This window comes from Nansenia antarctica (genome assembly GCF_963989245.1).
Source record: "Nansenia antarctica genome assembly, chromosome: 2".
NCBI lineage: Eukaryota > Metazoa > Chordata > Actinopteri > Argentiniformes > Microstomatidae > Nansenia > Nansenia antarctica.
Window position 1 is genome coordinate 74,836,604 of NC_137675.1, and position 72,089 is coordinate 74,908,692.

The following is a 72,089-nucleotide window of genomic DNA, read 5'->3' on the forward strand; positions in this document are numbered from 1 at the left end:
GCTAACAATATTATTAAGATGCCAGTGGTCAATGTTATTGCAATTACTGGAAGAACTATTAACTAAATATGAATATTAGCTAAAGTTGTATTCAATGCTTGCATGGTAATGCAGCATACATTAAAATATTCAAAATATGTTTGTTAACCCCAAACTCCTACTGCCCACCCCCTTCTCCTTCAACTGGGAGGCTGCATCTGTGCATGACGTCATTAGCATGTAACATTATACTAGTTAGCTAGCTATAGCAAGAGTGCATAGCTGCTGGATACAAATTCACTGAGCTCTAATAACCTATATTTGGACCAAAATTGCCCTCATCTCATACATTTAACTGAAATTATACTGACAGTGCACTGTAAGTTAACTATACTTGAAGTTAATGTTAATTAGCTATAGCGAGCTAACTAGATTATCCACGCAGTGATTAGATCACTAAACCACTGTTTTTAGTGATTTTTTTTACTTTTCTCTTTTGAGACCCTGACTTTGGCTTTGCCTTTCACGACATCGTCCACGCACGCACACGCACATTTGATGCATTTCCAATCTGGCTGTCCTCCATCTGTCCCACACACATACTACAGCAGGACATGTTGGTCATGGAAACCTTGTCAGAATATTTGCGGTAACGTTCCTCTCGTCTAGCAGCTCACGCGCGGTGGACTGAACCATGCAGTGAATAAATAGAGGGGTAAATAATAATAAGGCTTAATTGTGTTAAACATAGAGAAACAAAACTCCAGTTTGTTTCTTTTGTGACTTTTTTTAATACATAGAATTATAATTTGAATTCGGCTACATTAACGTCCTTATGATAAAAATAATAATAATATTATTTATAAATATATATATATATATTTTTAAAGATTCTCATGGGCCCCTGTCAGTGCTGGGCCCTTAGAATCGTCCTAACTTACCACCCCCTAGCGGCGCCCCTGCACACACACACACACGTGTCATTTCCTGAAGGTCAATTTTTCTCAGTTGCCCTCCAGTAGATGTGAACCAGATGGAACAGGATGTACGCATAGGAGTTTGTCCCTGTTTAACGCTCCTGGTAATTTTCCTCCAATAGTAAGCTAGTTGGGTCATCACCTCAATTCAGCCGATGCAGTCGTCACTGTTTTCAGCAATCAAATGGTACCCAATCTATTATTTCAATTAGTCATACTTCAATTGCTCAGTAAGTGCATGCTATCAAATTGCCAATTGGCCTCCTGTGCATCAGAGCAATTAACTGGGATATGAGGTTTCCACCTAATGCAACCCTTTTAGGGCCAGTAACTCGAGAAGCAATTAAAGATTGTTCTATTTTCTCCTTTCTGGTGGAGGTAGAAATCAGAGGACAGCCTCATTGTATTGCATGGAATGATACCATTCCCTATTCCATGTCTTACAATGAGCCTCTCCTCCGATCTCTACCTCAATTATCCTCCATTATACAATGTAGGCTACAAGCTGGGTTAGGCTAAACAGGATATCAAACTCCTAATTTTGGTTATCCTCGAAAAGGATGGTCAATGCCTCCAAATTCATTGGATGATGCTTTATCATACAGTAAGACGACGACCCAAAACATATTGTTATAGCAACTAGGGAGTTTTTCCAGCCCAGAAATTGAAGTTCTTGACTGGCCAAGCCATTCTTCAGATTTAAATCCAACTCAACAGGCATTTCATTTCCAAATATCTTTTTAGGCAAAAAGATGTCAAAATAAACAAATGAAAATGGCTGCAATATACGTAGGCCTGGCAGAGCATCACCAGTGAAAATACTCAGTGTTTGGTGGGGTCAATAGGTCGCAGGCAGTTATAGCAAGCAAAGGTTTGTTGACCTAACACTAAACATGAGTGCTTAATTTGGACATTATATCGATGTCCCATTACTTGTGGTGCCCTGAAATAGAGGAACTATATACAAAAGTTATCACTTCTAAATGGTGAAACCAATATGTACACAAATACCATCAAAAGCAGAGAATATATACTTTAACCCCATAGTAATTGTTTGATTTCAAATCCAAATGTTTAGAGTATAGAGCCAAAAGAATAAAAAATGCTTCACTGTCCCATTACTTGGGGAGGGTACTACAGATATATACTTCCTGAGCACTTTATTAGCAACACTAACTAGCATACTAATACTGGGTAAGGCCTGCCTTTGCTCTCAAAACAGACTCAATTCTTCGTGGCATTGATTCCACAAGAAAAAGAAAAAAACAGTTTGAGATGACTTTTGCTTTGTGACATGGTGCATTATCATACTGGAAGTAGCCATGAAAAGATGAGTAAATCGTGGCCATGAAGGGATGCACATGGTCAGCAACAATACTCAAATAGGCTGTGGTATTCAAGCGATGATTGATTGGTAATAACAGGCCCAAAGAAAACATTCCCCCCACCATTACACAACCTCCATGAATGTAAAGGTGTACAGGTGTTCCTAATAAAGTGTTCAGTGAGTGTATATCTAACTTAACATACTACTTGTGTAAAATATGTTAAGAAAAGCAAGAGTCAATAAAGACAAAAGTATAAAAACCAAACAGTTTATTATGTACATTCAATAATAACAATGACAGGAAACAGAAGGCAGACATGAGGATGGCAAAAATATGATGAGAAATACACAGTAAGTCACTTATCGAAAAGAAAACAAATAAGAAAACAATAATAAATCACTTGGATACATGAGCTTTGCAACGAGCATGTGAAAACAAAAACATCCACATGCAATTGGAACCCATAAGTTCCTAAGATCATAAGTTCATCATAAGATCATAAGTTCATAAGATCCCTGTACAAACCCTCCCACTGTGTTGACTTCAGCACAGTGCAGGGGGGCAGGGGCAGGACGAGGGGCTGGGGGCAGCGCATGAGGCCGGGTCTGGGCAGCCGTGACAGGGGCCTGTGGGGGTGGGGGTCTCCACTGGTGGGTAGAGGTGGAGGGTTATGACAGGACCACAGATCAACAGCATTGCACAGAACATTCTCAGAAAAAAAGGTTCTCCCTACAACCAAAAGGGTTCTTCAAGGGGTTCTCCTACACCTACAAGGACAGAAGAAGAAGCCTGTGAAGAACCCCTGAGTGCCCATGTCTATCTATGGGCTCTGGGTTATACTATGGGGGCTCAGGGCTGGTCAGTTGCTGTGCCATAGAGCAGTCTTGTGCTACAGCACAGCGCCTGGGAACCCAAACCCTAACCCTAAAGGCCGAGTAATTACAGAAAAAGTGAATGACATTTCTGTCATGACTTCCGCATTTTGGCCTACGAGAGAGTCGGAATCATGTGCTACCAAGCGGACCAATCACAGAGCTTACTGTTGCGTAGAAACTGACCGCGCTGAACGCGTTCTTAGAATGTTGGAGATGTGCACGTTAACCCTCTCCGTAGGCAAGGCGGGCCCACGCGGGACTACGCAAGGCTACGGCGTCGATTTTACGCAGAACTTTAAACCGGCCTTAAGTTAGTTGAACTGCCCAATGGGGGGCCAGTGCCACCACCATTCACTGGTTACACACTAGGTGAGTCATCACTGGTTACAACAATAACTGTAGGGGGGGGGGTTCAACATTCCAAATTAAAATACAACAGAAGAGATATGACAACTGGTAATTCAGATGATACCAAGACCACAGAGTAACACAGGAAAGATAATATGGCAATCAACTTAACTAAATAAGCTGTCATTTACATATCAATTCATGAGCGTCCTTTGATCCAGCAACAGACTCAAAGTTGACCCTGTTGAGTTCCTGTCCCGCCAAACCCTGCCATCTCATCACTCCCACTCCCACTCTCCCCTCAGCCAGCAAAAACGATTTGGATTCATGCACAAAGGAAATATATCTTGTCGACCCGGTCCTTCTCACAAACATGCATACTGATACTCTTGTTAATACTTGTAATTAAAAAAAATGTTTTAAAAAAATAAGAAGGTTCAGAATAGTTTTTCTCTATGATGTTGTCATAAATACTCAACAGAAAACACTACTGCAGCTGTACCTGCCTCCTCTTGACCCCTCCTCTACTACTACCACGGGCTGCAACCCTTATCTGGTCTCTTATTGGGCGGGTTTACCCCCGATAACAACAGCATGTAACATTGGAATCACAGGTGATTTATGGCTCTGCTCTCTCTCCCTGGGGGCCTCAGCCTCCACCTCCATGTCCCTGAACAAAACACTCACTTCTTATTGTACACAGGTGGGTTAGGGAGGTCAGGGACAGGGGCTGTTAGAAAAAGTGTGAAATGACTCGCCTCGGTACCACCTTTCTTTTTTTGTTTTTTTTTGTTTTACCTCCCTTTCATTCTCACTTTTATTTGACATTTTATATTTCACATCAAATGTCACATCAGCCTTTTAGTCTAAGGAAGGCTTTTCTCCACTTCTGTGCCCTACAATCTACCTCTTTTACTCTGACCTGAACCACTTTATCAAAACATCCCTAGCAGACATTCAGCATGGGTGTGCTCCTTTTAAAATGTCAGTTTACCAAATCAAAAATGTGCGTTTTCTGTTTTTCCTTTTTTTTTTTATCCAATTTGTTTCTGCAAACAAATTGTCTAAATAAATTAATGATTGCTCCTCCTTATCCTTCTCTCTCTTTGTACTGTTCATCAGATGGCATCTCCCAAGGCAGGGTGCTTTAAAAACACCCCTGAGCAAACTGAAATGGTACAGTCTTAACCCACCATAAAATAGAGTTTTAAGAGCTAAAATAACAGTAATAACAACAATTGTGAAAAGTATAATAAAAGTGTAATAAAAGTGTAATACACTTGACCAAAAATGTGCTTTCAGAGAATCTTTGGAACCAAAAATACAAACAATAGCATAATTCATAATAACATATTCAGAGTATATGAAGATATACATAGTAGGACAAAATACTTTTATACATGTTTTTGTTGACCACTTCATGTCCCATAAAAGACATTGAGGAAGTGACTTCCTTACGTCCTGGACTATGACGTTCCCAAAGATATCACTAGGAGGGAGTTAGATTGCATTGTAATGCGATGACAACAGTAGACTGTCCTACCTGCGTTTGTGTCTGTATTTAGTGCCAATTTTACAAAAGAATGATAAAATAATAACCATGAAACCAAAAATAACATTGATTTGTAGTGTTTGTAGGTGTCATAATGCACCATAACATCCGGTTTGTTCCTCCACAATGTCGATGCTACACCTGGAATGTCATGTAGTCAGTCTGGTATAGAGAGATGTATTGTGGGTCCTGTTGAGCAGGAGCAAGCACATGAGGAGCATGGGTTGTCCATGTATCTGCCCACGGGTTGTACAATATCCTCAAAAGGAAAACATGACAGACAATTCAGGCATATACTAGTAAAGATGCATGGTACAGATTGAAACACTTGTGTCATTATAGTTGCAACAACAGTAATAGTCATAATTGTAATACTTATAGACCAGCAATAAGAGTAATAATTAACTGGAAAAAATCTGAAAATTATAATTATAATAATGTCATAATAGTGGATGTAATTTAATTGCATCCACATTATATTATAATAACGATTCTAAGCAACATTTTCAATGACAATAAAATGAAAGACAAACTGAGGTAATGCAGAAAAACAAGTAATTTGTGTCTTTTTCCTTGTCATTTTCACACCGTTTTCATCTCTTTTTTGGGTTGGGTTGTGAAATGTTAAGACAATCAAGACATCCCTCTGGTGGTTTCTGTGGTCGGTCTCAGGGCAACAGCTGATCCTTCTTGTGTTTTGAAAAGTGCAAGAAGAAATCTCATGTAGCTTCACCTGTGTCCTTTCTCAGCTTCCGTAGTTCAGATGATGACATCCTCCTAGTTGAGCAGTCACTTTTCATTCTAAACTCTGCTCTGGTCCTCACCATGACTATGACCAGGGGTTCTAAACTGATTGGATTCCTCCACTGGGTAGCTTCTCATCAATGTAGTGTGTCAAATAAAAGTACCTAAGATTTCAGGCTATCAATAGCCTAACTTTGTGGCTGTCCTAACAATCTGTGCAATTTAACACTAACAGCAAATAGAAAGAGCAAATTGTAGATGTTCTGTGTGTGTGTCTGTGTGTGTGTCTGTGTGTGTGTGTGTGTGTGTGTGTGTGTGTGCGTGTGTGTGTGTGTGTGTGTCTGTGTTGAATTTGGTAACATAGACTATTGGTCACAATCGCACAGACTATTAGGAGGGAAGTTGCAGTGATGTAGTGTGAAACATTACCAGAGAGCAGCAGTTTGTTTCTCTATGACACGTCCAATAGTGTTTGTTTACGTAACCATTGTTAATATGTCCCACAGTTTGTCTTCAAATATGCTTGCCAGTCTTGAAAGGGACCGGCAGTTTCAGTTCTCGTTGTGTCCATGACTATGATGCTGTGGGAGTAGATATAAGCTGAGTGACGGTTGATTTGATCTGGATTTCATTACCTTTTTCCAAAAAACACATGGGTTCTCTTCTCTTCTCTCTACCGCCCGCAGAAAATGGAGGGGAGCTCTTTCCAAATGAAGAGCTTGGAAAAGGGTTTGGAGAAACGTGGAATTCCGTGGGGAGCGAGAGTCGTTTAGTAGGGAGCAAACCTACTGTATCCAGCCCGGTATAAACTAGCCTGGAAGCGAGAGAGAGGGAAGAAGAGAGGGAGGAGAGAGGGAGGAAGAGAAATAGAGGGATGAGAAATAAAGGACAAGGACTTCTTTTTCAACAAGAGAAATGAGGACTAGTGTACTTATACACTATGACAAAACTGTTTCTACTGTTGGAGGTCAAAATGGTTAACAAACTACTGAAAATAGTGTTTTTACTATAAGTGTTTCAGCTATATTGCCATCAGGTGATGTCTATCTGACAGCTGCATACTGTAATAATACTCAAATAATTGTGTAATATTGAGTTTTCAGCAGGTTGTGGTGTATAGGGTGTGCGCACCAGGGGAGGCTGGTGGAGGTAGAAATGGAAGGACAAGCTCAATGTAATGCATGAAATAGAATGAGGAATGGTATCAAACACGTACCATTCCTCATTCCATTCCATCCCATGCATTACAATGAGCCCGTCCTCCGATTTCTACCTCCACCAGCCTCCCCTGCTGTGTTCAGTAGGAAGTCTTACCATGGCTCCGACTCCATAGGCTGCAGCAGCGGGGCTGAGAGCGTGGTAGGGATCTGTGGTGTACACCCGTCCATAACTGACACACAAGGGTTACACAGAAGAAGGCCTTTTAGTTCAATGTTTTAATACTGAAAATCAGCTAACACCTCTCATTAAATCAGTCTCATATGGCATTCATTATACATTTGAATATCTAAAAGGCCAACATATTACATAAAACATTTTTAAATATGTCATAAGAAATATATATATATATATATATATATATATATATATAATCTATGTAAATATAAAGAAGTAAAACATGCTATACTGTGAATGTGGAGAGCCTTGGGGTGCTATTTTAACATTGTCACTGTGATGCTGGCTTAGGACAGGACGGCTGACCTCAGATAACCCTCTCTCACCTGTCACTGTAGGCAGCAGCGGCCGCGGCAGCAGTTGCCCCGGTTACGGCGGTGGGCTGGGCATAGCGGGCATAGGCAGCAGCAGGATAGCCTCCCTGGAGACAGACAAACAGAGGTGATTTACTATGGAGGGAGCTAGGGTTATTACTACTGCTGACTGAGAGAAGAAGAAAGGGGGAACGAGAGAGAGAGAGAGAGAGAGAGAGAGAGAGAGAGAGAGAGAGAGAGAGAGAGAGAGAGAGAGAGAGAGAGAGAGGGGGAAAGAGAAGGAACACCTGAGCTAGGGTTATTACTACTGCTGATCGAGAGAAAAAGGGCGGGAGAGAAAGAGAGAGAGAGAGAGAAGAAATGCCTGAGTTAGGGTTATTATTATTGCTGACAGAGAGAAGAAGGAGGGCGGGAGGGAGAGAGAAGGACAGAGATAGAGAGAGAGAGAGATAGATAGAGGGAGCACGAGGGTTATTACTCTGGGAAAGAGAGCGAGAGGCAACTATGGGAGTGCAGTGAATGGGAGAGACACAGCAGAAATCATATTGAAGAAATAGTACGGTAGTTAAAAAAAGAAAAGAAAAGTGAAACCAAGTAAGAGATGGAAAATTCAACTGATATCTGTTTAAGTGGAAGTTTGACCCTGTAATCCAGTGTTGTTTTTATTAGTCAAAAGTAGACACATTCATAAAACAAACGCATTTTAAAGATCTAGCTTTGCCCTGATCAGTCCTAATGCTGCAAATCGCCCATTTGAGTCAATACCTACAACTCACAAGATCCCCCTCTCCCACCCACCCACCCACCCACGCAAAGTCCTTCTGTTGAACAGCTCTAGAGCTAGCACCTGCTGCTCTTTTTTCACAGAATTATAGAAGAAGAAGAAAGAGGGACAGAAGTAGCATTTACATTTCATCATCAAACATTGTCATTGTGCTCTCTCATTATGCATGTAAGAGAAAGAGGGGAAAAGAGAATCGCGCACATGCACACACGCGCAGACACAGACACAGACACAGACACAGACACAGACACACACACACACACACACACACACACACACACACACACCTACCTCCTGGCATTGAGAATGCATGCATGCCCCAATTGAAATGCAGCCCTATTATAATATAACACACACCACTGCATTCTAGAACCTGATCATAACAGAACAACACACACCCCAGCATTGCCCTTCACATCTGCATGGAAGGGGGGGGGGGGGGGGGGGGGTAACTGGATCGTGAGTGAGAAGAGGTCATGGGAGGAGGGAGGATAGAGGGAAAGAGGAGTAAAATGAAAGAGAGCACGTATGCCTCCATGCATGTGGATGGGCATGCTTCAGTGGATCAGTGGAGGCTAGTGGAGGTAGAAATCAGAGGACAGGCTCATTGTAAATGTATGGAATGGAATGAGGAATGGTATCAAACACACGTGTGTGTTGAACTGATTAAACCAGTCATGAAGAATAGCGCTGATGACTTCAGATGCAGACTAAACAACAGAGGTTCTCACTCAGACGGCAGAACAACATAGGCACGTCTCTAACTAAAACTATTGAGACCAGGTTCTCTTGGAACAAACAAAAACACACACAGCCACAATTTAGTAGCTTAGTAACAAACCCATTCCCCACAATGCAAGGGTGCAGATTGCAGTGAGTTAGTAAGACAATGTAAAAAGCAGTTACCATTTAAAAAAAGATGTAGATAATGAAGATCAATCCAGTAGTCAGAGAGGTAGGAATGCACGCTGTGTCTGGTATAGACCCTACCTGTGTCTGGTATAGACCCTACCTGTGGCATTCTTGGACTAATGACAGAGTCCTGAAACACTATTCTATAGAGAGAACAGAAACAGCCGTCGTCAACCTGGACACTCGCACACACACGCACACGCACACTCACACGCACACTCACACGCACACGCACACTCACACTCACACTCACACTCACACTCCACATTGGACATTGCTGACTTTAATCTCTCACGAGACAGTCCAGGGGCGGCTGTTGTGCAAGGAACAGTCCGTTTATGTGGCTCAGTCGCATTTGGGCAGCTCTGTGCAGTGCATTGACATACACACATGCAGAATCGCACCAAAGAGAGGAAAAGAGACAGAGCGGTGAGTAAGAGAGAGAGAGAGAGAGAGAGCGAGGGAGGAGTGTGAATTTACTTACGTATAAGTCTGCAGCTCCATAAAACCCACCATCCTGATACACCACACTAAGAAAGGAAGTCACATAGGCGATAAGATGGATGGAGGGAGAGACAGAGAAAGAGGGAGGGAGAGAGAGAGAAAGAAAGAGAGATAGAATGAGAGAGAGGAGGAAGGGATGGACAGAGATGGAGAGCGAGTGAAAAAGAGACACAGAAAGAAAGAAAGAAAGAGAGAAACAGAGAGAGAGAGTGAGAGAATGAGAGAGAGAGAGTGAGTGAGTGAGAGAGAGAGTGAGAGAGAGAGAGTGAGAGAGAGCGAGAGAGAGCGAGAGAGAGAGAGAGAGAGAGAGAGAGAGAGAGAGAGAGAGAGAGAGAAGGCAGTCCGTCCAGAGAGTGGAGACGTAGAGGAAAGCCCAGTGTAGTGGGAGGGAAACCATGAGATGATGAGAGGATGAGAGGGACAGGTGGAAGAACAGGAGAAGAGATAGATAGAATAGTTATTTCACACGCATGCAGCATGCATTGGGAACACATCCTCCATCTATTTTTCCTCTATTACTGCAACCAGTGGTAATAAACAGCACTGCACTGGGCGAGAGCTGCCGCCCTGGGGGGGGGGAATACAGCTGATTGAATAGAGCAGCGCCGAGGTGTGCCGTGGCGGGCATACAGGGAAATCAAGGCAGCCTAGGCCCTCTTATTAACATGGTTGAGCAGTAGGTCCTTGTCAGACACAGAGGACATTAAAGTAATGCTGTCGTCTAATGCTGAGTGGAGACAGAAATCAGAGGACGGGGCTCATTGTAACGCACGGAACGGACTGAGGAATGGTATCAAACACCTGTGGAACTTGATGTGATGTGTTTGATACTGCTTCCCCCCCGCCCGCCCCCCCCGCCCCCCCCGCCCCCTGGTGAGTCTGTCCTCTGTCCGCTCTCTCCACCAGCCTCTGCCGTGTGTCTCTGATGTGTAGCTGCTGCAGCAGTGAGATTATTAAATATGGAGGAGGTGTTCCCTGCAGCACTGGTAGCTATCCCGTCTATAGAAACATCACAGCAGCGTCAACACAGCCCAGCAACACACCACATGCACACACTACTGACACTCCGGGAGGGGTTCTACAGGACTTACTGGGTCATAACAAATATGTGAAATTGTGACTTCTTTGTGATCTTTGTATTCTTAAAATATTCTCTTTATATGGTATAATAATAATGTGTGGCTTTTCTGTGGTGCGAGTGAGACTATTATCTAAATGGTATTACGCTCAGCACAGGAGAGAATATTTCTTTGTATGAAACATGATTATACATTCATCAGTGTTTATGCTACACTATAGAATGAATTAAAAAGGGAAATTAAAATGAGTGTGTGTGTGTGTGTTATATGAAGTTTGTTCTGCCCTGCCTCCTGACAGGAGTGTCTCACCCAGGGTAGGCAGGGATGGCCTGCTGGGGCACGGCGGCACGCACAGCACTGTAGACAGGCCGGCCCCGGCCCCGGAGGTGGGCGCCGCGGAACGCAGCGGCTGTGGAGGCCGCTGCAGCTGCTGAGGGGTAAGGGAACCCTGGGACTGAGGAGGGAGGGAGGGAGGGAGGGAGGGAGGGAGGGAGGGAGGGAGGGAGGGGGGAGGGAGGGGGGAGGGAGAGGTGGAAAGAGACATAGATGGGGCGGGGGAGATGTAGATGTGGGGGGGACGGACGGACAGACAGACAGACAGACAGACAGAGGGGGGGAGAGAGACAGATGTGTGTGTGGTAGATAGGGGGGGGGGCATAGATATTGGAAGGGAGAGGGAGAAGACAGAGGGAGATTACTTGTATAAATATCAAACATGCATAAATATCAAATATGTATGAATAGTGCCTTTGGAAAGCATTCAGACCCCATCACTTTTTCCACATTTTGTTGTGTTACCCCTTTGCTCAGTTTGTAATGACAACCTGATCCACACAGTGTGTAATTGATTTCTGTGCAAATCAGAGACAACAAACAAAGATTTCTTTCAAAATTACATGAACTATTATCCTTGCAGTAAGGTGGACTCAAGTGATTTGTTCATATTTTGCATTTTAGGTCATTTTGAGAGGGTTTGAATACTTATGTACATGATGTATTTCTGTATTTAAATTTTAATACAGAAATGTCTAATTCAAATTTAATTTAATCCATCTTAACTTGAGTCTAAAACACAACAAAATGTGGAAAAGGCGTGGGGCCTGAATGTTGAAGGCGCTGTATGTATGTCATCCAAGTATGTATGAATATCAAGTATGAATAAATATCAAGTATGTATAAATATCAAGTATGTATAAATATCAATTATATATGTATAAATATCAAGTATGTATAAATATCAATTATATATGTATAAATATCAAGTATGTATAAATATCAAGTATATATGTATATCAAGTATGTATGAATAAGTATGAGCATCCTGCATGTATTCATTCAGTAGGGGGGTTCTAGGTACTGTTCTAGGTACTGTTCTTACCCAGGAACTGGCTGGTGTTACCAGCGTAGAGTTCCTGTCCATACATGGCCCCCATCATGGGACTCAACTTCCACCCAGCTGAGAGGCACATAGGAGAGGCAGACATTAGCTCGTGATTGAGGGCTAGGGATAAGGGTTGCAAGAGATGGAGAGGAGATTTCTGATAAAATTCCAGAACAATAAAAAGCACAAAAAGTCATAAATAATAAACGAACAATAATAATACTAAACAATCAAACAAACATGCCCTGAACCATAGGTTGACTGAGTGCGCTGAGGTTAGCACCGCTAAGCTAAAGCGCAGTCAACAGCAGAATGTGCAATTGATGTGTCATATAGTTTGTGGATTCATGTAAGTCATGTGTGTTTGGCAGGGGGGGGGGGGTGTTACCGTATGGCAGGGTGCTGAGGGCCTCTCCATTGGGGTAGGGGCTGACCATCTTCTTATTGGTCATCACCCTGGCCGTGGCATTGTTCACCTGCGGAGGGGGGAGAGGAGAGGCAATGAACACAACGTTTGGACTTATTGGTCTTATTGTATGGTGGAAAAACACACACGCACACACACACACAAAACAAGTTTACCATTGATATAATAACAAAATATATACCTGACAATAAACTGTACTATGGCGTCATCACGTAATGTGTGTGTGTGTGTGTGTGTGTGTGTGTGTGTGTGTGTGTGTGTGTGTGTGTGCATGTGCGCATTAAGACAGAGGGAGGCAGTGTTTACTGTCTGCTCCCATTCACCATCAGTGAGTGTATTGTTCAGTGATCCATCAATATGGTGGTGTTTCTGTTTGATGCCCTCAGATGGTTTCTGTTACTCTACCCTCGCCAGACTGCATCCGCCCCTCAACACTAACGGTCCAATGATGCGGTGTGTGTGTGTGTGTGTGTGTGTGTGTGTGTGTGTGTGTGTGTGCATGAGTGGGTGGAGGGTTGTTAGGGGGGGAATCTTAGTCATGCAAATAAAATAAATGTGCCGCCCAATAGGAGTGAAATCGATGATTCATTCTTGTGAGATGGCTGAAGTGTCAGTGTGTTTGTAGTCAGATGAGATAGAAGGAGAGGATGAAAGAGAGAGAAAGTAAGAGTGAAAGAGAGCGAGGGAACGAGAGAGAGCGAGAGAGCAAGCAAAAGAGAGGGAGAGTGAGCAAGAGAGAGAGAGAGAGAGAGCGAGAGAGCGAGAGCAAGCAAAAGAGAGCGAGAGTGAGCAAGAGAGAGAGCGAGAGAGATAGATAGATAGAGAGAGAGAGAGAGAGAGAGAGAGAGAGAGAGAGAGAGAGAGAGAGAGAGAGCAGAGAAAGAAGGAGAGCGGGAGATAAGGTCACAGAATAAAGAGGGAGGAGGAGGAACTGGGGTTGGTGAATCATGGCACAGCGGGGGAATCATAACACTACACTACATATTTGAAGGACGCAGGTGTGTGTACTGTGTCTGTGTACTTAGGCTGGCATTTCTGTCTTCTTCTGGGGGTTTTCAAATCAAGATGGCTTCTAATCTGCGAGCTGAGCTTCAAAAGACCATACTCGGATCCCTTAATCTGTCTCCCTCTCCTCTGAGGGACTTTGCGAGAACGGCCGCAATTGCACCGTCTGTCTGAATGTAACACCATATCAAACCTGGTGTTGTGAGCTGGTAATTACCTTGCTACATGCCAATTCCAGAGCTGATGAGCTCGGTGTGGTGAGATTCCATCTAGAAGGCCGTTATGGATTTAACCAGGCTTTACACCGAGCCTCTGACTCACAGACTAATGTGTGTAGTCCTCACTCAAGCAGAGAAGACAAAAACTATTTTTCTTTTTCCCCATTGCAAATGCGAGGGTCAGTGGTGAGTGATTGGATTAGCTGACGTAATTGTCTAGAGCTAATGAATCAGGCCAGTGAATCAGATTAATGCTAATAATCTTTTTATATCACACTCTTCATATTCACATCATTTATAAAGCTCTATCTTCGGAGTGAAAACTGGGCAGTGATCCGTGTGTGTGTGTGTGTGTGTGTCAATGCAAGGGCAGTTAATTCAATTTGATCAATCTAAAATACTGAACGGTAGACATGCAAATCAAACAGTGAGGAACAGAGCTGCATGGGTTAATGAACATACAACCCCTCCCATCACCCCCCTCCCCCTCCCCCCGATAACAGTCCAGTCTAACCAACATAACTGGACAAAATCTCCCAAAATAAAAAACAAACTTGTTGGGGTTTACGTACCTAAAGATATTATAAATCAAAATGTAAAAACACATAAAAGGGGAGGGGGGGAGAAAGAGGGGTGCAAAAAACATTTGTTTGACAAAATTAATAATTTTATAACACAGAAATTACACGCAGCCAAATATGGGCGCATCACATGACTAAGAGTGAGAGTAAAGAACAAAAAAATTAAATTCAGCCAATCAGCAAGCGTCGGATGCAGCATAGAGACCAATCAAAACAATCGCAGCACTCCCATATCAAACACATAGAGAGAGACAGAGATGGGACAGGTAAGGAGTTTTAGAGAGGGATGCAGGTGGAGGTATAGAGATAGAGACAGAGCCAGTCCACATACAAAAACAGGGGAACACAAAGATGATGGAAAGAAGAGAGAGAGACATTTTATCTACATAAGCAACACCAAAACAAAAAAATATACTAAAAACTAAAAATTAAACAATTATTGTTCCAAAAACAAAAATAACAGATACCAAGGTGCGTCATTCAAAGAAAGCAATTAGAATCGGTGACCATTCTCCTAAAAATCTGTCTAGTATGTGGGGAGAGAGAGAGAGAGAGAGAGAGAGAGAGAGAGAGAGAGAGCACCGGGGGATGGGGGGAAGAGAGAGGAGAAGAAGAGCAATCCTCATACCCAAAAAAGAGAGAGAAATCAAATCAAACATGAGACAGTCTGCCAGGCACTAGAACTGTGTGTCACAAACTAAGACCAGTACACAAACTACTACACACACCATCCAATACAGGAAAACCAAACCAAAGGGGAAAGAAAACGACAGAGGAAGATAGAGAGAGAGAAAAATACCCACAAAACCAGCCCGTAAAAAAAACAAACATTCTAGAAATAATGATATGGTTACACTACACTAGCTCTAGGTCTAGAACTCCATATTGTTCTACAGGGATGTTATTGAGTGTGTTCTTTCAGGTGCATTCCATAAGACCCCTGCTGCCAATAGCTATTCCAAACTAATAAAATAAATCCCTTCAAATACTTTTTAAGTATATCAAACAATGTATTTCATATTTCTTGGTATCAGTTGGAATAATTCCCTCTGGAGGAGAAATTTGATTTCAAAATCAAAATACAGAACAGAAGTCAATAAGCCGCACGTTCAAACATAGCGACCACACATACCATGCACAAGAAAACGGCAGGAACTGATCAGAAACAGGAAATCTTACAGAATGCACAGATTAAGAACAGAAGAAGCCCATTCATTAGAGTGAAGCTTGGCTCCTCTGATGAACAGAGCAAAAATAAACTCTCCTTCGCACCAATGGGAGTCTGGATACAGGCGAGCCACATTGGTGGGTTTTGTCTGAAACTTTTACACTTAATACTTCACACTTGATATAGGCCAGCTCATGAAGTTGACACCCAACACTGGCCAAATGTAAGAAACATTCTTCATAAAATCATTTTAACCGAAGATTGATTGAGTTGACCCTTAGCTTTGACATTCACTGAAGCAGTTAGACATCCTAACACAATTCAACAGCAGCCTCCCAGAGCCATGGGTTATTGTCATCATTACTGACGGTGATTGCAATTAATCAGGAAATAATACATAACACAGTTGAATGGAGAATTAATCAAATGGATTCTGGTCAGCCATGACATTGCAGAGGAGGAGGGGGGATGGGGGGGGGGGGGGTGTGTGTGATTAAATCTGGTCATTCTCAGGGAGGTGTTAATGAGGGCAGGGGAGCGGGGTGGGTAGAGGGCGTGGGGGGGAGCAGACATTATTATTATTATTATGATTAATATTATTATTATTATTACTACTAATGGTAACAGGCTGTCAGTGGACTGTGTGCCCTGTGTGTCCCTGCTTCGTCAGCCCTCCTTCCCAACCCTCACGGCTGCCTTCTCTATCATGACAGAAGCCTTTGTGGCAGGGCTTTACACTGGGGCTAGCTGGCAGAGGGGAGTAGGATACAGATGACAAATGCTATGTTGTAGACTAGCTATACAGCTGATCAATGTGTTATACAGTACAAAGATTATGTGGAGACCATTAATTCATACAATTACATCAATTACATCCCTAGGCTAATTGAGTTATTGGAAATAAGCAACTAAAATGACATTTATTTTTTTAAGTATAGGTCTATGGGGTGGGGTGGGGGTCAGATCAGCGATGATGTCATTTGTACACAACTTACCGTTGCCGAAGAAACAGCGTGAGGACACGCGAGTGGTTACCGTGGAGACTGACAACAACACACATAGAAGTCATCAGGGAAACAGAAAATATAATAACAAATAAATAAACCAACAAACAACCCAATAAACAAAAATAAAAAATCCCCTCCAACCCCAATGTGAAATGAAGATGAGGATAATAGTTGAAAGCAGTGTAACAGTTTCTGAATAGAGAGAGCGGGGAGATAGAGAGGGGATAGAGAGAGGAGAGGGGAAAGGAGGAGTGAGAGGAGAGAGAAGGGGGGGGGCACGAGAGAGAGAGAGAGAGACAGAGAGAGAGAGAGAGAGAGAGAGAGAGACAAACTTGTCAGAGTTCCTGCCCCTAGGTGAGCATCATTCCCTGTACTAATAAAGAGGAACAGTGACAGATAGACAGACAGACAGACAGACAGACAGACAGACAGACAGACAGACAGACAGACTGGGGATGGGGTGCCCTTTTCACTTTATATTAACCACAAGGGAGGCGGAGGAGGAGGAGGGGCGGGTCTATAACAGTAGGCTTGTTTATGTCTGGAAATAGGTGTCCCACAGTTAAGAGTGGCAGGCACGTACTTCCTGTTAGACTAAGCATAGACTAATTCCTCCCAAGACTACACATAGATAGGATTCCTATTGTTGGGGTGGGGGGGTAATTGAAATCACCACAAAATAACCTCTTAAGCCAACAGAGCAGAATGAAATTAAAACAAAACCAAAAGATTATCAAAAGATTAAAAGATAAAATTGATGAGTAGGAGACTTAAGACAACAAGATAACACGATAAAGGAAACACAATGAGAGGTATATCTCTCTCTCTCTCTTTCTCTCACACACACACACACACACACACACACACACACACACACACACACACACACACACACACGCTCATAGAGAGATGAGTCAGGGGGGTGAGGTGTTCATCCATAGGGAGCAGGGAGGGTGTGTCATGAAAGGGCAGACAAACAGACAGAGTGATGGAACAAAGGAAGACAAACTCGACTGGCATGAAGAGATCGGGAAGATGAAGAAGAAAGAGAGAGATGGGGTTGTCAGGGAGACAAGAGCGTGAGGAGTGGAAAGGGGACAGTTCCATACTGCCTGTCACCTTTTCTTTTGCCCTCTCACATAGATACACAAACACACACACAGGCACACACACTCCAATCCACTTAAGGACTTAACCCTTTCTCTGTCCATCATGCAAAGAGATTTGATACGAAACAACAACCATGACTACAGCCAACTCCGAAGCTACGGCCAGTTCATTACAATCAGCCCATTCTGAGCAGAGATGCCCTCCTGGGGACAGCAGAGCGCTCAGAGCCTGATTTTCACACAAATCACATCTAGTCCAATTGAAATAAAATAAAGAATAAAAAAAGATTATGAAGGCCAAACTTGGTACAATCAAATGAATCAAATCAAAGCTATTTCAATTTGGTTGGCACAGAGAAAATATGTCCAAATCAAACTGCACGACTGAAGATTTGACTAAAGACATGATTATTATAATTATTATAATTATTATTATTATTCCGGCTGTGACGGCTCTGCCACCCTCAGTGGCGTGGTACACCTATGATTGGTGTGAGAACAATAACAATAACTAGCCTACTGATCAGCCATGCATAGATACCAGTCAGTCAGCCAGTCAATCAGTCAATCAGCCAGCCACCCAGCCAGTCAGTCGCCTCCCAAGCTCATATCACTCTACTGCAGCGGCCCAATTCTCCATCTTGTCCCTGTAGTGTGCACTTGTGCACTTTCCACACATTAAAAAAAGACTATAACACAAAGGGATGGTTTCCACCAACTGTTTTTGCATTATTTTTCTCTTTCCCCATGTACAGTACATCTATGTGTTGGAGTGGAGTACGCAAGTCCACACACAGGAAAAAGGGTGGAGAGATGGGAGGCAGAGTATGTGGGACCCATTCTCATGCAGTGATGTGGGTTTACCTCCACTAGCATGCGCAGCACAGCACCCCCCCATCGCTCCTAATTATTACCACTGTTGGATGATCCATTACTCAGGCCTAGACGCACCCTATTCTATTCTACTCCATCTAATGTCCGGCTAAAACTCTGCGCCATGGAGCAATCACTTTGAGAGAGATAAAGAGAGGGAGATAGAGACAGAGAGAGAGAGAGAGAGAGAGAGAGAGAGAGAGCAAGCAAGCGAGCGAGAGTGAGAGATAGATAGAGAGAGAGAGAGCAACGAGCAAGAGCGATAGATAGATAGAGAGAGAGAGACAGCAGCATGCGTCAGGGCCAGACCCCTAGGCTAACATGTGTTAATACACTTTACTACAGTACCACAACATGAGACATCTGATTTGACAAGACAGAGTGCAGTGGAGAGGTTTATCCATCCATTGGGACGGATGGACGGTATCCCATAGTTCAAATGTTGTTGACTGGCAGTCATGTCACACAACATCAGTGTGATGTTGCTGTTCATAGCAAACACAATGTTATTGATCACATGACAAGGGATAGGGATGGTGATGTCATTTCCTGCTGTTAGAGAGGTTTTTTAAAATGTGGAATAGCCAAAGACATGAGGACAGCACACACACACACACACACACACACACACAAACAAACAAACACACAAACACACAGACAGATGAAGGAGATGCAGAGTGCGTGTTTGCAGACTCAGATTGTGGGGGTGGAAACCAGAAATGTCATAATATACATGTTATGACATCATTGGCGGAATCACAAACAGTAGGAAGGACAAGTTACACAAGCAAATTGGACCACTTACATGGGTACATTTGAAGCGCGGGAAACTGACTCCTTCAAAGCGCAGAGTTTTATCCCAGACAAAAAGAAGTACACTTAGATGTAATAGAATAGGTCAAACACCGATACACTGCATGGGTAGATAATACTGTACTCTATGTTATATAGGCTAACCATGCAAACTTATCATCTCATTAACAACTAACTAAGACAACATCAACCACTACACATCCCCATGCACCGACCAACTTCAGTCAACGACGTCAATGATCCTTCAATCCAAATCAACAGCTGTCCTCCAAAGGATTTCTTAAAAGAAGTTAGGCTTCTTATGATTAAGCTATAATTCACTCAACTGTTGTGTTGTTGACTGACTGTAAGAGACAGACTCATTGGTTCAAATGTAAGAATTAGGCCCAGGTTATGGCAGGTAGGGACAATGAATGAAATACATTGAATACATGTCCGAAAGTCAGTTGAACCAAAGTTTGTCAAATACATCCCATTTGTGCCATAGGGGCCAAGCCCTACTTTCCGAAGAGGTCATGCCAACTAAACAACCAAAACTCAACATCACCAAAACCCTCTTCAAATCTAAACAAAAAGAGCTGAGGTATAAAAGACATGCAAGAAAATAAAAACAAACATCTGTCTGCTATACTAGTGCTACAGTGATAACCTAGTAAATTGTAGACATGTGCACATACTTCCACTAAACTCCATGCAAAAGAATAGCACAACTAAGGCTTGTAGTCTGTAGAGAGACTTCAAAGGGGTCTGTTTAAATATTATCCATGGCATATCTTTTCAAGAGTTTCTGAACCATAACACATAGGCTATCTATTTCAAACTTGCCTCACCAGTTCAAAATTAGCCTTTATCTTAATATCTCTTGTTGGGACAGCCAGTTCAACAAACTCTGAAATGATATGACCACTGACTAAGAACAGGATGGCCTAGAACAACATCAAGAAGAACCAAAATAATCCCCAGATTACATCGCCTTTCAAAACAACGATTGTCTTCTCTGTTGAATGAACGAATGTATAAATACAGAACGACTTTATGTGCCGTTGTTTTAACATAAATTAAAACTGTTCTAAAACATGCACTACTTATACAGACCCAACCTGACAGGCACTACCACTCCTACAGACCCATGCAGTTAAACGACGCGGTTTCAAATCGATCGTCCACGCCGTGGTGTACTAGAGGAGGACTGCTATGACTGATAACACATGCAGCAGTGAAGAAGAGAAGCGTCGCTCTACTCCTCAAGGCTGAGATCCTAACTGGAGATCTGCACGTGCAACTGGACTCTCTGTGTAAATCTCCCATTGATGTTAAAGCGTGATTTGCACACACAGAACTCCCAGTCGTGCACACAGATGTCTGGTTAGGATTGGACCCCAGGTGATGGAAGACCATGCAGAACACAAGAAACCAGAGACAGAGGTTACACAGTAACACCAGACCAGGGGCCATATAGGTTGTTGATTTATAGAAGTTTTAACTGATGTAGGTTTCATTAGGTCTCCATCAGCATCCATTCAACTTGCTGATTGACTGAAGGTGGAAGGGGAGGGGCTTATAAACCATTGGATGCAGGACAGGTGTCAATCAAAACCAGCACATCAGAGAGTTGAGAGCTGAGAACCAATCGAGTCCAGCGAAGCTACGCCGACCATCATGCAGGACTGACTCACATGACTGAACCACCAGAGTCGACGTCGACAACAACAACAACAACAACAACAACAACAGGAAGCCCATGCAGAATCGATCAACGTGATTGGCTAAGCATCGTGATGAGAACAGCGCCACTCCAGAGAAAAGGAGAACCTCTGGCGAGGGTAGAGTAGAACACTGGTGTGCAAACAGACGACGTTTCAAATTAAATTAAATAATCATGCACCTATCCCGACGTCTTTACAACCTTAGAACAACTTAACACGTGCTACAGTTTCATAAACAACAAATAATTGTGAAAACAGGGGGGGGGGGGGGCTTTGATATCAAATACAAGAATGCAGTATATTGTACAAAGTGAAGAGTAAGAGAATACGCATGCATGAGGCAAGGACTTTCTGCATGCTGCGCCAGGGGCCAGAAGCTTGTCACAAGAGCTTAAGCAGCACGCACGGTCGGGTTGGAAGAGAAGGAAGATTCTAGGCTATGAACTCAAATCAAGAGCGTCTGACAGCAATCTGTCATGCATCATAGTTCCCTCCTCGGGTTCCTCATGCCCAGCAGAACCCACAACAACAGAGAAAGATGACAACAACAAAAAAAAGGAACAGGAAAGATGGATCTAAAGAGATGCAGAGGACAGGACCATTCAATCCCGGCATGCCTTGTGTGGTGTCCTCCTCCCCGCACCCCGCCCCAAAACAAAAACAAGACAAACTAAAACAACAACAACAAAAACTGCAGCAAACAGACCAGCCGGGAGTAACCAGCAGAGAGGATATCAGAGCATGTCAGTGGTGGAGATGGTAGCTAGCAGATTCAGTGGACAGGCAGAGGATCAATGGAAGTAGAAGTGGGGAGGAGGAGCTGGTTAGTTACCTCTATCTTACGACCTTCCACTAGCGTGCCGTGAAGCCTTTCCCTGGCTTTCTCAGCGTCCGGGCCGGTCTCAAACGTCACAAACCCGAAGCCCTGGAGTACACGAGAGGGAAGGGGGGGGGGGGCACAGAGGGTCGTGGGGAGAATGGGGGAGGAAGGGATGGGGGGGATGGAGGTCATTACATAGAAAACAAAAGAAGTGATTTTTGAAACTAGTTTGTTCAAACGTTCACTGAACAAATAAAACTTGTTGTAATCTCACTTTTCGACTGTTGTTTGTTCTCGAACTGATAAGGTGCTAGGCTTGGTGTCATAAATAACTTCCCACTACAACACGTGTTGATAGTAGCGATTCAAGAGAGCACAAGGAAGTGTGGGAATCATTCTGCTTTAAGAGGGCCTCCTGTGCGATTCAATCTCAGAGCATTCTACTTTGTGTTGTTCTTTTTATGATGTAACCAATGATAAGTCATAGGACTTCCAATCTCACTCACCTTTGAGCCCCTCTCATTGAAAATGATCTCAACATCAAGAATCTTCCCGAATTGCTGAAATGAAATAGACAGAGCAGAAAGATGAGGATACTGACAATTTATACTATCATTAATACTATATCTCCTGTAGTATTATCTCCAACCCCGATCATATAAAATCTGATTATGAGCATAAGAAATCTCATTGTGCACTCATGTGTAAAACACTGTTTATAAGATCCCACTACATTACACTAGGGGGCAGTATTGACCTTAAATAAACATTCCCCCTACGTTCTTCCTCCCTATTTCCTCTCTTTTTCTGACCCTGACACAGACCGACGCCTTCCCTCCCTCCCTCCCTCCTACTTACTACTGACTCTGATTCTGACCTGACCCACTGCAGAGGAGTTAATGAAAGGACATGAGTGTCATTCCCTTTGTGACTGTCTGCTCCTTTGTTCCTCTCGACACCCCCGCTGGCACAGATCATCAATTAGAGCAGGAGTGAGTGTGTGTGTGTGTGTGTGTGTGTGTGTGTGTGCGTGCGTGCATTTAGACTGATTTATTGATTATCTTCTAATGGTCCCACTAGGAAGTTCCTAGATTCTTACCCCAAACATCTGCCTGAGGTCAGGGTCCCGGAAGCGGAAGGGGATGTTGGACACATGGAGCCGTTTGGGGGTCCCTTTATCATCTGGGGATTCCCCGCCAGACACTCCCCCTGTCCCTCCTGACCCACACTGGACAACTCCCTCCTGAGGGACGCCCTCTGTCTGCTGGAGGGAGGAGAGACAGAAAGTAAGAAGGGAGGTCTACTACTAAACTAAACTAGCTAAGAACATAAACAGTGTAGCCTGAAGGGATAACAAATTGTTTCTGTATTTACAACGTGTTGTTTATATTTACTATGTGTTGTGTACATTTACCATGTGTTGTGTGTATTTACAATAGAACAACAACAACAACAACAACATAAGACTCACTGGGGTGCTTACTTTGTTGGCTGTAGTGGGGGTGCCATTTGTCCCTGTGCTTGCCTCCGCTGGTCCCTGGCCCCCTGCTCCATACAGGGCCCCAGCAAACTCTGTCACCAGGCCGTTCTGGGGAGGGGGTGGTGGAGGGAACGCTGCGAACGGTGGAGGCACCAATCCCTCCTGGCCCCCCGTTGACTCTTGAGACCCCTGGAGGAGAGGAGAGAAGGAGAGGAGTTAATACTGGTGCTGTATCATGCAGACATGGGGGCAGGGAGAGCGAGGGGGGTTTAAAAACACAGCTATCAAATTTCACTCTCCCTCCTAACACCCCCTCTCTCCCTCTAACCTCTCCCTCCCTCTGTCCATATCTCTGACAGTGTGTTTCACTCAGCATAGCATGAAATATTCACAACTAACACATCTATTATTGAAAGTCAGAACATTTGATACAGTTTGGGACACAAAGATGCTCACTCTCCACAGATATACACCAGACCACCAGACATGTTTACTACAGCTTTCTAAAGAATGTAGGCCACCCAGTAACAGATATCACCATTCTACTATTCAGCACCTTCTGAAATGTCACTCATCAACAACCATTATGTGTTACCCTGTGGGCCTCGAGTACAGATGGACGCTTGCCCCAGGGCATTCAGACAGCCCTGTTACTATGAGTAGGAGAGGAGAGGAGAGAAGAGGGGAGGGGAGGGGAGGAGATGGGAGAGGAGAGGAGAGGGGAGAGGAGAGGAGGAGAGGAGAGGAAAAGAGAAGAGAGGAGAGGAGAGGAGAGGAGAGGAGAGGAGAGGAGAGGAGGGGAGAGGAGGGGAGAGGAGAGGAGAGCAGGAGTATGCCCCTCCTGATGAATGACAGGCAGAGTAATGGATTATCCCACCAGCCAGGCCATAGTGATTTAAAAAGGTGTCAGCAGTGCCGCCGCACGCATACCTTAGTCATCCTGTGGCGTGGAGGTGAGGTGACACAGAGATCACACTTATCACACTCCATCCTCACCCTCAAGGACATACTGTAATCACTTCTAAAACACAACAAATTTCTCTGAGAGTCAGAGTGAAGGCCTGTGGGGAAGGAGGGAGGGAGGGAGGGAGGGAGAGGAGGAGGAGGAGGAGGAGAGAGGAAAGCGCCATTTTGTTTTCCGGGGACATGAAACTGCTTCGTGGCTTTTCCACTTTTCCAGGGCGTGATGACAGCCTCCAATACCATTAAAACCCGGGGCCAGGGCCAGGGCCAGGCCGGGCGAGGCTAAGCCAGGCATGGCGACACTCAGGCTCCAGACAGCCATTTTAATTAGCGGGGGGAAACAAAGTTGCGGTGCAGTAAAGCAAGAGTATTCTCTCTCTCTCTCTCTCTCTAATCCCAGAGACTTGACTGCAAAGTTCTCATCATGAAACGGCACTGCAGATGCATCCCCTTGCATCGCTAGCCGCTGACTGCGGGCCTAAATCCTGCCAGCTAGATAAGGGCTGGGAGCTCAGCTCTCGACGCTCTGCGCCTGGCAGATAAAGAGAGCAACCGAAAAAAGGAAGACTGCTTAATCCAAAAACAGGACAGCGAAACCAAAGGAAACCCACTCTGAAAACCCGCTGCCGCTGAAGCCGCAATCTGCTCCATAGAAATTCTGTGGGAGTCGAGTGCGCGTTGCTTCACATTTTCAATGTGTATATCTTAGTAATAGTAGTGCAAACATCACATACCTGCGTGAAAGGTTTTTAGGCTGACAGAAGATGACTAGCCTAAATCATCAAAGACTGGAAAATAAGATTAAAAATAGCATTACAGGAAATCAAAGAGTCCTGATTCTCCTAGTTGTAACATGTTATCCATAAACATGCACTAGCCTGTACAGTAAATAGACGGTAAAGGGTGTAGGCCTGTCCTATCCAACCCCACATGTGAGTCACTGTGGCAGAGGCATGCAGAGATAGCGGGGGCGGGAAGGGCTAGTGGGTGTTTATGGCAGTATAGCATCTCTGCCATGCCAGGCCTGGAACGGTTATTTACGAGTGGATTAAGTAAACACTGAGGTATAGGTAGAGGATGGAGGGGTAGGAGGGTGGTGGTGAGGTGGGGGTGGGGGGGGGGGGGCGCTAATGGGGGTGGTAGCAATGAACTCCATTCGTCAACTGGACATTCCTGACACACTGAGTGTGGGGAAGCACAGCACTGCCCTAAATGGTAGTATCTGACAGACGAAGAGGGGGAATGAGAGAGAGCAGGAGAGAGTATTGTAATGCTGTGTCTGGCCAGGATGGCAACTTCATATTATGTACAAAATAATTCCAGTCACAAATTGAGTTAAATGTATGGTCTATTATTGACATCAACTGTAAATCTAATTACTGGTAAATGACACTCAAAATAATAATGTAATCATTTGACATAAGCCTATGTCTTGTGAAAAAAACACAAAAACACAACGTGACACTGAGAGAGAGAGAGAGAGAGAGAGAGAGAGATGGATCAAAAGGATTACAAGAGGCATTGTTGTTACTAAGACAACAAATCTTATGTTACACTTAAGTAGTAACAGTATAACTAGGTTACCTTTCATCGTCGCATTTGTATCCTAAACCAAAACGATCGAAACGAAAAGCAGGCAAAACGCACCATCTGGTCCAATATCAACCCCCCCCCCCCCCTCCTCCTCCTCCTCCATCTCTCCATCTCTCCAAACACGGCGGTAGTATAGTAGTGTTACCTGAGACACCATATGTTTTTCCATACACCAAGAGGACAGGGGGAGAGGAAAACCTTTCTATGCGGGTCAAAATGTGGAGCGAACCTTTCGTGCGTGCAGTGTGCAGTGACTGCGTAATTGCTCTTTGCGTAATCAACAATATACTGTGTATACAGTATTGGTGAGTGAAGTTGGCGCACCGATAGTTATTCTAATCGCGAACGGTTTATCGTCTTGGCAGAATAACTGATTACATGATAAAGCATGTGTCTACACTAGCTGTCGCATATTTTCTTTTTAGATCAAATCCTGCAGATTTTCCCTGTTCGCTCCTCTATGCAGTCCGTTCCTCTTCCTTTTCTGCAGCGCAAGAAGTAATCCCTTCTCTTTCCCCCTGCTTTTCACCCTCCCCTTCTTCCTTGCCTCTCTCGCTTGATAAAATCCAGACGGTGATTCTACCTCAGTTCCCGCCCCTCAAGTCAGTCAAAGCCACCGTGGCTTCGAAACATGACCCGAGGAACGCCAGTCGAGCAGCACAGCTGAGGCTGCCTCCCATCTCCGTATATGGTCGCACAAGCACTGAAACCCCACCACTTGTGCACGGTTGTCAGCCAATGAAATCCAGAACACATTTCTACAGCTCGCCCCTCCGAGGTGCATTAGGTCCTAATTGGCTTAGACCCTGCAGGCACCACTAAGCAAAAGAACACATGGCATCTTTACACCTCAAAACAAAACCGTTTGACGGTTTTCAAAGCTCCAGTAGCCAATGACATACAGCCTAAAACTAGACTCGAGTGTTCACTGAACTGTGTTATATTTACGTACCCGAAAAGAACGGTTCGCAGACAATCAAGCATGAATGGTAAGAGTGGTAAAATGGTAAACGGACTGCACTTATATAGCCCCTTATTCCAAAGCGTTCATTCAGAGCATTGAACGACCAAAGCATTCAGCACACATTCATACACCAATGGCGGCGGCAAGCAATTTGGTGTTCAGTGTCTTGCCCAAGGACACCTCCACACGTGGCCAGCCGGGGACCGAACCGCCATTCCGCAACCGCCAACCTTGCGACCATTAGACGACGACTCTACCTCCTGAGCCACAGCCGCTCATGAAGTGATGCAAGGCCTGAATAACGCACCGTCGCAGTACACTGTAGGGTAGAGCTTATGGAACATACCAGCTACCAGCAGCCCCCTCCTTCTCCATCCACCTTTTTTTTTTTTAAAGTAATTTTTTCTGAGTGGGGCAGTCCCACTCATATTTTTCATTTTTATTGACAGTTAAAGTGAAGATTTAGACAGGAAGGATGGGTGAGAGAGAGAGGAGGGATGACATGCAGGATATGTCCCCAGACGGAATCGAACCGGGACCCTGCGGTTACATGGTCAGCGCTTAACCCGCTACGCCACCTAAGCGCTCCTCCATCCACCATTTAACTGCAGAGCACATCGCCTCCAGTATAGGCTGGACAAAGGAAGAGCCCCACCTGTCTAAGGGTAATGCACCAGCAGCCAATACGCAGGGGGTGGCCATGGACCCACAGCACCGTGCCAGAGCACTGATGCCTGCAGCACAGGGGAGGGCTGGTGGTGGAGGTAGAAATCGGAGGACGGGGCTCATTGGAACGGATGGATCGGAATGAGAAATGGTGTTACCATGCATTTAGAATGAGCACGTCCTCCTCCGGGTTTCTACCTCCACCAGCCTCCCCCGTGCTGCAGCATGGACTGGTTAGCTGTACGAGAGTTGTTAACGTAAGGAGACGTAACCTCAGCCTAGCTCACTGCTCGAACATGGCTCTGGGGCACGACACTCCCTACAGTTAGCCCATTACTGTCTGCCTCCCTTTGAGGTGTGCTGCTCTGCGTCGACACCATAAACCATCCGTGAGCTCCACGGGGTGAGTTACAGAGTCTATGAACATGCCAGTGGTTGCAGGCAGGTTCTTACCCAGATGGAATCCAATTGTATATAATTCTTCCCTTACAATATAATACTTGCCTACTAGCAATTGAGTGACATGAATCAAGCAATCGAGGGACAGAAATTGATTGCCGTATAATCTAACATCACTAGTGCAGATTGCGATTTTACTCTCCAAATAAGACGAGGGAAAAATAAGAGTGTATCGCCGCTGCAGTGTGCAAACGCGCGCAGTGCTGTAGCGTGTACTCGTCTGAACCAACCAGCACTGTCATCCTATTGTGGGGGAAGGTCTTAGGAAGAAACATCACAGAGTGGGAAGCCTGCACTGCACTGCAGTAGAGCTGTGGTGATAACCAAGGCGGGAGGAATCTGCATGTGTGCAAATTAACTCGCCCGCCGTGTGTTCAGACCTCGATACTGCGCGCTCGCGTGTGTGTGTGTATGTGGGACTACGTGTGTGTGTGTGTGTGTGTGTGTTTGTCTGTTTGTGTGTGTGTTTGTGTGTATGCACACGTCCCTAAAGCAAGCTGGAGAGTCAATACTGCAGATTTAAATAGGCAGAGTGGGAACAGCTAATCCTGTGGACTGATGTCTGTGTGAGTGCATTAGTGCAGTAGTCTAATACTGCAAGGGCTGCAGTATTGGCTGGTGTGTGTGAACGAACAATAGCAGGTGAGTCTCTATATCCCTCGCCTATTGGGGTATGTTCACACTTGGGTGGGGCTCTGCACATTCCTTCAGTCCCTGGCCTGCCCTCCTCCAGTAACTCTGCCCTCCCTCCATCACTAACCAAGCGGAGAGATGAAAGAGGAATACAAGGAGGGTGAAAAAGCTAAATGCACAAACAGCAGTCGCTTTACCTGTCACTCATACACGTAGTTGCTGCGTTTGCACTTTCCACAATTGCTTATGAGAAGGGCTGTATGTTACGTTGATGGTTTAGCACACTGCAAACCTCACAGGGAGGGAGGGCACACGCACACACACATGCACACACTTCTGGGTTCTAAATACTGAAATGCCAACTAAAAGGGGGCAGTAACATTGTCTTAACCTCTTCCACCCACCTCTCTAATTCCTGTGGGACAGTGGCTGGGTTAGTGGTGACGGTGAAATCCCTTCACACTTGAAAATGCCCCTTTTACCCCCATCCCCCATGTGCTAGTGCCCTTTGAGGAGGAAAACATGTTTTGGTAACAGCTGCTATGGCCTGAGGGAAGAGAAAAAGAGGAGAAGTAGGAGAGGGAGAGAGAGAGAGAGAGAGAGAGAGAGAGAGAGAGAGAGAGAGAGAGAGAGAGAGAGAGAGAGAGAGAGAGAGAGAGAGAGAGAGGGAGAGAGGGAGAGAGAGAGAGGGAGGGAAAGAGAGAGGGAGAGAGAGAGAGAGGGAGAGAGAGAGAGAGAGGGAGAGAGAGAGAGAGAGAGGGAGAGAGAGGGAGAGAGAGAGAGAGAGGGAGAGAGAGAGAGAGGAGAGAGGGAGAGAGAGAGAGGGAGAGAGAGGGAGAGAGAGAGGGAGAGATCTGAGCTTAATAGCATGAAAGTGCTGGTGGAGATTCTGTCAGCTAACTGACCAATCAGCAACCAAGTTGCAAACCTCATAGCGCATCATCCAGAGAGCATACAGTAACAGGGGGGGAGGTGAGGTGTTGTACCATGAGGGAGCGTCTGAGGGGAGAGCGACAACTGTTTCTTGGCACCTGTCTCTTTCACTGAAAAGACGGGGGTCGGGGGGGAAGAGGGGTTTAACTGCAAAGACAGCTGGGATGACAACAAAGAATCACTTCACCTCGTTAGCTCTCCCCCTCCCCATTACCAAATCCCCACCCCCACCCCAACAAGGCCCCCATCCCACCCCACCCCAACAACCCCCCATCCCACCCCAACAACCCCCATCCCATCCCAACAACCCCCCATCCCACCCCAACAACCCCCCATCCCACCCCAACAACCCCCCATCCCATCCCACCCCAACAATCCCGGCCATTCCATCCCACTACAACCCACCCGGCCAGCCCCCCCGCCCCCTCCCCCTAGCTAGAACTCCATACAGCATACATAGCTACATAGCTAGCACCCCATACATAGCTACATAACTATCACCTCATACAGTTTACATAGCTAGCTAGCACCCCATAACCCATACATAGCTACGTAGCTAGCACACCATACAGCATACATAGCTACGTAGCTAGCACACCATACAGCATACATAGCTACATAGCTAGCACACCATACAGCATACATAGCTACGTAGCTAGCACACCATACAGCATACATAGCTATGTAGCTAGCACCCCATACAGCATACATAGCTACGTAGCTAGCACCCCATGCAGCATACATAGCTACGTAGCTAGCACCCCATGCAGCATACATAGCTACATAGCTAGCACCCCATGCAGCATACATAGCTACGTAGCTAGCACCCCATGCAGCATACATAGCTACGTAGCTAGCACCCCAGCATACATAGGTATGTTGCTAGCTCTCCATACAGCATACATAGCTACGTAGCTAGCACACCAGATTTCGTTGTTTGGTACCTGTACTATATCAATGACAATAAAGACCATTCATTCATTCATTCATTCATTCACCATACAGCATACATAGCTACATAGCTAGCACACCATACAGCATAGCACACCATACAGCATACATAGGTATGTTGCTAGCTCTCCAAACAGCATACATAGGTATGTTGCTAGCTCTCCATACAGCATACATAGCTATGTAGGCATAGCTATCTCTCCTGTCCTGGACCTCCTGCAGGGCCCTGGAGCAGAAGACCACAGAGAACATGTTGAAACAGAGCAGACCATTGCTCTCCACAGGCAGCCAGGCAGGCTTACTGCAAGCACACTGAGTTACCCCCCCCACCACGCTACACAGAGTAATACTAACCTACATCTACTGCACAGAGCCTATAGAACTGACTAAACCAATCATTTGCACATGTATGTATGTTACATAACTCATTACACAATAGACACAAAACACTGAATGTTCTTTTGGTGGGCAATGCGCTGTGTGTGCGATGCGTGGTACGAGAGCACAATAGTGCAACTTGACTAGCGTATCCCTCCCCGGCCGCCAGGCCGCGGGCGGCTACGCCACTGTACGTACTGTACGAGCTACTGTAGCAAGGTGCGTAGTAAACAAACAGCTGGCGAAAAGCATTTTCCACACCCAGTATTAGGCCTACTCAGCAGAATGACTATGGGGTGGACCGTGGTATAGATGGGTGCAGAGATAAAGATATAGAACGCTAGATGAGACATGCACTCACCGGCAACACCGCAGGATAGTACAGTCCCATCATCCTCTACCCTGGAAGGAGAAGAAGTGCTGACAGTCTATTTTTCTCTCTGCCTCTTCTCTCTCTCTCTCTCTCTCTCTCTCTCTCCTCTCTCTCTCTCTCTCTCTCTCTCTCTCTCTCCTTTCTTACTGTAGTCTGTTGCTGTACCATCCAATGTTGAAGTGCCTTCTGTCCACGTCTTTCACAGATTCAAATTCTCCCTCCCTCACTCGCTCGCTCTCGTCCCAGCCACCGGCCCTCCTTCCTCACCACGCAACGCAAGCCTTGTGTCCCTGTCACTCTCCGCTTTCTCTCTCCCTCTATCTCTCTCTCTCTCTCTCTCTCTCTCTCTCTCTCTCTCTCTCTCTCTCCTCTCTCTCTCTCTCTCTCTCCCACTCTCTCTCTTTCTCTCTCCCTCCCTCCCCCCTCCCCTATACGTCCCCCTGCTTTGTCTTTCCTTCTGACAGCTCACGTCTCTTCTCTCTTTTCTCTCTCTCTCCCCCCCCCCCCCTCCTTTCTCTCCTGTCTGTCACTTCTCACTCACATAACCAGTTCTGCTGCTGCTGCTGCTACTCTGCTGCGTCTCTCTACCTCTTCATGTTCCGTCCCTCCTTCAAACTTTCCCTCCTTCTGAGCCTCGGTCCCTCCTATCTATCTATCTATCCCTCCATCTTCTCCTCCTCCTCCTCTCTCCTCCTTCAGGTCCTGTACAGTAGGAAGCTGCTACTGTTCCTCAGCCCTGAGGAGCGACGGGAAAGATGCTCTCTGGGCTTCACCACGGTAACGCTACTTCACTGCATTGCAGGGTTTTTGATCATTTATTTATTGGATGGCAGCTTGTCAACCTCCACGTTGGGCTCCCAGCCTCCCCCTCACCTCCCCCGTCTCCCAGCCTCCCCCCTCACCTCCCCCGTCTCCCAGTATCCCCCTCACCCCCCGTCTCCCAGCATCCCCCTCACCTCCCCGTCTTCATTACTGAGACGGAGAGAGGCTTCAGACTGCCCCAAGACCCCATATCTCTCTCTCTCTCTTCTCCTCTCTCACACCTCCACACATGTATATGTATTACTCTGCATTGCGCTATTTTCTCTCTCTCTCTCTCTCCCTCTCCCCTTCTCTCTCTCCTTCTCTCTCTCCCCATCCCCCTCCCTCTCTCCCTTCCTCTCTCTCTCTCCCTCCCTCCCTCCCTCCCTCTCTCTCCCCCTCGCTCTCTCTCCCCCTCCCCCTCTCTCTCTCCCCCTCCCTCTCTCTCTCCCTCTCCCCCTCCCCCTCCCTCTCTCTCTCTCTCTCCCTATCCCTCTCTCCCCTCCCTCCCCCCTCCCTTCTACAGTATTGTTTTGGGGGGTTGATTAGGGGAGAGGAGAACGCAGTTCCTCTGCACTTTTCCTTAAGAGACTGGTGTGTGTTTTTTTTCCTTCTTTCTGCTCTGCCTGCAGAACGTCAATGGCAGTAAACAGACATCTGCTGAGGTGGCTTCTACGGGGACCAGGGGGGAGGGGGGGAGGGAACAGGGGAGGGAGGGACGGAGAGAGCAAGAGAGGTGATGGGAGGTGTTGGGAAAGGGGTAAATGAGCGCGGGGGAGGGGTGCGGGGAGCAGTGGATGCGAGAGAGAGATAACGGGATAGAGATAAAGGGATAAAGGGATGGGGGAAATGAGCGAGGGATGACGGGATTAGGGTGTAAGTGAGGAGGATGAGAGGATGAATAGAGGATGATCTGAGGATTAAGCACACAGACTGAACACACTGATAAACATACAGATGCACAGCCATGTTTATGGTGCACACTGGCACACGCAAGCAAGCACGCACACACACTCAAACAAAGGGCTACTTTCCATCACACACACTCACATTTATTCAAACAAAGCCCCCCATAAACATAGCCCAGTAGCCTACAAGCGCACACACACACGTACACACACACACACACACACACACACTCTAACTGATAAGTACGGACATAGCCTACATAATGATAGTTCTAGTGCACTCGTGACAAACGAGTTGGAGACACACATGGAATACTGACTGACCACAGCCATTCTGACTGTGTCCTCTGATGACCTTTAGGGATCACAAATGCACTCACTGAACACTTTATTAGGCCTTTACACCTTTTCATTCATTTAGACGGTGTAATGATGCGGGGAATGTTTTCTTGGCACACTTTGGGCCCGTTAATAGTAATACCAATCAATCATCGCTTGAATGCCACAGCCTATTTGAGTATTGTTGCTGACCATGTGCATCTCTTCAAGGCCACAATTTACGCATCTTCTAATGGCTACTTCCAGCATGATAATGCACCGTGTCACAAAGCAAAAGTCGTCTCAAACTGTTTCATGAATATGACAATGAGTTCAGTGTTTCTCCAGCAGCCTTCCCAGTTACTGGATCTGAATCAATAGAACACCTTTGGGATGTGGTAGAGCGGGAGATTCACAGCTTGAAAGTGCACCTGAAAGATCTGCAGGAATTGTGGGATGCAATCATGTCATCGTGGACCAGAATCTCAAAGGAATGTTTCAGAATGTTTGTGGAATCAATGCCACAAAGAATCGAGGCTGTTTTGAGAGCAAGGGGAGGCCATACCCAATAGTAGTATAGTATTCCTTATGAAGTGCTCAGTAAGTGTACATCTGCAGTGCCCTCCATAAGTAATGGGACAGTCAAGCATTTTCTTTTGTATAGAGTTGCTAATAAAGTGTTCAGTGAATGTACACAAGTGTGTGATCACTGCACACTAGGTTTGACTTAACCCTTAGACACACACACACACACACACACACAGACACACACGCACGTGCACGCACACACCTGAGAACACCATACTGTACATAAACATGGTCTATTGACACAGTCAACCCTGCAGGCAGTGCAACATGCATCCATAACAGCACACAGGACATCACCCGGGCAAATGTACATACGCTACAGTACCTACAGCAACCATTAGTCTGACAACCACTGTGTGTGTGTGTGTGTGTGTGTGTGTGTGTGTGTGTGTGTGTGTGTTCAAAGGCAAGAGTATATTACCGTGTATGGACATGCCTCAAATAACTTTTAAAAAACATTTCTCCCACGTGTATTTGATTTCATCGTACTTGTTCTTTACGGTCGGTGACCAACCACTTTTAAAAGGTATGAGAAATCTCATCTCCCCCTCTCCTCCTACCTCTCCTACCCTCCCTCCCTCCCTCCCTCCCGCCATCCATCCATCTCCCCCTCTCCTCCTACCTTCCCTCCATCTGTTCATCTATCCCTACCTCTCCTACCCTCCCTCCCTCCCGCCATCCATCCATCTCCCCCTCTCCTCCTACCTTCCCTCCATCTGTTCATCTATCCCTACCTCTCCTACCCTCCCTCCCACCATCCACCCATCTCCCCCTCTCCTCCTACCTCTCCTACCCTCCCTCCCGCCATCCACCCATCTCCCCCTCTCCTCCTACCTTCCCTCCATCTGTTCATCCATCTCCCCCTCCTTCTACCTCTCCTCCTACCTCTCCTCCTACCTCTCCTCCCATCTCCTCTCTCAGGCAGCAAGCAGCATTCCCAAGAAAGGAGATGGAAGTAGAAGGGGAGGAGGAGAACTTTTAAAATAGTATAGAGACAAAAGTATTGGGAGATCCATCAGGTTCAGAAGGGAGGGAGGGAGGGAGGGAGACAGTCGTGGGCAGACAGACCAACACCCCCCTCCTGTGGTTCGGCCGGAGACCTGCACATCACAGGCCGCCTCTGGAGTCTCATGTACTGAGGCTGCGGGAGAGGAGACACTGACTTTACTGTGCTTCTCTGCTAGGCTCTCTCTACCCTGCTACCCTCTCTGTACTCTCTGCTACCCTCTCTCTACCCTCTGCTACCCTCTGCTACCCTCTCTGTACTCTCTGCTACCCTAGTCTCTGCTACCCTCTCTGCTACCCTCTCTGTACTCTCTGCTACCCTCTCTGCTACCCTCTCTGCACTCTCTCTGCTACCCTCTCTGTACTCTCTGCTACCCTCTCTATACTCTCTGCTACCCTCTCTGTACTCTCTGCTACCCTCTCTGTACTCTCTGCTACCCTCTCTGTACTCTCTGCTACCCTCTCTGTACTCTCTGCTACCCTCTGTACTCTCTGCTACCCTCTCTGTACTCTCTGCTACCCTCTCTGTACTCTCTCTGTACTCTCTGCTACCCTCTGTACTCTCTGCTACCCTCTCTGTACTCTCTGCTACCCTCTCTGTACTCTCTGCTACCCTCTCTGTACTCTCTCTGTACTCTCTGCTACCCTCTGTACTCTCTGCTACCCTCTCTGTACTCTCTGCTACCCTGTCTCTACTCTGCTAGGCTCTCTCTACTCTCTGCTCCGAGGCAGATAAGAGAACATCAGATACAGCACTGGGGAGCACATACGCTACTCATTACCGAGACCGATATAGAGAGGAGGAGAGCACTAGAAATTAGAGAGTGGAGAGAGAGCGAGAGGGAGAGGGAGAGGGAGGGAAACAGATATGGGGGAGAGAATGGGAAGGGAAGGCAGAGGGATGTGGTTTCTGACTGAGCAGAAAATCTCCTTAAATCTCAGACTGTAAATTGTGAGGGGCTTTAGCCTCTGACGGAGAGGATCAACAGAGCTTTTATCTGTGGCGTCTACCCTCGTGACAGCTCCTCTATCCAACCGCCGCCGGAAATTAGACTTCAGTGAGATGGTATTCTCTCAAGAGTCAAACTGTCTGAGGAAACCTGAATGAAAGGTGGATATTCCAGGAGTAGACTTCTGACGACGACTATGTCAACAACAACAACAACAACAACAACAACAACAACAAACATAACAACAACAACAGCACCACACCACCAATACACCAGTGGTCTTACCTGGGTGAGAGGGGCGTATCCATGGTAACCAGGGGTTAAAGGTTCGTTGTTCTAAAAAAAGGCAGAAAGAGAAAGATGGGGAGGGAGAGAGAGAGCGAGAGAGCGCGAGAGAGAGAGAGACAGAGACAGAGAGAGACAGAGAGAGAGAGAGAGAGAGAGAGAGAGAGAGAGAGAGAGAGAGAGAGAGAGAGAGAGAGAGAGAGAGAAAGAAGTAAGGGTTTGAAGGGTGATGTAATCTAACATGACAGTCTAAAATATTATAGGGCAGTTGGACTCTGCTTTCTGCGTCCGCTAGATCAACCTTTACCCCAAACAATCCACAACAAACAAGTCCTAGGTGAAGTGGAACGTCACTGGAGAGAGACACCCAAACAAACGTTCAGCGTTGCAAACTGACATGAAAATTGTCACATTTGGCTGTCAAACTTGATCCCATCGTAATAAAATTGACCAGCGTTCCTTATTTCACTTTCCCCATCATCCCAGAAACGAAGACAGTGTGAAAAACGGCACAGGTTAAAACACTGATTTTCAAATATTATTATTATTATTATTCAGCTATATTAGCGTTAGCGATAGTGGTCATGTTAGCCATGTTACTTGTAAATATGTTATAAATGCCAAAAATCTCCTATGGAGCTCCACCAGACAGCTTAATCGCCATGGTATTCTGTGATTATGATGCAATCACATTACCAGCGTATTGCCTTTTTTTTCTTTTTTTATAAGGAAACAAAATGGGGAAGGGAGACACATCAGACAGAAATGCAGCCCCAACTGAATTAAAGTTGTATGAAGCTGGAGAGACAAGAAACATAACATGGAGGGAGTCAAGTGATGCAAGAGAACAGTTAGCTAACGTGATCCGTTCTCTCCCTGAACCGTGAGAGTCGTCACCCGGCCGTGCAGCCCTGCTAGTGAATCATTCTGCAGCTAGCTAACGAGCCCCCTTCCCCTTCCAGCAGATAAAACCAATCGCACTCCGCAAAGAAGAAAGAGGAGCACGCCACCCTTCCCCCCCGAATGCCCCAGAATCCACTGTTGTGGTTAATTGGTCAGTAATTACTTTTAATTCGATTATTTCTGTCGCTTTTTCCCTCTTTTCTTTTTCTCTTTTCTCTCCTCTCCCTATCATTTCCCCCCCCAAACCCCCACCCCCCGGCAGAAGAGCCATTGTTCATGGTGCGTGAGGAGGAGAGAGAAGAGAGAGAAAAGAGGAGGGGAGGAGGGAGGTATAGGAACAATAGGAAAGTTAACTAAATGATCATATTTTGACAGCGGTGCGGAAGATGACACTAGCGATCCTGTCTGAGCCTGCTGTGAAGAGAACACAGAACGGCCTGACGAGACTCATGTCTTCTCAATCACAGGAGATGGAGGGGGAGGGTGAAGGGGGGTTGGCATGGGGGAGGGGGGACAGGAGGGTGGGAGGAGGGACAGGAGGAGGGGGGATGGAGGAACAGTAGTTAGGAGGGAGGGAGGGAAGGAGGGTTGGAGGGAGGGAGTGTGGAGTCTGTCTGTGCACACCGCACATGTGTTAAAAGGATTAGTCTAGTCCAGCCTACATGTTTCCATTGCACTCATGGTAAAAGACTGAGGAGTCAAACTCATCTAAAATTCATACCCAACCACAGCCTCCATTATCTCCCATTCAGTGGGCAGTCAGACTAACTGTGTCTACAGCTGAAGGGCTGTTCTTGGCTCCTCCACAGAGTTAACTTGACCTCCTGACCCCAACCCACGACCTGTGGCTGGGGGGGATTACTTCCTGCTATCACTCACTCAGCCAATCTTAGGATAAAGAACCGACCCACGGTGCCATGGCGACAGCAAAGGAGAGATGCATTGCACTCACACTGCGCTGGGTTAGCTGGCTGTGTTAGGCTAGCTTAGCTAGTACATAGGCTACAGTCCAACTGCACTTAAGTGCATAAACCCTGGATAGGTCTCCTCCTCACCAAACAGGGACATGTTGGGTGATGGAAGGAGGGAAAGAGGGAGTGGAGAGAGAGGGCGTGGCAGAGAGAGATGAGGGTGGGGGAAGAGAGGGAGGAAGGAAGGGGGAATCAGGTCACTCAAGAGTAGAAAAAGAGGGACAATACTGGAAGAGGCACTATGGAGACATGGGTGAGTGCCAGAATGGAGAAACACTGTCTGATGCTGTCTGGACTGTGTGTGTGTGTGTGTGTGTGTGTGTGTGTGTGTGTGTGTGTTCTCCCCAGCAGTGGACTCCCTCTCCCGCTCACTCCCGTATAAAACAGCCCTCTCTTTGTCTCCCCCCTCTCCACTTCCTGTTTCATCTGGAACCAATTTCCCCCTCATGCCTCGTCCCCTGGGGTGAACACTCTCCTCAGCGTGCTGCATTAAAGCACGAGGGCCGCAGGAATGGACAGGGCTGCGTTCAGCAACACACGGTTTAAAAACACCGATACTCCTCATAGACAGAATAGTGTGGGAGGGGGCTGACGAAGATGTGGATATCCTCCTGACCATTTAAGTCTATGGCAGCGGCCATACAACACAGCATGAGAGAAACACTAGCAAGATAACCTTACTGAAAGACACAGATGTTCTCCTTTAACAATTAAAACTGTAGAGTGGCACATCAAACAGAAAACCAAAAGGCCCCCCCAACACGTTTCCACAGAGAGTGGGTGAAGTAAAAAAATATTTTAAAAGAAACATATTTGTTCTACAGCAGAGTCAGGATGAAGAGGGAGGAGTTTGGGACTTAACAGAGAGAGAGAGAGAGGGAGGGAGGGAGGAAGAATTCAGTAACATCTGGAATCAATCTGTCTGGAGGAAAAGGGGGAGGGAGATGGGCTGGGGAGGACGGAGAGAAGAGAAGGAAAGAACAACAGAGTGAGATGAAAATAAGGAGAGAAAGACAGGAGTGGAAGAATGTGGGGATTAAGAGAAGCGAAGAAATACAGCAAAAACCACTGAGAGACTGACCAAGAAATGGAGCCAATGACTCATAACCAAAGAATGTCATGTGACTTATATTTCCTTAAGGGGTGGGGGATGGGGGTCTGAACCCAGTTTTAAAACACACTCTCTCTCTCTCTCTCTCTCTCTCTCTCTCTCTCTCTCTCTCTCACAGAGACACACACACCTCTCCCTGCCATATGTCACACATACTTTGGCCAACGTATACATTACAATACGGTCTGGTTTTGCCACGTCTAGAGTCTGGTCTGAAATATCAATTTCAAAGGTTCAGTAAGCAACTTTCCATGATTTATTGTACCATTCATAAAGACTGTTATTTAAACAGGTTTCAATCCATAAACGTCATCTTAATTCCATACAGTCACAGTTGAAGGGGTAGTTATGAGGTGTGGCAAGCTGCCTTTGAGGGCCCTGAGCCGAACGAATCACAGCAATGTACAGTCAGTCTCTCAGTCTCTCTCTCATTTTTTTTGTCTCTTTCTCTCTTCCGCACTTTCTATTTCTGGAAAAGTAAAGTAGTTTGGAGTTGGTGGAGAAAACGGGGGGGGAGAGAGCAGGATAGGAAGGCAAAATGACATGAGGTTAACAGATGGCGAGAGAGAAGGGGGAGGGGGCTGGACAGAGGGGGGGGGTGGAGGGAGGGAGGAGCAGAATGTACGAAAAGGAGGAGATGGAAGACAGGATGAATCAACGTAACAGATAAGAGACACACATTCGGGGGCGGAGATGGGAGTACATATGACAGTTTGGGGGCAGCCGGGGGTGGAGCAGGGTTGGGGGTGGGTCTGGTGGTGGGGGAAGGAGAGGGCGTGGGTCTGGTGGTAGGGGGTGGGTCCGCTGGTGGGTCTGGGGGAGGGAGAGTCCCATGGTGGGTGGTGGGGGAGAGGGAGGGAAGGGGGGGGGGGGGAGAGGGAGGGAAGGGGGGGGTGTCCAGTGGTGGGGGGTGGGGGAGGGAGGGAGGGAGAGGGAGGTGACATGGTGACAACAACATCTACTCGCCAGAGTTAACGTGTGAGTGTGAGTATCACAACCTGCATCTGATTAAATGGGAAATGAATAAGTCCCGATGTTGAGCAACATCTTGAAGAGAACTTTGAGCTTATCGCTGCGGGTCAAAGGTCGAGGGCGACACCCGCTGCGTTACGCTCAAAGTTCAACAGCAATCATTAAACAGCAGGAGAGAGACAGGTGAGGGGAGTGGGTGACCCATTAACCACTGCACCAAAAAAGAAAAAAAGTTCTTATGTTGTATTACAGCCTAACACTTTTCTTGTCTGTGTCAATATTACCTTTACCGGTCATAATTCTGATGCCTGATATAGTTGAGCTTGCTTAACTGTAATACCTTGACCAATCTGTGTGTTTATACTTTAACCCCCCCCCCCCTCAGTCTCCTCCCTTAAAGCCATCAGTCTGGTTAATGCCCTCTCCTAAATGAGCTTTGATCTCGTTGGGGCGACACAAAGCCTCTTTACTGCCAACGATAGGACAAATCGGCTCTCTGAGAGCGAAAGGTCGTGCAGGCAGGCAGGCCGACACAGCGGCAGACTGTAGCGTGTTCTCACTCTATCTGACTGGATTGGACTGGGGGGGCAATACCGCACACTGAGAGGAAAACAGAGAGAGATGGAGAGAGAGAGAGAGAGAGAGAGAGAGAGAGAGAGAGAGAGAGAGAGAGAGAGAGAGATGGGGTGGAGAGTAGAGTGTGTGAGAGAGAGAGATAGAGAGAGAGGCTAGAGGGGGGATAGAGAGAAATAGTGTCAGAGAGGGGACAGAGAGAAGGATAGAGTAGAGAGAGGCAGTAGATTGAGAAAGGGAGAGGGAAATGGGGGGGGGAGGGAGAGAGAGAGAGAGGGGGGGGGAGAGAGAGACAGAGAGAGAGAGATGGGACAGCTGAAACAGTGAATGGGGGGAGGGGAGATTTGTTTTACTGGAACACTCAAATCCTGTGAACCAGGAGTCAATTAGCAATCTGGAAATATGCCTTAGGGGGGAGAGAGGGAGGGGCGGGGGAGATCTAGAGGGGGTAGCTGGGGGGGAGGGGGGAGTGGGAGAGGATGCCGGGAACAAAAGAGAGGATGGATGGAGATGAAAGAACTATACCAATCTGCCGTCGTGATTCCTAGTATTCAGGAAAGGCTATGTTACATATCTTGTGCTTAGGATGACAATGGAGATCGATGGTAATCTCCAGGCCAGGAATGGGCCTGTTGGTTTAGTTCACAATCCTGGCCTGATCGTGGCAGTGTCACAAAGGACAGGACGGTTACAGTGTTGTCTAGGGACTGAAGGTGTCATCAATGTCATTCCTTTTTGTTTACCGTGTGCATCAATCTAAGCTACACAGACAGGACGACTCGCTAAAACTGTCTTTCACCTGCTTTCCTTCTTTCTCAATCCCTTCTTTTCTTCTCTAACTCTGTTGACAGAGGAAAAACCCTCCCGCTGTTTCCCTGCCTCTCTTGTGCTCCCTCTCTCCCATGGGCGTATTTCCAGCCTGACCTACAGTGGTGGGAGAGCGATCAATACAACTGATCAGAAGCCAGAGATCCTAATATTGCCCCTCTCATTGTCACATCAAGTGCACGTAACCTTTCTCCTTCACCCTTTATGTAGTGTGACGCACAAAAGCCTGCCAGTTTGTCATTGCCATAGGTCAGCAGGCAGCACTCCCAACTTTAAGTATTTACCCTATCCCCAAATTCAATTATCAGCCACTGACCCGGAACAAACAAAAAAACTGTATATCAGCGAAATTCTAGGGTGCCCTGGAGGATGTGTGTGTGTGTGTGTGTGTGTGTGTGTGTGTGTGTGTGTGTGTGTGTGTTACACTGTTAGCCGGAGATCAGAGTGCTGTTGCTATGCTGTATAAGCAGACAGACATATCATGAAAGAACAGAGGTGGCCCATTTCTAAACTGGAGGCACACACATGCACAGACACACACACACACACACACACACGGTGTATCCTAAATCCCCTTCCTCCTCCCATCATGAAAGGGGTCTGCTCTTTGTCTCCCACGTAATGACCCCTCCCCCATCGTCTCTCTCCTCCTTTAACACCTAGCTACAATCACCGGCCAGGGGGGGGTTGGCACAACTGGAGTGTTAGCATGAGGGTGTAGTACTGTATGCCTCATGGCAAGTCTGACTCGTTGCATGTGTCTACAGTCGAAATCACGTTAGCGCATGAAGTGCATTCAGTGAGGGGGGTCGGGACTTTGCATGTTAGCCTATTCGTCTTGGCTGGGGGGGCTGTCATTGCATGGGAGAGCTGCTGTATCATATTACCTTTGTCTCGCCCATGGACCCCCTCACCACCACGTAGCGCCACGAGCACAGCCAGGGCAATTTGCACATTTTAGAATCTTGATAGATTCCTAAATCCCCAATTATACTGCACGTTTCTGCACGTACTGCGAGAAATAGGAATGTTATTGATGCGAGGGCCTGTAGTCTGTCTGTCTGTCTGTCAGCAGCATCATGACCCACTGGTGTTATGAAACAATCGTCTTTAGCGCGCGACTGCTGAGAAGAAATGTAGGTGTTACAATGTAGCAACACATTCGAGGGGGGGGGGGGGACAAAACATTAGGCCAGCCGCCACGATGATGATGTTGGCTACATTTGTTGCTGATGATGTTGGCTACATTTGTTGCTGATGATGTTGGCTCCTTACCTGTCCAATGTCACCGACCACCCCGGTAGACCCGTCTATCCTCGGCCGTTTGCACTCCGCCCCGACTGATTCGGTCGCAGCAGCTGCAGCGGTCTGTGCGTCGGGCTCCGCGGGATCTCCTCTCTTCACGGCCCGGAGGACCGCTGCTGCCGCCGGACCCTCGGTGGTCGTGTTGGCCAGGGGTCCGGTGGCTGTGTCGATGTCCCTGTCCATCATTCCCCGTGTAACGGGCAGCATTATGGATGCGACGTCGGTCGACATTAACATCGGACGGGCTAGACAAGTCTTCCACTTGAAAAATAATAATAGAGCTTTTTTTCACCTTCGCCTTCTCTCCCGTGCGTTGTCCTTTTGTTCGCTAAGGACTTTTGAGCTATTCCTCGAATGCGCAAATAGCTGATTATGTTGAAGGAGGTCTTGACCCAAAAAAGTCCCAACGTTTAGCTATCAAGATTATGTTATTATTGTCTAAGCTAATCTAAGAAAGAACATGATCATGGCCATGAGTGGCTCCCTTACCGTACAACACCACAAGACCACAACCTGGCTTTAGATTAAAAAAAAAATACTTTCACAAAATATTAGTGTGTGGTTTAAACTCGAGTAAGGACCAAAAAAATCCCAATTCAGATATTCCTGGCTAATTAGCTAGCTTAGCTACACATTCCGCTACCTCTGTAGCTGTAGCCTGGGCGCACGATACCACCACTGACTTTCTCCGCCGAGAATAGAAAATGTTGGGGGGAAACGTCTCAAATATAGTCTCCTTGCGACTGCGAAACCAATTTCTTCTCCACTCCCCAATCAAATGTTTTCTTCAATATAACCCCTTCGTGTACCCCCCTCTTTCTATTCCCGTCTTCACCCTTCTTATCGCCGTTCTTTTCCCCTCGCAGTGAGTGTGTTCTGTGGCCGGGTAGTGTGGCGTGTGGCTACAGAGTAGCGAGGAACACGGTTTCCTCTCCGTCCCGATTGGTGGTAGTGTGCGGAGGTGCCCCGGTGCACTGATCTGCGGTCAGATTCCCGCCCCCCTGTTCTTTCATTCGCAAGGCAGCGATCCCGGACTCGTATGAAATAGACTGGCCCTAGAACTGCGCTCTTTGATTTTAGGCTACCCTTCTTTTCCTCTCACACATCCACACCACGTCGACTAGTTTGAGTACATTCATACACAAACATGATAGAATAGGTATAGCATAGCATAGAGTACAGCACAGTGTTTTATTTGTATAGTAGTATAGTGGATAATGTACATAGCCTTTATTTATGTAAACCAGCTCTTTTCCCTTCTTGTTTTTAGTTTTTTTTTTCCTAGCACCAGGGGAGCCCCCCCTCCTAAATTTCGTTGTTTGGTACCTGTACTATATTAATGACAATAAAGACCATTCATTCATTCATTCATGATCGTTTATGAGTGTGTGCGTGTGTGTGTGTGTGTGTGTGTGTGTGTGTGTGTGGGGGGGGGGGGTGGCTGGGATGTGTGTGTAATCATATACCACTTTAAGATGAGATGTTTGTCTTGCATGTGAGATGAATTGCCATAAGCGAATTTCAAACACTGCAAAATGGCTTGCGAGCGAATACCCAGCTCTAAAGACATTCCTCCATTCTTCTCCCAGCCGAGAGGAGGTCTTCGGCATGGATCGACTAACTAAAGTGGGACAGTGGAGTTATGACTAATAATAATGTAGCCGGGGGGAGGGGTTCAATGTCAAAGAATGGAAAGGCTATTAGGTTAAACTTGTAACCACTTAAAGTTGAATAAGTAGAGAGAAGGATGTTTGAACAATTCGAAGCAATACATTGATGGACATTCACGATCCTATAACAATACAAAGCGTGGCCTGGTTAATGATTTATTTTTTAGGGCTGTTTTTGATGATATTGCGACGCCTGGTGGATATCAAAGTACATCGTTTAAATCAACTGTATTCTTTCTCAATACTCAGATGGTTGTCTGTCTGTTTGTCTGTCTGTCGAATGGAATATCTCACCTTTTTATTTTTTTAAAGAAAGGCTGGTTAAAGGACAGACTTAGGTCTGACTTTGTCCCTGAAAAAAACATGCTGACAGAGCTATTTTGAATGATATGTAATCACAATTGGTGTTCTCTCCCCCTCTTCCTTCTCAACAGATGAGTTGTGAGGAACCTTTGATGATGTAAATTGAAAACTTCCATCAGCCTATGTGCCCAGAGCAGGACAAGACTTTATTTCAACATTTTCAGGAGAAATCCACAACGTGCATTGTGTTCAAATAACCACAACACATTCCAGTAATTATTTAAGCGTACAAGGTCAAGCACAATAATCCCATTACTTGCTGTGTCAGTGATAACACCAACATTTGTACTGAAAAATAATCACACTTGCCCCAAACAAACGTCAAAGGTCAACTTAAACTGCCCATAGTTGAAGGTGAACAAGAAACCAGTTCAACCAGTTTCTGATTGCCCATCCTTTGCCCATTCACACACACATTCACACACCAGTGGCGGCAAGCTACCATACGGTGCCGGCCCGCTCATTGGGAGCAATTTGGGGTTCAGCGTCTTGCCCAAGAACACCTTGACACGCGGCCGGCTGGGGGCCGAACCACAGACCTTGCGATCATTAGACGCCAGCTTTACCTCCTGAGCCACAGCCGCCCATCCTTCACTGCCCACTTGAGCAACACTACTTCAGCAGATTATTACAGCTCTAACTGATTTGGGGTTGCTGACCATCCAACATCCTCACTGTGAATCGATACTATCTAAGCCCTGTCTTGTATTACTCCTCTTTACCACACAGCCAAGGCAGGTAGATCTGATTCCTCTGGAAAAGAGGGTTCTGATATCATCATAATGTCAATGTGTGTGTGTGTGTGTGTGTGTGTGTGTGTGTGTGTGTGTGTGTGTGTGTGTGTGTGTGTGTGTGTGTGTGCGCGTGTGTGTGCGTGCGTGCGTGTGTGTGTGTGTGTGTGCGCGCGCGTGCGTGCGTGCGTGTATATGAATGAATGAATGAATGAATGAATGGTCTTTATTGTCATTGATATAGTACAGGTACCATACAACGAAATTTGGGAGGGGGGGCTCCCCTGGTGCTAGGAAAAAAACTAAAAACAAGAAGGGAAAAGAGCTGGTTTACATAAATAAAGGCTATGTACACTATCCACTATACTATACTATACAAATAAAACACTGTGCTGTACTCTATGCTATGCCTATTCTAACATTTCCTATTCTCTGAACCTTATGTACCCGAGGGTTGTCATATTGCACATAGTGTTATTGCACATTCATTTAAAGTGTCGCAGTTTGCAGGTTTGAAATCTGTGTGTGTGACGGTGCTGTGAAGTATCCATAGGTATTTGTTCCCTGGTGCAGTGGTGCTCCTTTTAAGTTTCAGAATGAGTTTGCATCGAACATTCAAGTAGGCCTACTTACCTAAATTAATTCAGCACAGTTGTATTGTAGGCTAACTACGTGGCATTAAATCGCACATAGAGGTGCCAGTGACTAAAAGAAACAGTGAATGTATTGATATGCAGTTATCAGGTAATAACCGTTTTGCCCGGTATTGCTTAATACCAGTCTGTAAAACAAAACAAAATATTGTTGTTCTAACAATTCTTATCACCACAAAAAGCACCATTAAATTAAAAAGTAAATAAGCTATGCTAACAATGGGACATAAGATGTCTCTACTTTTGAACTTTGACGTGGGAATGGGTGTGTTACCCATAGAGGTAGCATTTAGATTTTTAAATGCTACCAGTTTAATAAAAGAAAGGATTTTAAGGTGTTATGTTGTTTAATTCTGTATATGTTTTTTTTTTTTTTTTTAAATGTATTGATACACAGAATAAAATTCTGTATATGTTTCTTTGCAAAACGACATGGACATGGCACAGTGATTTCACGGAATCACCAAACAGGTAAGTTTCATTTCTCCATCGTGATCAACATCCCTCCCTCCCGACATCCTCTCTCTTCCTTTGTCTTTCGCCCCATCGTTCAACGCCTTCAACCAATCAGATGGTTTGATGCGCCAGAGAGGCTGGACCACGGTCGACACCACACAGGATATCTCCCATTCCCCCAACAACAATCGTCTCCTCATCGTCTGAAAGTCCCCTTTGGTGTTGTTGTGGCACTTAACGGTGTGAAGAAACGGATTGGACCTAAACTAAACATATCCAGGTATTGTTGGCTTACATTGTTACCTATTCGCATTTATCAGGTTTATGCAAACGATTGCAACCTGTCCCATTCATGTCAACCTACTTAATCAATATGTGACCGACTTCTGTTGCATTTGGTGTGAAACAGGGTCGCCAGACTGCTCCAACCCCTGTACCCGACTTCTTGACTTCACCAGCCAGAACACACTCTGTGATCATGGGTTTGGACGGGTGTGGCCAGCTGTGCAAGGTTTTGCTCATCCTTTTCAACATCTTGTTTGCCGTAAGTAAAATATTTACATTTTCAGGCAATTTAGACTTCATGTGATGGGGGATGGGTCTGGGCGCCCCACAGGCGGGTGATTAACTAAGCGCATCACCGTTGTCTTTGTATTTTCATATGGAATACCAAAAAGTATTTATTTTGTTTGCCTTTACATGAAGGGAAACGTGTTTAAACATGATTAGCCTTAATATAACATTATTGCTATTAACATTTGGGCAGTTTCGCTTTTGTTTTTCATTCGGCGGTGTGTGTGTGTGTGTGTGTGTGTGTGTGTGTGTGTGTGTGTGTGTGTGTGTGTGTGTGTGTGTGTGTGTGTGTGTGCGTGTGCGTGCGTAAGTTTCGTTTCTTGCAACTGGCTGATAACATTCAGGAAGCGCGTGAAAGGTCAACCACAAATCCTAGTCGAAGAGTATTGGGTTATAGGCTATGTGTGAAAGAGCAAGAGTGAGATCACTCTCGACTAACATTAAAAGAGCAACACATTGAAAGTACTGTGGTATTGAAAAGTGAATTATTCTGCAGATAATACAATGACAATAGAATAGAATGTATGAAATATGAGCTAGCCCCACTACCGGTACTACCCTTTGGGTGTGGTTAACTCACTTTCTTCTAAACTACAAATAAAAAAATAAATAAAAATAATAATCATCATTTTCCATGTATTGTAGTTTTCTTGTTCCTTTCCTTGTTCTTCACTAGTAGTAGGCCTATTATAAAGGTACAGCATTTGTGTAACATTCTTTTTTTTTTAATGTCTTGTTTACCTAGCTGTCCCAAAAGACTATTTATTCTTAGTCTTTAGAAAAACAGTGCTGCACCTGGTATTACAATTATATCTGTCATTTGTTTCTTCATTTGGTTCTGTTGTTCCTTCAGCTGGTTGGGCTTGCCATGTTGGGATTGGGCCTGTGGCTGAGGTTCAGCTCTGAGACACAAGGATTTTTCAACGTTGACCTCAACACTCAACAGTTCGTCATTGGTGTGTTCACAAAACTACTTTCTATAGATTGTAGCCTGGAATTTGTCAGAATATTGTCTCTAGCATCTTTAAATTCATGAGAAGATTATACATTGTTAGGTAAATACTGTTTCCAATTCAACTAGTTGCAATTAGAACAGTTAATTACGATTGGTACTGAACGACTAAGTAATAATTATTACCCCCTCAGGTGTGACAGTGTTGATCGTGTTAGGCGCAGTGATGTTGATCGTGGCTGTGTTCGGAGACTATGGAGCCTGCAATGAAAACAGATGTGCTCTGAGTGTGGTAAGGCAAAACAGAAAAAAGAGACTGCAACAAATGACACAAACTAAATCTTTGATATCATATTCTGCCATTAGTTAAAAATGACCACACTGATATAGTGGATACATGTATGTTAAATCATATACGGCCATCTTATGAGCTTTTATTAACTGTATTTCTTGTGATGTAGTCATTATTATAATGACAAATGTGAGTACCTCACAGTGAATACAGTTGGGGGGGGGGAAGAGAGAGACTGTTGCAAAGGGTCATTAGTAGATAGAAAAGCTTGAATCAAGAAAACGCCATGAACAAAATCTCCTGCCCATTCCGATATGTTTAGACTTGTCTATACATGTACTAGATAAGCTAACGCTCAGGGGGCCGTTCCACTAAAGGTGGCTCAGTATATCGGCGATTGAAATAAATGCGGCGATCAGGCAACTCGGGATTGGAATTCAAGCCTCAGGTGATTCCTCGAACGAGGATCAGGCTTGTGTGATGAGTGTTCACAGAAGACAGGCTTACAAATCTTCGATATGGGCGCGTGCACGCAGACATAAAGAGCCCCGAAGGGTCGATCTGTCGAAATGAAGATACTCCACTCTGCAGGGGTCCTACATTTGCGCAGCATTCCGAATTATTGATCTTTATGAAGACGGAAAAATAAGATGTAAAATAGTGCAATACTGCCGCAATTAACAAGGCGAGGGAAATGGTTTGGCAAGAAATTGCTGACCGATTAAATGCGTAGGTCATACTAGCCCCAGTTATTGTTATATGTTCATATTTTAATAATTGAATATTACTACTGTGGTGATATCAGCAGCAGGCTACAAACTGTCATATCGCTGCAATGGCCTAGTGGTATTGACCGCTGCCAAAGGATTTATTCGTCATTTTTAGACGGTGGTTCGAATCCCTCTTCAGACACACTTTTTACTGCATTTCGTTGTCTGAATCTAATCTAAAATCTCATCTAAAAAAGTATGTAGGCTATAAAATGATGGTGCAGGCTAATTTACAAGAACTGACACGATTACAATGGTGTTTGAAGCCTTTGCATGAAATCTTCGGTTAAATGTAAAAAAATAAAAATAAAAATAATAATCACTTAGTCAAGTCTCGAACACGCAACCTTTGGAACTCTAGTTGGCTGCCTTAACCACTGCGCCAGCCAGACCGCTGTGATGACAGCAATGCAAGTTGAAACAATGACTTTTTTTTACACTTTTATTTATTGATCTATCGATCTATCTATCACACTTTCAAAATATCAAGTTATCTATCACACAATCAAAATATCTATCGATCGATCACACTTTCAAAATATCAAATTATCTATCTATCACACAGTCAACCTATCCATCTATCTATCTTGTGTGAAGTGGGAACTAATATTTCCTAAAAGAGGAACTGTCGTTAGGGATGTAGTTTCCGCCTGTGAGCCTTTTTTGACGCGCGTCTTACTTTAGCCAGTGTTTTAGCCTGGTCGCGACCAGGCTAATTATATCTGACTCAGAAGGAGCTCAACCAAGCAGCGAATTATTTGAGCCACATTGATGGAACCGAACGCAAGCTAACATTATCGAGGCTTAGAACTTTATCGAGGCTTAGAAGATAATCGACCTTAGTGGAATGGGCCCCAGGTTTACCATCACAGACCAGTCATCAGTCTGTGGTTCAAATATCAAACACAGTCTAGAAGGATTTATTAAGATTCTCGCTGGGCGGGATGAGTGTAGAGGTGTGAGGGGGCAGAGGTAGGTAACCTTGGCTAATAAAGGAACTGAAACATGAGACTGTGACGCACCCAGACACACTGGAATAAAAAACCAGTTGTGGAGATCCACACTATTCTCATGAGTAGGGCCTTTGATCATTGAAGTACCTTAAGTGTACTTTTATTAGCTGCAACCACATATTTGTGTCCCAACTATAAAAACATCCATATTGATTTGTGTTCCTCATAAAAGTCCCTCACCAAAAAAAGAAATGAAACAACATACCCAACCCAATATGTCTTCCTTACCCTACCCACAATGCACTAGTGGAAATCTAAGCCGTGACTGCGGAGGGTTTGGAATGTTGAGTTATCCTCCTCCGTCCTCCCACCGTGGAGGTCTCTGGTTCCACTCCCCTTCACCTTTGACCCAACTCTCAGTCTCTCAGGGGCCTACTGTGCACTTGTTCTCATCAATCACTGCACTAGTGGCTCGATAAAGGCTCTGGTGCTCTCTCTAGATGCCGAGGAAATGCAGGCAATCTCACTTCTTTGCCTGCTAAGCCAGAGACGTAACTCAGAGGCCTGAGATAGGAAATACTTGTCTGTGTCGTGGGAAGCTATGTTTCAGGCAGGTTTGATACAATCACAACTGTGAAGTGAAGTGAAGTGAAACTTTATTTATATAGCGCCTTTCGTACACGGATGCAACTCAAAGCGCTTGTACAACTGCACTGTACAACAACATTAATGGATAGACAAAGCAATGAATCAATGACAACACACTATTTCTTCCGCTGCATCTGGTTGACTACCTCAGGATTTGTATAGAATCTACTTTCAATCCATTAAAAGATGTCATTAGGGTTTCCATTAAGGAAGCAGCCATGTTAAGATGAAGTTGCCAGTTTTTTGGCTGTAGGCCCAGGAGGTAAACAGACAGTAAAGTATCACTCGGGATGAGTCCTACAGAGAGGTGGTTGGGGCCATTTGGAGGCAGCGGTTGCTTTCTCTCTCATTGTGCTTGATGCGGTGCGTCACAGTTAGCATGTTAGAAGCCATCTCTCTCACACATTCAAACCAGCACTCACAGTCAGAAAAGTTAGCTCTTAAATGTTAGGGTGGCATAGATTCCCTGAATGAATGGTATCTTTTAATATACTTAGTTTCTAACCGTTCTTAGGTTGTCCAGAGAGGTCAATGTCACTTTGTCTATACGCTTTGATACAACTTTAAAACAAACGTTGTTAGCAGTGCATTTACCATGCATTTCACAAGATGTTTCATGAATTAGAAAGAAGACTATTGACAGATTATTATTATTATTATTATTATAGATAATGTTCGTTAATGTTAGTTTTTGTGTGTGTGTGTGTGTGTTAATGGTTTGCTCTGTACAGTATTCATGATTTGTGTACCTGTCTCTTCCAGTTCACCTGCCTGCTGGCTATTCTGGCTGGAGTCGAGATTGGAGCTGGGGTGATTGCCTACGTGAGAAGTGATGAGGTGAGAGGGGAGAAAGGGAAAGAGGGAGGGAGATTAGATAGAGAGAGAGAAAACAATGAATAAACAGCACAGAGCCTATCCTTTTAGCAGAAAACATAAGGCCCTGGTATATGATGAAGGGTAGTAGAAGTTAACAGTGTAGCATTTGCTGATGTGCTGTTGCCTCTTGCCCTGTTTGCCTTGTAGGTGGGGAATGAACTGGCTATGTTCTACACCACAGTGTATGCACAGTATGTGAACAAAGGGGATCCTGGCTTGGCCGTCACGCTGACCATCTTCCACAACGCGGTAAAGACAAACCAACCCAACCCGTTCCATTTACATTCACATTTTTGCCATTTAGCAGACGCCTTTATCCAAAGCGACTTACAACAAATACAGTTGACTAAGTAAGTGAATCATTTATCCACTAATCGTAGCAGGAAAAAGTAATCTATGCTCAGGCCAATTTCACTCCTGAGATGCAATGTTTTACAAATGAATTTGAACAAAAGAGCTCTGCCATATAGGCATACGCTACGGTCAAACTATGAATTACAATATGGGGTCTCTCTTCCTTCCTGTTTTTGAAGCTGGAGTGCTGTGGGCTGGTCGGTGCCTTGGACATCCTTGTCAAAAAGACATGTCCAGAGATCAGCTTCTTTAAGACCTTCACTTATCCTGTGAGTGTTTTTTTTTATGATTTCATATTCCACGGTACAATATGCTTTTATCCATTCCTCCGTGGTTCAGTTAATATGCTATAAAAGCCCATACATCACAAACTGCAGATTGGAAACTGGAGACACTTTTTGGAGACAGGCGTCAGTGTTATGTTTGCTGGCAAGAGATTTAGCTGGGAAGCAAATTAATGGTAAATCTACTAAATGCCTGCAATCTTAGTAAACATTTGGCCAAATCAAAACATACTGTATTTAACGTATGTTAGCAGATTTGCTTTTTCTAGCAATCATAAGAAATTACCAGTTTCTCTAGTTATATCTGCAGTTTCTGACTTTCATAGGTCCGGAAATATTTGGACAGTAACACAATTTCCTTAAATTTGACTCTGTATGCCACCACAACGGATTTGAAATGAAACAATCAAGATGCAATTGAAGTGCAGACTTTCAGCTTTAATTCAAGGGATTGAACAAACATATTGTATGAAGTGTTTAGGTATTGCAACCATTTTTATACACAGTCCCCTATTTTCAGGAGCTCAGATATAATTGGGCAAATTAACATAATCATAAATAAAATGTAAATGTTTTATACTTTCAAGAATCCTTTGCAGGCAATGACTGCCTGAAGTCTGGAACCCATGGACATCACCAAATGCTGGGTTTCCTCCTTTGTGATGCTTTGCCAGACCTTTACTGCAGCTGTCTTCAGTTGTTGTTTGTTCGTGGGTCTTTCTGCCTTTAGTTTTGTCTTTAGCAAGTGAAATGCATGCTCAATCGGGTTGAGATCAAGGGATTGACACGGCCATTGCAGAATATTCCACTTCTTTGCCTTAAACTCCTGGGTTGCTTACGCCGTATGTTCCATCCAATCAACTCAGACCTTTTACCTGCTTAATTGATAAAGAAATAATGAAAGAATAGCCCACACAAACCATGAAACAGCCTTTGAGTCAATTGTCCAAATACTTTTGGTTCCTTGAAAAAGAGGGAGCTACATTTTAAAGAGCTGTAATTCCTAAACCCTTCCTTCAATTTGGATGTGAATACCCTTACCCTAAAGCTGAGTCCGCAATTTAAGCCCATATTCATTATATAACTGTAACTTGAAGATGTTTTGGTAAACAGCTAAAATAACAAACATTCGGTCTGTGTCCAAATATATATGGACCTAAATGTATGCCTTTCTATCTGCATTGGTTGTAGATTTGCATAACTCTTTATTCAAGCACTTCCTATGTGATTATAATCTATTAATATAATAATTAATGATAATAATATATTATGTTGAGTTCAATAAGAAAGAACGGAGGCTGCCGCCCTAGATTTCCATCTCTAACAGCACCCAGGGCCCTAACTCTCTCTCTCTCTCTCTCTTCCTCTCTCCTCCTCCTCCCTCCCCCACCTTGTCTCTATCATCCAGGCCTGCCCTCCGGTCATCATCAACCTCTTTGAGACCAAAGGGCCGCTGATGATGGGCTTCTTCCTCGGGACAGCGGCTCTGTTGGTGAGTAAATGTGGATCAAAGTGCAATAAACACTCGTACATACCACCATGCTGGTGCTGGGAGTACAAGTCCTACAGACCAACTTAAATGAAAATAGGGGGTAGAAACTGAGGGAGCATCTCAATTAAGTAAAAGTGCGTACCTCTCGAGGGTTTACTTTCATATTCACAATGTGTTACATTCTTGTTGGGAATGGAATAAAAGTGGCGGATGTGTGGAGAATCGAAACCCCAAGACAGTTTAACCACAACCTCCTGTTCTCCATTACACCTGTCTGCTTCTCCTTCTGTTTTTATTAACCCATACCCTGCCTCTGTGTTTAACCCACACCACACTGTGTCTAATATTATCCCCCCCTCCTCCCTTCCTGCCCGCCTCCTTCAAAACATCCCGTCTCATTTCTCTATCCCTCCCTCTCACCCTCTTCTCTGTCCATCTCCTCAGATCGTAGCACTGGTGTGCAGCACCATTCTCAAGAAAGAGATCCAGCGCTCCCTCTCCTCTCCTGCCCCTTACATTCTCCTGTCCACCTCTACTGCTGTCCTCAACACCCCCCACTCCCTCCTCTACCCTGACCAGGACCCTGTGGTCTTCACCCCCCTCCCAGCTGTGCCCATCCCTATGCTCATCTAACACCCGTCATGGCTGGCTGTCTGTCTTGTCTGTCCACCTGTAGGTTACTTCTGCTTCTGTCTGTTTCTTGAGTCCCCCCCCCCCCCCCCCACCCAATGCTTTGAGAGTTTGCTTGGGCCTGCCTGGACTTTCCAGATGGGCGGGGTTTGCAAATCTTCTCTGCTTCTAATTTAAGTGTCTTGACTGGATGCTTGAATTTTTCTATTATCACGCTCTTTCTTTTTTTTCACGCTGTTTGGCTTAAGTGGCATCAATAAGGATGGGAGCACTCAGAAGTCAGACACACTCACTTTCACTGCATCCTGTCTATCCCTGAAGGTGATAGAACTATCCCCCTATTACCCATCCCTTTTTTATCTTATCCCATTCTGCTGCTTAACCCTTTCACCCCCCCATCCACCCCCCCCCGCCTCCTCGGCTCGCAGATCTCAGCACTGGTGTGCTCCAGCATCCTCACCCAGCAGCTGAAGAAGTCTCAACAGTCCCCCGCCGTCTACTACAACCAGGCCGTGTACTGAGGGGCTGTGAGGAAAGAGGGACACACAGAGCTCACAGTCTCCTCTCCTACATAACACAAATGGCTGGAATTCAAACAGAGCAATGAGCCATAGCAATGTTTATGCAGTGTCTTTAGTAACCAGCTACTGCATGCTCTTGTACGCACGCACGCACACACACACACACACACACGCACACAAACACAGTTATTTCGTGTACGTGGTAGTATTAGTTGGTAATTGAGTACCTGGTACTAACCATCTTGAAGGAAAAGAGATGCCTAAAAAGGGAAAACAAATATTTTTTATATACTACACAAATTTATCGCAAGTACGTTTATCTTCTAGAGGGTTGTCAGCGACCGTCACCCCATCCATCCTCCAGTCTCTCTTTCACTTCTCCTCTGGAGAAGATCCCAGTGAAAAATATGTCGTGCTAATTAGCTTTCATTCATCTTGCTGAAAGGTGTCAGAACGCTGCAGCATTTGCGTATCTTGACAGGGCTCTAGATCATCCGGACAGGCTATTAGTGAGGCTCAGAATGGGACCAGTCCATTCATTCCACATAATAGATCTGAACAGTGCAGTCAGACACAGCTCAGTTGTAGGTCTGTCAGTCCCCACTGTCTTCCCAGAAGTTTTCAACTAAGATATTTTACTTTTCAAACCACAGTCTGTTACAACATTTTAGTGAATGTATATAGATGGCTAAATTGAATGCCGCCTACACACTCAAAAGGGATTTTTTTATTCTCACATTAATTCAAAATGCATCTTGTTAAGTGGTGATTAGTCAATGACACTGTCTACAGCCTACCTTTGTGTCGACTGTAAGAATAAAAATTACTGCAATCAAATTGCTTCATCACATTGTCTAACATGCTGGTTTTTTAACCTCTTTCATATTTTTGTGTCGGTATGATTCCTAATGGTGTATATTTTTTTATAAAGAGAACCATTGCATAGTAGTAAGATGTGCCTTCCATTGTAAGTGATCATTTGTGTAAGGGCCAGGCAATATCCCTTCCTGAGTCCCTTCATAATGACAGACTGTCGCTTCAGAGATTCACATTCCCCTGGATGCCCTGTTGTAAGGGGAGGCTGTTGAACATGATTGGGTCAACAACACTTGATGTGAATTGCCCAAATGTAGCAGACCTTGTTGTGGAGAAGAGCACCACCTGTGGCCATTAACCTCCATTAGACATTAAGGAACCACAGTGGTGTGGGAGGGACCAAAAAAACCTTAAACAGTCAAGTGTTTTGTAGGGTCATATCTTATCGAATGCCTTGTTGAGAGTCAGATGTTAGAGAATTACTTGTTGAGAATAGTATCTTCTAGAATGCGAGAACTTTCAAAGCTTGATTTGTACTGTGTTCATTGCTTAATGCCTACTATGCGCTGTTGCCAAGTGAATATTGATGCTTTACTACTAACTGTGTAATATTGCATCATATGTGCAGCATTTTGTTAAATAAATAAATATAGTGCTTGTTCCTTACCCTGACTGATTTATTTGTACTACATGACCAAATGATGCAAAAATACAAATTTTGTGAGTGAATATTTTATTGTTTGACTTCGGCTCTGCCGCTCATATTTGGTCCTAGAAGAAACAAACAGGACAGTTAATGTGACAAGACAGCCAAGGTCTGTTAGTCAACAGGAGAATTAATGTCTTGCACGTCTCAAGCTGGCTGCCGTGACACGCTCGGACTCGCTTATTTTTCTGTGTCGCGCATGTGAAAATGATCTGTTGATAGTCATATTGACATATCAGCTACATACAGTACAGTTTCAATGCCTATATCTGTAAATATGTCAAACTTTTTTAAAATTTCTTTTTTAAATCAACACTTCTGCTATCTGTTAAGTGAAAAAGAAGTGTGGACATTGCGGTTTCAAAAAATATAAATACAAATAAACAAGGAAGTGTGTAAAGAAAAAAAGAAGAACTGTGTAAACAAGTCTCTCTCTCTACTCAACTCTTTCGTTATCCGTTTCAAATTAAAATCCCTATAGGTACTATTATACAGTAGTAGGCCTAGGTGTTGCTGAGGTAATTAAGTACTCTTGCTCTGAAAGAGGGTAAACAAAAATGACGTAACTGCTTTCTGCTTATAACCGTTTCACTTCTCAAACCGCTCATTGATGCATGACAGCAGAGACTGAAGCCAGAACAATTTATAATGAAGTGAAGTGAAAGTTATGAAACATTAAGTGCCGGTTTCACAGACAAGGCTTAAGCCTAGTCCTGGACTAAATCACACTTTCAATGTAAAATCTCCATTGAAGATGCTTTTTAGTCCAGGATTAGGCTTAAGCCTTGTCTGTGAAACTGGCCCTTTATTATTGACGACCATTAACAAAGGTAAACTCAATGTACAACGATAGGGCTGGCAGTAGCACCTCCGCAGTAGAGATTTAGCAGAAATACTGTCAGTATGGAAGCTGCAAGCATGAGAGCAGTTCCTCCACGCACACGCGCTGCAGAGAGCGCTTTCCAGTGTGAACCAGGGGTAATGAAGTGTATTCAACATCACACATGTGGTTGTAGTAAACTCACCACTGAAGCAGCCCTCTGTGCATTCCCTCTTTTCTGGGGAGCACACCTCTGTCGAACACATGAAGTAGATCTGTGGCAGAAGAGGACATGAGAAAACATTCAAACATACAGACCCTTATACAAGCTCAAACCCTCTGGTAACAGATATTCTAATGAGGAGGTGAATAAGTTCAGAAATTTGAACAAGGAATTATTATTATTATTTTATAGTTTTAAACACTCAAATGCATGCACCGCAGTGGTTCAACAGAGGAGAACTCACTTCCTGTTCCTGGTAGGGTGGAATATCTGCAGTCAGAGACTGGAAGGAGGTCACGGTGAGCCTCCGGGTGTAGCGGGGACGGTGAAGTTCTGGGGGCGTGGGGTGGCCTCGGCTGGGACAGCTAAGACAGACAAAGATCGGAAAACTACTAGAGACCTGTGGGGGTCTCAATGCAGAAATAGTTGCTTGGACGAGAATTTAACAGTAGTGTTCATACAGAACAACTAGGCAACTCTTCAGTTCAACTAATCTGTAAGTTATATGGATATTTCATTCTAATCAATAATGCAATTGTCTTGCCATTCAGACCATATAGAGATGAGTACACAAAACAATGTACTCACTCTATTTTAAGTAGCTTTTGATCAGTGTCAGCTAAATTGCCCACACAAACACACACACACACACACACACACACAAACACCAACCAACCCGTCATAGATGAGCAGCCAGCTGGCATGCGGGGTGTCGGAGTAGGCCATACAGTAGTGAACCAGGATCACCATGTCAGGGTCCGGGGGGTTCAGCACACCCACCTCCAGGTGCAGTGGCCGGCCGAGGAGGAGGCGCAGGGGCAGGTGATCCTCTGGGTGGTAGCTGGTGTAGCGCTCATCTAGGAGTCAAGGTTTAAACATCTAGGGAATCGAAACGGTCCAGCGGGATGTGGGTGGCTTCTCTGGTGTGTTCTGGCTGGATGTTCTTACAGTACATTAGCCATCGATTGATTTACGGTCAGACGATGATGACTGACGTCCCTATCATGTACCTGTGGCGATGCGCAGCTGGACAGCCATTGTTCCTGGAGTCCGGGCAGGAGGAGGGGTTGGAGCTGGAGAGAGACTCATCACCTGGTACGTCAGCCTCACTGGAGAACCAGGAGAGGACCTGCACTCCAGCATCAACCTACAGACAGAATGGAGGTTGTGTTTCAATCATCTTACAATGTTACTTCACACCATGTGTGTCATACACATGTAGAAATATGGCTAACCTTATGAATAGGACAGGAGTCAGAATAGGATGCAGATCGGCATTCAAGGTTTTTCATTCAATATAATTATACATTCAATAATGGTAACATTCTTGTGGCTTGTCTAGCTTTACCTGACAAGTGAGTCCTCAGCCATGACACTGAGTTGTTGTCGATGTTGCATAGACTGGAGACCGCTGACCTCCAATAAGTGAACCACAGTTTGACCAGACTCCTACAGAATCATGGCCAGAGAATGAAAAATATTTTTTATTGTATACATTTTCCTCAATAAAAAATAGTAGGAGCTGTCTGCTAGCATCTAATTCTATGCCATGCAAAATAAAATAGACAGGAACAGTATTGAATAGGGCTGTACAGATGAACAAAATAGATTATTCAAATAATACTTTTCTGAAAAATGGACAAGAAGTTAAACCTGGACAATTCTGTTGACAATTCACCCCTTTGATGTGGAGGTCCATCATTTACATTTATGGCATTTAGAAGTGCCTTTATCCAAAGCGACTTACAACAAATACATTTGACTAAGTAAATGAATCATCTATCCATCAGTCATAGCAGGAAAAAATAATCTATGCTCGGGCCAAGGGCCATTAGCAGTCATAATGCTAGAAGAAGGAAGAATTAATATCATACTTTTCAATTTCATTGTGATTTGTAAAGTGCCCCTTCACTCCCACACTCATTGTCTAGGCACCGTTTTCGGTTTCTCTTGTTAAGAAATGCTTAGAAAATCATTGACCGCCCAAGGTGAATTCAATTATAATTATCAACTCGAAACATTTTAAATGTTCTTTTTTTTAATCAACCGACAGCCCTACTAGTATTAAACGGTGGTGAAGATGAAGAGGCGAGAGTCTCTTACATATCTGTGCACTCCACAGCCATCCAGGGGTACAGTATACAGTTCAGAGGTGGAAGTCATTCTCTGGGGGGTGCAGGACGCACCGCTGTCCATAGGGGACAGAGGGGAGACAGTGGGGTCCATCAGAGAACCAGGGACTGAAAAGACAAAATCACTTCCTGTTGTGCACCCTGAGAGAGAGAGAGAGAGAGACAATGTGAGAGAGACTAAGACATATTCACTGTATTGTAGAGACTCAAGAGTAGCAATGCAGTTCAAAAACCTTAGACATTCCTGACATACCAACCCTGGCTCATGGCCTTGACACTCTGAGTCTGGAAGACTAGAAGCATAACATTTTCTGTTCTCTCTCCTTCCCTCCATCTACCCTTCTCTCAAATAGACAGCAATAACAGCTTTTCCACAGCAATCCTGATATCCGTATTGGGGTGTCTCACCATTCACAGGGTAGGAGCAGCACCCTGCTGAGCCATCACAGTCAAGGTTGGATATGGGGCCAAGACCACAGGATGTCTGCGTATTGTCATTGGAAACTTGGCCTGAATGGAGAAAACAGACGGCATTCACAAACAGATACAATACTAGGGACCATAGTTTAAATTATTTGTCATGCACTGAATAGATCGTATGCAAATGGTATAACTAAACTAAGGCTTACTGGTCTGAATTGTATTAGTCCATAAAAACTGACACGCTTCCTACTTGTAGTGCCTTACACTTGGGAGATGTAGTGCCCCCTTGTGGATGCACCAAAGCTGAATAGCCATATTAGGGCCTCTCAGATGAAAGCTTACCTTCCACCACTGCAGGGCTGCTTGTAGTTCTAGGAAGAGTGGGTTGTTGGGGATTCCAGAAAGGCATCTGAGGATGATGGTGGTAGTATGGGAAGGCTGGATAGTGAGGGGCTTTCACTGTAGGAGGAGGAGAGGTTTGAGACTCAGGGGTCAGAGGTGCTTGATTGACAGGTGGGAAAGCTGTGTGAGGACTACCGGGTATCTGGTAGTAGCGGTGGTAGTAGCCGTACGGGGGAGGTTGAACGCCAGGGGCAGGTGAAGAGTGGACAGTAGGGGGGGCAGTTACAGGGTCGTTGACGGGCGGTCTGAGATGAGGGTAGTAGTAGTAGAAGTCAGGTGTGGGCCGTCCGGGAGGTACAGTAACTGGTTCCGATTCCTGTTGAGGGCCGCGGGTGGGGAGTGTGAGGTGAGGGTAGTCGAAGTATAGGTGAGGTTGAAAGCCAGGGGCAGTGGGAGGGACTGGGTTCTGTCGAGGGCCACTGGTGGGCGGTCTGAGATGAGGGTAGTCGAAGTATAGGTGAGGTTGAAAGCCAGGGGCAGGTGAAGAGTGGACAGTAGGGGGGACAGTTACAGGGTCGTTGATGGGCGGTCTGAGATGAGGGTAGTAGTAGTAGAAGTCAGCTATAGAAGCTTTGGGAGGTACAGTAACTGGTTCTGATTCCTGTTGAGGGCCGCGGGTGGGCAGTGTGAGGTGAGGGTAGTCGAAGTATAGGTGAGGTTGAAAGCCAGGGGCAGTGGGAGGGACTGGGTTCTGTTGCGGGCCGCTGGTGGGCGGTCTGAGGTGAGGGTAGTCGAAGTATAGGTGAGGTTGAAAGCCAGGGGCAGGTGAAGAGCGGACAGTAGGGGGGACAGTTACAGGGTCGTTGATGGGCGGTCTGAGGTGAGGGTAGTCGAAGTATAGGTGAGGTTGAAAGCCAGGGGCAGGTGAAGAGCGGACAGTAGGGGGGACAGTTACAGGGTCGTTGATGGGCGGTCTGAGGTGAGGGTAGTCGAAGTATAGGTGAGGTTGAAAGCCAGGGGCAGGTGAAGAGCGGACAGTAGGGGGGACAGTTACAGGGTCGTTGATGGGCGGTCTGAGATGAGGGTAGTAGTAGTAGAAGTCAGCCATAGAAGCTCCGGGAGGTACAGTAACTGGTTCTGATTCCTGTTGAGGGCCGCTGGTGGGCAGTGTGAGGTGAGGGTAGTAGAAGTATGGGTGAGGTTGAGGGCCAGGAGCAGTGGGAGGGACTGGGTTCTGTTGAGGGCCACTGGTGGGCGGTCTGAGATGAGGGTAGTAGTAGTAGAAGTCAGGTGTGGGCCGTTCGGGAGGTACAGTAACTGGTTCTGATTCCTGTTGAGGGCCGCTGGTGGGCAGCGTGAGGTCAGGGTAGTAGAAGTATGGGGGAGGTTGAACACCAGGGGCAGGTGAAGAGTGTACAGTAGGGGGGACAGTTACAGGGACTGCTTCCTGTTCAGGGTCGTGGATGGGCGGTCTGAGATGAGGGTAGTAGTAGTAGAAGTCAGCTATAGAAGCTTCTGGAGGTACAGTAACCGGTTCCGATACCTGTTGAGGGCCGCGGGTGGGCAGTGTGAGGTGAGGGTAAAAGTATGGGTGAGGTTGAGGGCCAGGAGGAACTTGTTCCTGTGTAAGATCGCTGCCGGGCGGTCTGAGGTGAGGGTCCTGTGCGGGACCTCTAGTGGGGACCGGGGCTCTAGTGACTGGGGCTCTAGTGACAACGACAGGAGAGTGGTAGGATTCACCCAAGGGCATCTGGTGGTTAAAGTAGGACTGATAGAACGGGTGGACCTGATATCCTGGGCCGACAGGACGGGGTAGCTGAGGGTGACCAGGAGGGCCTGTGGTTGAGCCTGGAGGCTGGACAGGGACACGGGGAGGCACGGTGGGATGGGGGTAGTATGGCGGAGCAAGGTAGAAAGGAGGAGCCGCAGGGTAAGGTGTCCCAGAAATAGGGTCTGATGGGCTGGTTGCAGGAGGTACTTGGTCAGGTGGGGAAGTGGGACAACCGAGGGTGAGTGCACTCTCTCCTATTTGAACAGAGAGGGTGAACTGTCCATCCTGAAACATAATGGAAATGTTTTTGAGATGGCTGACGTCTTCGTCAAGCAAGAGACCTGGTTCAACGCATTTCACATGAGCAAATAGATATTCAAGTCACACTGGAACTCTTATACATAGTGATAGCATTCCCAGTGGCTGTAATAGCATTTCACCAGAGGAGGCTGGTGGAGGGAGAAATCGGAGGACGGGCTCATTGTAATGCATGGAATGGAACAGAACGACCACCCCCGTTTGATACCACCATTCCATATTCCGTTCCACAATGAGCCCGTCCTCCGATTTCTGCCTCTCCTGCATTTCACAGTGCGTGATCCGAGACTCATAGCTCAGGCTCACCTTTACTGTGATGCCGCAGGCTGTGTACGGGACAGCTAACAGCAGTTCTCCATGTTGCCTGTCCAGAGTGTAGCCACACCGCAGAGCCAACGACAACAGAGGGGTCCATTCACCTCGCACTGCATGGGACAACACACACACACACACACACACACACACACACACACACACACACCTCAAATTTACTATACTGACAATAAAAAAAAACTAAAAACAGATCAAGTCTTAAATCAGTTGTCGCTTGCCTCTATTGTGTCAATACGTCTTCATTGTCAGTGTGAGGTCAGTCAAAGTGTACAGGCTTAGCCACCACTTTGAATTACAGTCCAACCAAACTAGCTATAACAAGATCATCACTTTACTGTGGCTACCATACCCTTCACTCTGAGTTCCTCGGCGGCCCCATTGTCTTGCAGTGTCACGATCATTCCGTGGGGGGAGCAGCAAAGAGAGGAGGGGGCAAGAACCTGGGTGTGGGTCACTGGGCAGATCATCTTCACTTGGGTCCCTCGCCATATCAGAGGCAAGACGTAATTATCATCCTATAAGTGTTTGAGTTGGAGAGAATTTAAACAGTACTAACTATCCATCTGATGTAAAGAGTTGACATTCAAAAAAAAAAAAACATTACCTGACATATGACAGTCATGCATGGAGTGTGTGTTTGCATGAGGGTTAACCCTTACTGTACCTCTTGTCTCATGTGACAGGCATCGTACGGAGCCACAAACATCAGGTCTCTCCAGGTGGTGTTGACAGAGTAGCCACACTGGGAAGGCAGCTGGGACAGAGGCAGGGGTGAGGAGTCACCTACAGAGACAGAGACGGATAGGAACAACCGATGCATAACATGACGCAGACAATGGGATTAGACTCTAGAGGATGTAGGTGTAGAGAACATTACTGTAAACACCAGGGGAGGTTGGTGGAGGTAGAAATCGAGGGACAGGCTCATTGTAATGCATGGAACGAACGGGACGAGGAATGGTATCAAGCACGTTTGACCTCCACCAGCCTCCCCTGGTAAACACCCAGACGTGTTTCTCTTTGGAGTATTTACTGTAAAAACAGGTCAGGTTTCCCAACACAGATTCTTTTGATGAGGTAGCCCTCTTGGCTTAATGGTACTTCCACATGGGTGGGGAGACCCAGGTTCGAACCCATCACATAAGCACAGTGCAGCATCCATAGGACCTGGCCGTCTCATGTCCCATACCTCGGTCTACCAGTAGATGTGTGGCTCTTCTTCCTCTGACAGTGAGGGTCATGGAGTCATCTCCACACTCCACCATGGGATCCATTCTCAGCCAGCTTGCCTCCGTTTTGGCCATTTCCCCTCTGACTGTGATCGGTCCCTCCTCATGCCCACCTTGTTTATTATCAAAAGATTAAATCACAGTAACAAACATCACCTAAGAGGGAGCATTCACACTCAATAATAATTCCTAGTTCAAACAAAGTGAATATAGGAATTGAGTTTAAGTCAACTGAATGGCTTACCAAATGTTGCAGAATCAGATTGGTAGGCAAATTTGGGGTTGCTTGTCCCCAGCAAGTTCCCTGCAATAGAAAACTGAATTTTTCCTGGACTACAAACACTGCTGTTAGATGAAACGTCTTCAAATTCCTCTCCTTCGTTTTGCTTGTCATGGTCCTTGAAGTTTTTGTCATTGAATGACACCATTCTTGGCTGGAAATGCTGCCGTTTACGACCCGACATTTTAGAGTGAGACCCCTTCACGTGTTGGGACGATCTTCGCGCTTCATCGGTCGATGGCCTGGCACCGTGGGGTCGTCTTCTGAATGGTCTCTCTTCGCCAATTCTTCCCTGGTTTGTTTGACGAGTGATGATTCTTGCTGTCGGGTTGTCCATTTCCAATTGATCATCACGGAGATCACTGTTGCTGGAGTTTGAGTTTTGTTGAGTAGACGCTGTAGATTCACCAGGTGTGTAAGATTGTATTTTACCCACTGGATCGTTACAATGACCTCGTGAACATAGTTTTATGGTGAGGATGTAAAGGAAAAGGATACCGTATCTTTTTTGTTTCAAATACATCGCCGTTTCGATAGTGCACTAACACACTGGGACGAGGTAAGGGGGAGGAGGATACTTTACAGCCTACCTTTCAGAAGGAAACACCTGTTCACAACTGTAATCAATTACGCTTAATTGGGCAAATTAGGTAATAATGATGTAAACTTAATTTACTATAATTTTAGTCTACTGTAGCCAACCGTTTCCCCCCCAAACAGTTAAAATGTATTCGTTTTTGTGTGCATTGATATCACAGAGTTTCATTGTCACTGATAGTCGATGCATCATTGTCTAGAAAATGTCTATGGTTGATATGAAATGCCCTTAAGCAACCTATTATATTTATGACCCACATGAACCACAATAATACTGAATACTAGAAGAGTAGATGATTAGTAGATGATCTGGGGAAATGGCAAACTCCTCTCTCTCCAGAAGAGGGTAGCATTGTAATACTACTCAAAGCATAGACACAATTCTCCACCTTCCCCCTGAGGTGCCTCTGAGCGACCATGCCGTGCTATGGATAACTTAATTTGATATAAGGGGAATGAAGTCTTACATCAGGCCAAGTGAATAAGCTGTCATGATCTTGCCTTGCACAAAGGAGAGAACAGTTAGGCCTGACGTCAATCAATCAAGTGGCACCTGTTGTTATGTCAATCACCATACAGCCTATTCTTAAAAAATTAAAACACCATACAATCCTGTTCTATAACTTGCTTGAATAGTGTGCCACTTTCTACTACTACTTGACAATATTAGAGTTGATCTTCAGGATCAACTGATTACTGATATGAGTCTTAGGGGACAGTAAACAGCTCTTTCCAACACATCATTGGAGGCTGGTGGAGGTTGTATTCGAAGGACAGGCTTTTTTTAATGCATGGAATGTAATGAGAAATAGTATCAAACACGTGTTCAATGAGCCTGTCATCCGATTTCTGCCCCTCGGGCAACACATACACACGACTGTTCCACGTAAGTACTGCTAATTAACATTCCAAGAAGCACCTAGAGGAAACTCAGGGTTTTAATTCATCTCAACAGAACATTATGTATTTGTCTGTGGGAAGTACACTCTTCAGGACATGAAGAGACTCTAGAGCAGAGAAGGGGAAGGAGGGGAGGAAGGGGGAGGAAGGGGGGTTGATGGGCGCGGCAGTGTGTGATGACTCATATTTGGGGTTGCCTAGCTACAGTGAGGAGTTGTTTTATTGTCAACATTTCAAAGCAAAAAAATATGTCTGGATTTCATTGAGAGAAAGGGGGCGGGAGAGTGTTGCAAACGTAGGTCTAGGGGTGGGCAGGAAAAGGAGGAGCACAACAGTCTAAAAAGGAGAAGAGAATACATGCAAACTAAGTTAAATCTAGCAAAAAAATGTGGGATCTAAATAAAGTGACTCAGGGTGGATGTTAGGATACGGTGAGGGAGTGGATCAAGAATAGAAAAAAAAAACTGGACTGGTCTCCATGGAAACGGGCGGCTTGACTAAATATGAGGAATTCTTTTTTATTGAATGTAAACAGTTGCTGGAAAAACCAGCCAGCTGTGCTTGAGGGAAGCATACAGTGTAGTAGACACAGGCCAACGCCTCTCATAGTAGCCTTCAGAAGCCCACAACAGTTGAAACTCAGAACACCATGAAAGCACTTTCTTGTTGAAATCACACATATACACTACATGAAAAATATACATTTCCACAGTAGGCTCAAAGCCAAAAAATAACACATTAATTTAATTATACATAGAGCATCAGTGTTGCACTTGTTTGTCTATTTTACTATTTTAAATTATCTTTAGCTTGATTGCTATATCCCTGACAGTTGACTTGCTGTTTTAAAAAATCAAGAGGTTTATAAGACTTATTGGAATTTCCCTTGCTGACAATATTAAGGAAATCAAAACTTATCTACATTCATAAACCACAATTTTTCCACAGTCACAGTGTTACTGTCCCCAATCCCCCCGCAGCACATCTAAGTGTTATGCATACAGATATAATCACATGAACAACCAAACTGAAATGATAAGGACAGAACAATTCAAATGCTATTCAAATGCTACTTACATAAAAGGCTTACACAAATTAGGCTACCAGATCTCCATACTCTGCACCCAATTGTACCATTTGGTTTTTAGCATGAGGGTTTGATCAATCTTGGAATGCAGACTCATCACTCAGAAAGTCTGACTAAGTCAGACTAGGGTTGGATAGTTTTAGATTGACACAACGTGTGTGTCCTAGTCTTACTCAACCCAACCTACTACTGTAAGTAACCTCATGATATATAACCTCAGGATGCAAGATCTGGTTAACATTATCTACATGTGAGGGTCATGATCAGCCTCAATCGGAACCACATACCTTTCATTTTGATTTGCTCTCTAGCAGTGTGGCCTACCAGGCTCACCACATGACCACAGGCCCTGTTCCATTACACTGTCTCTCCTCTTGAATGAGTAAGTAGCACGCCTTTGAAATGTGTGAATTCTAATATTGGCGGGAAACCAAGGACACCATATTGGCAGGTCATATTAACCAAGACAACATTTTAGCAGCTCTTGCTGCACGTAGATGTGTGGGAGCTGTACCCAAGATGTTACATTTCTTGATGTTGCCTGTGCTTTACAGAAACTAGTGTGAAACAGAGGAGGCTAGTGGAGGTAGAAATCGTAATAATGGCTCACCAAACACACGTGTTTCATACCATTCCTTATTTCATTCCATGAATTACAATGAGCCCGTCCTCCAATTTCTTCCTCCATCAGCCTTGCCTGATGTGGAAGGAGCATGCCACAACATGGAAGGAACTGCAAGAGCTTTCTGGTCCTCTGTCACCCCTGGAGTGACAGAGGAAGGGTGTGTGGGTGGGTGTGCTTGTGTGTGTGTGTGTGTGTGTGTGTGTGTGTGTGTGTGTGTGTGTGCATGCTTGTGTGCACATGCTTGTGTGCAAGTGTGTGTGTCGCAATCAAAGTATATATATACATTTCCCGTATATAAAACCAGCCAAGTAAAAACTGGGAGTGGTGGTATTTGTGGTACTTTTCCAATTAGTCAATGCTAGGAAGAATGACAGTTTCAACATAATGGTTTTCATGCGGGCCATTATTAGTCATTAATGCGTCATTAAACATCGCATCATTAAACATTACACCTACATCTGTCTTTCTTATGAAATGACCCAACAAATCCCATAAGAACTATTTTAAGACCAGAAATGTAGACCTCACATAGAGTCCAGTGGAGGTAGAAATCGGAAGGTGGGCTCATTGTAATGCATGGAATTACATTATGAGCATATTGTAATGAGCCCGTCCTCCGATTTCTACCTCCACCAGCCTCCCCTATGATAGAGTCATGATGTTGTGGCAGAATCACACAGACCCAGACACAGACAGGCAGATCATGGAGAGAGTGAGGCATTTAACACACAGATCTCTGTACCATTGTGAAAAGCAGAGTGGTTGTGGTCCAGCCTTACTGCCCCGGGATGTGAGCATGTGGGCAGAGGGCATTGTTTCACACAGCCATGTGGAAATACTGAGGCTGAGGCTCGGGACCGGAGCTTGTAATGAGTCACAAGTGGCACCATGTCTCTTCATACCACGTTAACCCTCTCACTGTCCTTCCTGGTCCCACAAACGCGTGCCATGTACAGTACTGTCTAGTACTAGAACCATAAAAAAAACAACAACAGCCCAGCCTGAGAAAATATAGGAGCGAATGAAGCACATTATCACTGTGGCATTAATACTTGTACATATAACATTTGACATTTCAAACAATATCACAACTGTTCCAAGTCTCTCGTTTTATGGATCTGTTATTTTCCAGTGCTGATTATAGGAGAGGGGCTTAACAAAGGGCTGATTGTTCAACCGGCCAGCCGATTGGCCCTCTCAAAAGTTACACACACATGTGATCTGCTGCGTTTGTTTGCCGATGGAACCCCAGGCCTGTTTTGGCTGTGTCCCGCCCCACTCCCTCCCCATCTGGCCCAGCCCCCAGATTCAGACAGTGGTAGGCAGGGCTGTGTCAAATTGTACCCAGGCTTAGCTTAGCTTAGCTACTTCACCAGGTACAGTACAGGCGGGGCCCGGCCACAGAATCAGGTTTGACCACATTTCTATTATTTCTATTCACTCACTCCCTCCTTCTCTCTCTCTGTCTCACTCTCTGTCTGTCTCTTGCTCCCTCTCTCCCCCTCCCTCTCTCTCATCTGCAGGGTGTGTCAGGCAGCTGTGAGCCCCTATTTGACTTGTCTGTCTGTCTACCCCCCCCCCCCCCCCCCCAGACAGCTAGACCTTCACTGTTGGAGTGTGGGACTGTTCTGTTGGGGATAATTTCCCCCTTTCCCTGACCCCTGACCCCCCAGGCAGTGATACTGTGCGTATCATAGTTCTACTGGGTGTATCACCAGTGTGTTGTTTGAATTCCATCCTAGAGACGTCACCAGGTTAAATATGCCTGAAGCTTACCTGCTTACCAAACTTCTGATTACACATACTTCCCTGCCTAAGGCTACTGAGGCTCTCTGTAATGATGGTCTGACCAGTACTCTCCCCTTGTACCCATGTCACCCCGGTGTCTGAGCCTGGCATTACAGGAGATACATTAGGTGCCAATCATCATCAACCATCGTAGGTGTGAAGAACGATTTGTAGTTGATTTCTCTCTCTCTCTCTCTCTCTCTCTCTCTCTCTCTCTCTCTCTCTCTCTCTCTCTCTCTCTCTCTCACACACACACACACACACACACACACACACACACACACACTCAAACACATCATTTCCCCCACACACACACACACACACACACATACAAAACACACACACAGAATCTCTCACACACACACACACACACAGAGACACACATTCTCTCAGGCTATGACTTGTACTCGTTACCCACAGCTCTCCCTCCCTACCAACGACATTCCTTCATCTTGACTATCCTCCCAGAGAGAGAGAGAGAGAGAGAGAGAGAGAGAGAGAGAGAGAGAGGGAGAGAGAGAGAGAGAGGGAGTGAGGGAGGGAAGAAGCTTCGGAGAGGAAGAGTGAGTGGGGATCAGGAGGAAACACTACACCCACATGTGTGTGTGTGTGTGTGTGTGTGTGTGGGGGGGTGTGTATGTGTGTGTGTGTGTGTGTGTGTGTGTGTGTGTGTGTGTGAGTGCGGAAATACAACAACATGATTGCCCTGACTACAGACGAGTCACCATGGCAGCGTAAACTGAATGAATGACAATGTTATGGGAGTTCCCCGACCGACCATCAGTGAGTCACAGCCTTCTTCTGAGTGTACTCCCGGAGATAATAGTTAACATAGGCTGAGTGACAAACACATAAAACATGGACATTGAATGAAAAACTAACACTCTACCCACAAAGTTGTTGAAGTAGTGATTTGAAATGTGAAATGTGTATGTGTGTGTGTGTGTGTTGGTTGGTGTGAGTGTGTGAGTGTGCGTGAGTGTGTGTGTGTGTGTGTGTGAGAGAGAGAGAGAGAGAGAGAGAGAGAGAGAGAGAGAGAGAGAGAGAGAGAGAGAGAGAGAGAGAGAGAGAGAGAGAGAGAGAGAGAGAGGAGAGAGAGAGAGAGAGAGAGAATGAGACATTGAGTGAGACAAGAGCGAGAGATTTGGGTAGGGTGTGGACTTAAGGAAAAGAAGGCAGGGTAAGCAGTGGGCGGGGGTGTAGTTGTAAGTGTATGTGCGTTCTTTGCCAGGGAGGGCTGAGTCTGATATTTGGATCGTAGCAAGCAGGAAGACTAGTGCAGCAACTCAGAGGACACCATCCAAAAGTAAGTTCTACAAATCGGGTTCTATTTTAGAACTCTTGTACTGTACTTGTAATGTTCTCAACTTGAGTTGTTTTGAATGGTAAGAGCTAAGGCATAGAGGTAAGGCATGCTTTATATTTCTTAATCTTTCCTTAACTATTAGAAATGTGCTGAGTGAGACGGGGTCTATTTGTACTGTAGACTGTAGCACATACATAGCAAACAGGTTGATGAAGGTTCATATAGCCAATAGGGAAGCAGTGATTCAGGATAAGTGTGAGTACTGAGAAGCATAGCAACACATCTTGTTTTCACAAGCAAATGGAAAGGTTATTCCTTATCAGTCAGGTAAGATGCAGATTCCCTCAAACCCTTGAGTAGTTGATATCCAGAAAGGTCATATTATAATCTAAAAAAAATATGAAGAAGAATATATATATATATATATATATATATATATATATATATATATATCGTCCATGGGTTCTGAATGTGATTATGTTTATGATGCACATGTTTAACCAATCATCAAACCTATCCTGTAGTGTCAGGTAGCAGATTGTGTGACACCGAGTGCATCTGAACCGTGCCTCACATAACTTCTCACATAGGGAGACTCCTTCACTTGGATAGGGTGTATTTTAATCAGCATTGTGTCTGTTGGCTCAGGCAACAATTTCATAAAAATTCTTTAATTTAAACTCCTAATTATACCTTTAATTATCCTTTTGCATTCACAGAATATTTTACACACACTTACACCTAAACACACAGTTAAGTAAGAAGCATGCGTTGCCAATTACAGTAATTGGAAGTATGGTCAGTTAAGGGCAGCAACTGGGGACGCATCAGTGTTCATGAGGATCACACCCCTGACCCAACCCCAAACCACTCCTATAGCCCAGAGAGGGCTTCTGCATTCTAGATGCTTCTGCCTCTCTCTCCACACATACACACACACATATACACACATATACACACACATATACACACACACACACACACACACACACACACACACACACACACACACACACACACACACACCCACACACACACACACCCACACACAGAGACACGCCTGTCAGAACTTCTTCATAGTCATGGGGAAGAGTAGAGTGTAAGTTGGTCTTAAGTGGCTATTAAAAAAAGTATATTTAGTATTATTCCTTTATTCCTTATGTTGTGTCTGCTCAATTGCTGTATGTGATTCCTTAAAATATGCAAACAATTTAAAATCCTTCAAAGTAGGAACTGCTCTCAAGTAGGCTGACAAATTAAATAAAATACTGATGATTGTATTTACCATGTATTTCAGTTGAGCTGTATGGATTAGTCTTATTTCTAAAGGTGTGTGTGTGTGTGTATGTTTGTGTTTGCATGCAC

The 72,089-nt window shown here is 45.3% G+C and overlaps 2 protein-coding genes across 2 annotated transcripts; one reads left to right on the top strand and one right to left on the bottom strand.

The window, feature by feature from the left end:
- Nucleotides 1-6,406: 6,406 nt before the first annotated feature.
- Nucleotides 6,407-43,131, bottom strand: LOC308151342 (RNA binding protein fox-1 homolog 2-like). The gene is made up of 13 exons (XM_080524198.1): nt 42,781-43,131; nt 36,148-36,198; nt 23,383-23,568; nt 22,999-23,163; nt 22,406-22,459; nt 21,912-22,004; nt 12,561-12,648; nt 12,170-12,247; nt 11,101-11,245; nt 9,693-9,738; nt 7,525-7,619; nt 7,118-7,193; nt 6,407-6,617 (listed from the first exon to the last, which is right to left on the bottom strand). Exons 1-13 carry the CDS (start codon nt 43,045-43,047, stop codon nt 6,573-6,575), a joined length of 1,389 nt encoding a protein of 462 aa, XP_080380324.1. The 5' UTR covers nt 43,048-43,131; the 3' UTR covers nt 6,407-6,572.
- A 3,743-nt stretch (nt 43,132-46,874) lies between these two features.
- On the top strand, nt 46,875-54,510 carry cd9r (CD9 molecule related; the record flags this gene model as incomplete). Its single annotated transcript, XM_080523422.1, has 9 exons — nt 46,875-46,963; nt 47,093-47,227; nt 48,110-48,212; nt 48,403-48,500; nt 51,634-51,708; nt 51,895-51,996; nt 52,281-52,370; nt 53,794-53,877; nt 54,322-54,510. Exons 2-9 carry the CDS (start codon nt 47,162-47,164, stop codon nt 54,508-54,510), a joined length of 807 nt encoding a protein of 268 aa, XP_080379548.1. The 5' UTR covers nt 46,875-46,963; nt 47,093-47,161.
- Nucleotides 54,511-72,089: the final 17,579 nt, after the last annotated feature.

Excerpts from the sequence above, each read along its gene's own strand:
- LOC308151342 (XM_080524198.1), bottom strand. The coding sequence starts at position 43,047 with ATGTTAATGTCGACCGACGTCGCATCCATAATGCTGCCCGTTACACGG. Across the intron at positions 9,739-11,100 it reads GCCATCCCTGCCTACCCTGG|TGTGGTGTATCAGGATGGTG; the intron begins GTGAGACACTCC and ends TTCCTTTCTTAG. Across the intron at positions 7,620-9,692 it reads ATGGAGCTGCAGACTTATAC|GGAGGCTATCCTGCTGCTGC; the intron begins GTAAGTAAATTC and ends GTCTGTCTCCAG.